This window comes from Tympanuchus pallidicinctus, unplaced genomic scaffold (genome assembly GCF_026119805.1).
Source record: "Tympanuchus pallidicinctus isolate F22 unplaced genomic scaffold, pur_lepc_1.0 scaffold27, whole genome shotgun sequence".
Lineage (NCBI taxonomy): Eukaryota > Metazoa > Chordata > Aves > Galliformes > Phasianidae > Tympanuchus > Tympanuchus pallidicinctus.
The window spans coordinates 974,779-1,046,867 of NW_026294744.1; the positions used below are offsets into that span (position 1 = coordinate 974,779).

A 72,089-nucleotide genomic window follows, 5' to 3' on the forward strand; every position below is an offset into this window, starting at 1 on the left:
AATAAAGATCTATAGGAACAACAGGAGCTCTTTTTTTCAGCAGATAATGCAAACTCTCCTTTTTCTTATAGTGACTCACAGGTAGCATCAGGCAGGACTGAAAAGTAGGACTGGGATTGGTAATTTCAATAGCTGGTTACAGAGGGACCCTCAGTCCACTTCTGTGCAAGCCTGTTTCTATTTTCACTGGGCTGTAACTTCCATGAAGAGCATCCTCATTTTCACAGCTGGAAGCACGCTTGGTGGGATGCTGACACTCTCTGTGTGTCCTTGACTGCTACTGTCACTGGAATTTTTTTGTAGTGATTTTAGTGAAACAGAATGGGACTAATAGCAAGCATGTTTGAAAATCCTGCCTCTTGCTCCAGGCTGGATTATTATTTGACAGTGAAAGAGCAACAGGAAGAAAAATTCCTTTGTATCATGATCAGTGGATCAGGGACTGATGAGGTCTAAATGATCTTGCTATTTGTATTTACAATGCTTTTTCTGACCATATTTCATGTCTTTAAGTAATGCTTGGGGATTCCCTGTACGTATGGCAACATGCCATCTGTATTCACAATCCTACATGAGGAGCCTACTGAAGCAATGTCTTCCGTCGTGGTTGTTTCTTTTAATGCCATGGCTTCATCAAATCTTAGCAACTTTTCCATGATTTAGTGGCTTTTGGCTTATTAATGTTTCCCTATGCCAACCTGATGTATCTCAGCTGTGAATGCAAAGGAATACTGCTGCATGTAAAGGGCTAGAGTTAAACTATGGGGAGGAAAAGTGAGAAAGGAAAGCTGAGTGAGAGGTGCTGACAGCCTTGCTTGCTTGGGAGGGTATCAGAGGCAAAGAGTAGTGGCTGTTGTTATTGCTGCCATAACCGTGATAGCAGTTTTCTCTTCCCTAGCCCCTCCTCTCAGCAGCCACAAGAACGGTTTTCCAGGGTTCTGGTACAAGCAGAGGAGATAGGAACATGGCTATTTTGCTGTCCACAGCAGGCTGTTGCCCTGAGCAACTGATGGATTAGACTCTGGTTGTCAGTCAAAGTCACTCAAGTTACTTTATCTTCTCAGCTACTCTAAGATGAAATAATTAATCTCAGTGATTTATTTATTTATTTATTTATTTATTTATTTATTTATTAATAAGAATAGTCATATAGTGTGGAGTTTTAATGTAAAACCATTGACTTCAGTGCTCCTAGTATATTTTCTTCGTGGGACACGCTGAGTTAAGAGAAATTTGCAAACATTATACCAGATGATCCTCAAACACTATTTAGAAGGCTTTTGAAATCTGTTATGCACTGCAAATTATGGTATCTTTGGGTTGGTTCCATCTTTGAGTCATAGAGTAACTCTGTGATGCTACATGAGTGTGTGCACCTATTATGTACCATGAACATGCATATAAAGATTTAGCTCCCTTCAATCTATGCTTGATAGCTGCAGGCTGCACAAGGTCCAAGTTTTTGCATTCATCTTAGGTAGAATGCAAATAATATGGTATTTAGACAGACAACTGAATATGGTTTTGTACAGCACTTTGAATATATAGAGCATCTTGTAAGCAGTGACTACTATTAATTAGTTTCAGGCTTTGCCAATAGTTTCTCAGCAGCAAGATGAAGCAGTTGTTCTGGAGGCTGCTTTGTACTCCTAGGCAAACCCTTCAGGGGTTAAGTGTACTGTTATTTATTCAAGCAAAATGCCCACAGAAAGCAGATGGTGTTATTTCTGAGTAAAGACACAGAGAATCATCTGGGGTGTCTGCATGGAATAATCTGTACAATTACTCTGAATTCTGGAAAGCCTGGAAATTCAGAACAGAAACCTGTGATAGGACAAAGTCCACCTCATGCTTATGCTGTCAGAAAATGTACCAAAAGCCAGTGACAAACTTCTGTGTGGCACAATGCCATTCTATGGACTATGGAGGTATTCCACAGGCAACACGTGGATGTTCTGTCTCCACTGTCAAACTTACAAACTTACAGAGGTGAGTTGACCCCTATTTACAGTTTTGCTGTTCTATAGCCATATTGTTCGAGTTTTTCACGATATTTTCCATGCTGAATGACTACCAGTTACACTTTATGAGATTTTTTCATGCATTTACTTAATTCTGTAGTGTTTGATTCATGCAGTTGCTTTGTTTTTACAGAGCATTTGTTGAAAGGAGATCAGAAACATTTAGACTTGTGATTTTGGATTTTCAAACACTTCAAGAAAATGTATCATGGTAAACTCAAACAAAAAACCTGTTTATGCTATATTCATTTTAATTATTGAGACTGTTTTTACATAATCCTCACTTTGGACACGCAGTTGACGTTACATACCTTAACCATGCAATTTATTTAGTGCAAGAAGAGTCTTGTTCACTATTAAGGGGTCTTAGTAAATAAATTTAGAAACCATAGAGGAGCATGGATTTTTTGCTATCAGGAAATTTGTAGGCCCTTTTTCTCTACAGGAGAGTTGGGGCTGTGGAGGCAGCTCTGAAGGCCTGCTTCAAGCGGATGGTGATAGCAGTAGGAATCCAAGTGCCTGTTGACTTGCTCTCAGTAGGTTGAGTTCAGAGCAGTTCATGCTAACAAGTTTGGCACAGGTTGCCCAAAGAGGTGCTAGATGCCCCATCCCAGGAGACACTCAAAGTCAGGCTGCACGAGCACCTGATCAAGCTGTAGGTTTTGCTATTCATTGCAAGGGGGTTGGACCAGGTGGCCTTTAAGGGTCCCTTTCAAATCAGTGATTTTGTAACTGTACTATGATTCTATGACTGTATTTTACAATTTCTAAACATTTGTTGAATTATTAATGTACACAGTGAAAAAAAATGAGATCCAAGATCTCAGATATTAAATATGTCTTCTGTACTTCCTCTCCATTCTTTCAGTGGAACATCTCCATTGTAAGCAACATCCCAATCAAATCCAACAATATAAAACTAAGAGGAGAATCAAAACAGTAAACCTTGCTGTGATTATACACCACACAATAAAATGTAACAACTTGTCATAGTTTCACTTAGCACAGCTCTTGCAGATATCTGTCTTTTCCTGTAAATTATCTAATTTACAGATTCTCTGACTTACCAAACTTCAAGAAATCAGTATTTGCTATGATTTTTTGGAAAACCATAAGCCAGCCTTCATATCTCCACTGGCTTACTCACTGTTTGTAATCCCTGGATTGGAAGCTTTCCTCTTCAACATAGAAATCTGCAGGAGAAAGCTTACATAAAAAAAAAGATCAGTGACAATATTCTCCTTTGAAGATTGGCAAAGATTTAGTCTGCACATCAGAGATTTCTCACAATTTGGATGAGCCCAAAGCAAGCAGGCAAGTTGGTGGATTGATGTACATTATTAACAGTTGAACTAGATACTTCCTAAAAAGTTTTTTGGAAGTAAATACATTTTACAGATTCTCATTTCCAACATTTTGCATTTCTTTGTCTCTATATAATCACTGCTTATATATTTATCTTATGCATGTGAAAGCATTTATATATATTTAAATTTGTAAGGGAATTGCAAAGTTGTGGCCTGAACCAATGAATGAGCACTTAGTGAAAGGACATAGCCAGCCCTGGGAATACAGGTGAAAGCAATTCATCTGTGCAACCAGAAGTCCCATTGCTCTCAAGGTCTCATTTAGGGGCTGGCAGCCACAAGGGAGAGATCTCTACTGGAGATCCCTCCTTTTGGATTATGTGGTAAGCCTTGATCCTTAGAATGGGTAAGCAAATATTTCTTTCTTAAACTGGGTTGTGACCATCACCATTTTTTTTTTGGTAATTTAGAACTGGTTGTCAGCCATTACCTTTCCCTATAACTATGTAAATAGTTATATATATATATACGAATGTGAATATATATATATATTCATATATGTATGATATTCTACGTGATAATAAGGTGAGCTACAGCACACTCCAGATAGCACCTTCTACTGCCATTCTTCCTGCCACTGCAGACAGGAAATTATCAGGACTATAATCTTATTATTTCTTCTTTCTTTTATTTCTTTTTTCTCTTCTAAAAGATAACGTGCTAAGTGGAAACAGGAATTGTTCAGAATTCACAGTGATGAGTTCTAGCAAGTCACACTGCATTGCACAAGCAGTTTGGACTCATTAAACAACTTTTTTTATCTGCATATTTTCCACTTGCAGAAAAGAATGATTGGCTCAGTGACAGACAAAGCACTGGAACATCCCTTCTGTCATTCCTACTGCATACAATTATAGAATAACTTGGATTGGAAAGGTCCTTACAGTCATCTAGTTCCACCCCCTCCGCTATGGACAATGTTCCCATCCATTAGTTCACAATGCCCAGGGCCCCATACAAAGTGGCCATTTAACATCTCTAGGGATAGAGCATCCACAGCTTCTCTGCACAACCTGTTCCAGTGCCTCACCAGCTTCCAAGCAAAAAATTTCCTCATGATTTCATCTCTATACCTCCCTTCTTTTAGTTCACAATGTGGTCTAGTATCCATGCTATTTGACCTGTCACTTCATCTGGTTTGGAGTATCTGAATAGCACCTGACTGAATGCACAGAAGTATTTGAGCTGACATTGCAGCCACATTGGAAAGCCAGTGGCTACACTGTATTGTCTTGAAAAAAAAAGGTTAGTTTACAAATAATTTCAATAATAATTGCACCTCTCATTACAGATCAAAGTACAAAAGATATAACTGCAAAACTTTGCATTCTACCTTGTTCACATACATGCTGTTAAAAACTAAAAAAGTTCAGAACATTATAAAAATAATAAGATATATTGCAAAATTTTAAAATAATTCATTTTTTAAAGATATCAAACAATTGAAATCAGAATGCTCTCACAGATATGGCAGATTTTGAAAAGGCCTTTTTTGATGGAAATATGACAAAAATATTTGCAGTGCGCTGTAGAAAACTAACAGATCATCAGATACTAGACAAATGAATAAGCAATACTGAACACCTTCAAGAGTGTTTTTGAAACTCATTGTGTCATCTCCAAGGACAAACTACAAAGATAATTGTTTTGTGGATATCATTTAATAAGCATGAAAACCCCTTGTCTACAGCACTAAAAGGATTGTATCTGACAGTATTATTCCTGATACATTAAAATTACATTAAAATTATTTCAGATCTTGAGAAATACACAGTATCCATATCCTCATATCCTTATTCTATCACCACTGTAAAATCTAACTGTAATATTAACTTTCTCACCACTGAAAAGTTCTTTGAGCTCTGAGATGGCATATATGATTTTTATCACATAAGCGCTTCAATCACCATTTTGCTGATAGAGATTATTCCTGTAGGATCTTTAGCATTAATATGTTTCATGCTTCAGGACTAAGGCATACACAACTGCACTGCATATAATGTAACGGCTGTAATTAAGATGCACAGAAGCAGATACTAATTGTGTCTTCTTCTATCAATGTCAAAGTCAATTGAGCTCAGAGACAGACGCAACACTGTTTATGGTTCAAATTAAACTTTTTGGATCAGTCTGCAAATGTCATGAGATAATTTGAGTTTTGAATGAGTTTTTCCCTTTTTGTGCTGTTGTAACTCAAGAAATGATGACATGCTCGTAGAATAACTTACACACAACCAGATTTGTATGTACCATACTGATAATGCCATTGATAAAGTTTGGTGTTTGTGTTCACATACTTCCATAATGTGCATGCTTTTTTTTTTGCTTTTTTTTTTTTTTTTTTGCTTTTTTTTTTCTAATTAAGGGATTAAAAAGGAGAGTTAAAAACAAAAACAAAACAACTGAACTGGCTAGCCAGAATTAGATATAAATCACAAGGTGATGGTTTCATTGCATAAGTGAACACAGAGCAGCAACAAATTAGAAGACTCACGGACAAAACATGAATAGGTTTTCCTACATGCTTTTATGACACAGATCTGAATGGATGGGTGAAGATCCCACCTTGGTCAATCACTGTTCTATCCCCTGAGCTCAAAGTCTCAGTCACTGCCACAGAATGAGATGAACTCAAAGAGGTGAAAGAAGAAACATGAAACCATGGTTTTGTCTCTGCCAGAACAGCACTTTTTAATAGAGGATTATTCTGATAACCTCTTGTAGGCCACTCTTATCAACTTGGCTGACCTTCAGTTCACTGAAGGTTGTCACTTGATTTCTGCATCCAAATCAGAAACCCGAGCTGAGCTGCAACAGAGCTTGCTCAAGGCTTTTCTCAAAACTACATGCTACTGAAGTTACTCCAGGGAGTTGATAATAACAAGGAATTACCAAAAGCCCCAGAAAGAAGAAAGATCAGTGAAGACCTTGAAAGGGAGAAAGGATCAGAAACAGTCAGCAGAGGTTCCAGGTTGAGGGGAAGGGCAATGGACAGAGACTGTTGTGCTTTCAAAGTGCAAAAAGAAAAGCTTGAGGGACTGGCCTTTCCTCTGCCTCCAAACTAGTGCATAGACCAATCAGGTACTGCCTGCCCCACCCTAGCCTACTACTAGCTCTTCTTTCTCTTCCATCATTTCCACAGAGAAATAGCCATCTCCAAAGACTCATGTTCTTCCTACCCATACACCAAACTGCCCAAATACTAAATGATAAGGTCAATAAGGTTGGACATCCTGCAGCTAAACAAATATGTCAACTAAGCTGCATTTTTTTTCAGAAGATACAGGCAGTAAGATACAATTGCTTATATATTTGGCATCTGAAATACAATCTAGGTTCAGCATTGCATGTCACTACTTCTATATAAGAACGCTTTCACAAATTTGCCAAAGTTCATTTGGAAAAAAAATTGCTTTTCTCCCAAAACAAGCTTTCATTTCCCCTTATTTGTTATACTAGAAATCACTTACTGCTTTCCAATATAGATGTATTCATTGACAGTTTTTGCTCTATTGTTCACCAACATCGCTTAAATAAAAATAAATAAAATCCCTCATATTTTTGTAACTACAGGTCTTGCCAATCTTTTGCTGGTCTAGAAAAGTCAGGTTCTTCCAAGTTTCTCTTGTGAAGTAGTGTTGATCCACCTGATAATTCTTGCTGCCATTCCCATGCTTCCTTCCCACTCTAAGTTAAAATTCACCAAATTTAGGTCATCACAAAGGCACACAACACTCCAGACAAGGCTTTAAAGAATTAACTCTTCCCAGGTGGTAGCAGAAGTTCTTCTGAGACTTTCAAGAGTTATATCTGAAGCTTATGACTTCATCACTCTTGTGACTCTAATTGACACAGGTACTCTGACTGATCTTACCACTCCCAATCTGTGTCTTCCAGAAATGATACGCTTACTATCAAAATCCCTATTATATACATATAATTATATAATATATAATATATATAATAATTATATATATATATATATATTATATTATATAATTATATAATATATATGTATATATAATAGCTGTGCTATTTAGTATCTTCCAGTTTCTTTAAGTCCATCATTCACATTCACACACACAGTGACACTTAGGTTACATCATTGCTAAATTTTATCTTAGTCCTTCTGCAAATACTTTAAACAATCTAGAGAGTAACCCTTGAAGAACTCCTTTAAGAACCTCCCTCCTTTCTCACAATGATTATTTACTGTGTTTTTTGCTAACTCTGTACTTCCTCTATTGACCCTCATCTATCCCATCTTAAGTGTTAATTTTCCACACAGCATACACTAATGGCTTTTATGTGAAGCTTTTTCAGGGGAGGCATCATTAAAATCAGAAGTATGGGATCAAGAAAGAAGTGATCTGATTGTTTAAACTTAGTATATCCTGAAAATGGAGACCTTAGAGTCAGCAGATCTACAGCCAACCTGACAGGACTGTGACAGTTTTCACAGATGGCCATAACAGTAAAAATCTGTAGGAGTAGAAATTGTCTCCATGCCTACTTCTGCTACCCTTCTGTCATTGTATTATTTAAGAACTGCAAGTATAATTTCTTACCATAAAAAATCTGTCTCCTTAGAAACAGATCATATCGAAGCAAGAGGAAATTGACAGAAATTGGGATAGAAAAGAAGGCAAGGATTTAGAAATGGAATCTGCTCTGCTTGATATGAGCAATCTACTGATCCCCAAAACCGCACACCAGCCTGATTTCTGCCAGGCTCATAACTGTTAAGGGCACAAAAGAGCTGAGTGTGGCACAGCATACAGGCTCAACTTACAGTGTGGTAGTAGTGCACCTTCCTAGAGCACCAACGCATGTAAGCAAATGATGAGACTGTGGTCCAATTTTGCTTTCATTGGAGATAAGTTTGGAAGTACTTCACTGACGTGGTTCTTCTCCGGAATTGCACCAATGCAAAAGAGGGCAGCATCTGCTTTCTGAAAATGGATGCCATCAATCTAATTGAAAACAACAGATGCATCAACAAGCAGCAAAGAGGAGACACTAAATGTTCCTTTTTTTTTTTTTTTTTTTTTTTTGGCCAAAGAACATTTCATTTCTCTCCAGAGAATGCAAGAGGATAAAACAATATGTGCTTGAAAAATTAAATCTTATGTTGGTGTAAAATCCTATACAACTTTTTAGGTAAATGAACCTACAGCACCTAAAGACGGGGTTACAATCCCAGTGAAATACCTTAGGATTTATTACATTTTATTTACATATATAAAGTTATTTACTTTTCGAAAAATGGTCTTCCAAAACTTTCCAATAAATATTTTTATACCCATTTAGTGAAAGTGAATCCAAACACAGATTTACTGAACTTCCAGTGATATTTTGTATGAAGGCAAGGTTTCTCACAAGTCTTGCCTCTGGGGCAACACAGCTTCAGTATTTTAGAGTGACCACAAAAGTTGATGAGCACTTTCCATAAAATTTCCCTCCTGCAAATCTTTTCCCTTCTTTCATTAAGGAAAAGTTGGACACTGGTAATTTCAACCTGTAAATGTGCAGTACAGGTTGATATTGGATATTTCCTACAGAGAATGTTTATCAGTAAAGTAAAACTCACGCTGGTCCCAGTTATGAGCAAAGTATAAAACCATGCCATAATATTCAAGTTCTTGTGCAATCCAACAAACCCTGAGCAGACTTCCCTGGAGCAAGCAAAAACTCAACTAGTTAAGGAAAGCATACAGAACTGACATGTGTACTAACAATATAAGCCACACAGGAAAACCAATTTTACTGTGGTCCCTTGCCTACCTTCCCCCCCCCGAACATTCTCCTGGGTTTGCCTCCCTGACCAGAGTCTTGCCTTACTTAGGACCTAATATCCATATCATTGAACTCCTGACTATAATTAACGAGCAGTTTCATTACTAACTATTCGTTAGGCAACTAAGGACATACAGCTTTCATTGGCAATTTTTCATTTTATCAGAGGATTAAGGTTTCTGATCCTGTAGACACCTGCTCTTCTTAATTTTACATGTAAAGCAGATGGCAGCAAATTGGGAATTGCACTGTAAGCATGCTGATAATATGGCTACAGACATACACAGAATGTGATTTGTCTGGAGTGTAACCTCCAAAAAGCAGAGATGAAGAGATCAGATCTCAGTTACTACAATGGAAATAGAGCTATTTGTGCTTACATGTTTGCAGCTGAGTGCAGAATCTCATTTAGTCTTTAACTTGCCCATGGCCTGCACACTTCCACCACCGCATTTAGAAATGCTTCTGCTTTTGTTCTTGCCAATATAAACGTAAAGAGAAGCCTAACTTTTCTGAGCTCAGTAGACTTACTTGGACTCATATCAGATGACAGTTTTCGGAAAAGCTGAGGTTAACTCCTGCTGTAATCTGCATTCCCCGATGTAAAGAGTACCTCAAGAGAAGAAAAAATGAAGGTAAGCTCTTTAACAGATAGTACATATGTTTTGACTGTATGCAGAAGATTCAACATAAATGAAGGTAGTTACATTAAATGGAGTTTTGCTAACTTACATCAGTATGTGGTGAGGATCTTGCTCATACTATGGTTTTGTAGTTTATAGTTATTTTTCTTCTTTTCTTCACCTAGAATCAGATTCTCCATTTAGGCTGTAAATTTTAATTAGGAAATCCCTCCTCATCAATTGCAAGAAATTCAGTTGTTGATTTCACAGATGAAAAAGAAACCTTACCTACCTCTGCTACAACAGTAGAAGCTGGAGCTGTTAGTTCTTTTGCTTTTAGGGATGATCCTGTTCTTTTCGTCATAGTATGAAAGATTCTTCAGCCCTTACCCTGCTTTTTTCTCCCTTGAATTTCCTTTTTACTCATTCTTCTTTATCCCTGCAGGGATCTCCGTACATCAAATGAGTGGGCTTAGTAGAGAACACTTTGTCCTGTCACCTTCATCCTTCCAGCTGCTGTAGCAACGACTTTTATCCATATAAGCTGGATCAGAATGAACAGGGCCGAGACAGAAAATTACTCAAAAAACTTAACATGCAATATTTTTCAAACAGGAACAGAACTTTCACCTTGTGGAAAACTTCAGGAATCCTTCAGTAATACTCTGAAATACTGCAAAACAACTTTTCATGCCTTTTAAACTTACAGTCCATCAGATGGTTGATAAGCAGTGGATAAAAAAGGCATCCACAATAAAATTCTTCTTTTCCTTCACTCATTGATTTCTCCCCTGCTCTGATTTGGTGCAAAATATCCCATGGAAAATTTTCGTTATAACTGATTGTTGCAGAATGGCCAAAGATTCAGGAAAAAAGTGGTAGTCTTGCCCATAACAAAACTTTATTTCCTAGTGAGATTGTTAAAAAAAATGATTCTGTGTTTTTTAAAGCAACACTCCTCCTTATATTCCTTGAAACTGAGCACTCAGAAAACTCATTGACCAGTTGACCCCCTTGTTCCTAAGTGTGTTTATCACATACCCTTATCTCTCCATGTGCAAGGATATAAAGTCCTTCCTATCTCCTTGTTTGAACTGCCTGTTTTCAAACACTGTTAACAGTCTGTCAGTCTGGAGTTTAACAGGGCAGCTATACACAATATAACATGATGGGATCTTCACTAACCAAAGAAAATGGCTGTAAAGGTGGCGTGCTGATAACATATTCAACAGTGCTTTTGCCTGTAGCCAAAGTCACAGGGTAGAGAAACAGTCTGTGAGATTGTTATGAATCTTTGGAGATGCTACTTTGCTTCAAAAGATGTGGTCTGCCTTAAGAAGAAAATAGCTAAACAAACAGACAGATTTGTATTTCAAGCATCCAGAGGTGACTGCTAACAGCTGAAAACTTAAGTGCTCTATAAAGGCACAATGTCACTTAAGTCAATTGCAAAAATTCTGAAGGCTGCTTAATACCAGAAGAGCTATAATATTGCTGATGACTGCATGACTTGACTACCCTGGTTTGTTGGTATTTTTTTTAGGATATGCTTAAAAACAGATTTGCACACTTAAATAAAACTCCCAGGCTATACTTTCCAAGCTTGATAATTTTTTGTATTTCTCTTAGCTCTAACACAGAAAATCCAGGGAGAAAACAACACTCCTGTTTTACACATTTTCATTTGCACATTGTTTCCAGAACTGAAAAATACGGAGTGCAAAAAACTGCACATAAAGTGGTCTGTTCGCAGCAAAGTTCCTTTGCATGTATGTGTCTACATGCTTAGAAACCCACAGCTGAATTTCACTTGATAGCAGAAGCTCTTATTACCAGAACATCTTTGCAAGACATTTTTTTTGTTGTTGTTAGAGTCTGCATGCCCAGCCACATACCACGCCGGCTGGAAGAACAACCTATTCTTGAGAGGTACGGCTCCTGCCTGGCAGGGGCAGAGGGGTTGGGCCAAAGGGAAGAAACCAGCACAAGGAATTTTCTGACGTAAGCAGAGCATAGCTCGTGCCTCCTCCTGAACTCGTGCTTAACCTGAGCTTTTTATATCTTACTTTGGGGAAACTTGTATCAGCTGATACACTTCTGCATAAAATAATCCCAAACATGGGCATTCTACTAGGAGACAGCAACAGCCTCGACACATCCTTCTTAAATAGCAGGTTCTTCTGCTAGCTTAGTGCACATGCAAGGACAACATAAAACTGAAAGCCAATCCCTTACATTCAGAAGAATATTTCATTGTACTGAATCTGATACACAACTAAGAACAACAACAGCATTTTGCAAAATTAATTCAGATACCAAGACAACTTTTTACACAAAATCAACAGAGATCCCACCTTGCAGTGGGATCCAGTATTACTGACCCACAAGTTACATGCTTCAAGAGATGCAGAACGAAAGCCAAAGCCCAGAAATTCAGATAAATTCACCTCAGTTACAATGAAACAAAAAAAGCACTAGATACAGACATCTGTGGAGGTAGCCTGGAAAGCCACTTTCTGCTCTCTTTATTCAGGCAAGCTCCTCTCATCTACAGAGCCATCAACATACCACACCACATGTGCTCTCTCGGGCTGATCTGCAGTAACAAGTGGCTTTTTGCTGCTGACCAGTGAGAGAGAACAGAAGAACCAGTGCAATGTCTGTGCACTGACCTAAGGCAAGTTCCTTGTACGTTAGAAACCTTTGAGAAGACTATGGGTCTCTGGAGAAGTGCAGCAGTTAGGACTTACATAAACAACTTCTACCATATGATCACGACCCAGATGAGGAGAGACACAATAAAAGCACTCTAGGCATGGAGCCAAATCTCAGGACAATGGAAAATAAGCAGGGTAACAAGGATGCAAACAGATCCCATCTCACAACCCTGCCAGCTCAGACGATATTAAAGGACATGTCCTTAGCAATCTCAGCCTTATGTTTGAAAAGTATGATGTATACATATACATAAAACATATTCTATATATTTTGCACCTTACATCTGTTTTGTGGACTATTCAGTGGACAAAGAATTGGTGGATGGTCACAGGGTTGTGGTCAATGGATCTATGTCCAGGTAGAGGCCAGTGATGAGTAGTGACCCACAGGGGCCTGTCTTGGGACCAGTGTCTTTAACACCTTTCTCAGTGACAAAGACAGTGGGATTGAGTGTACTGTTAGCAAGTACACCAAGCTGAGTGGTGCAGCTGATATGACATAAGGAAGGGATGCCATCCAGAGGGCCTTGGACAGGCTTGAAAATTGGGCCCACAGGAAATAATGAGATTCAACAAGGCCAGGTGCGACACTCTGCACTTGGATCAGGATAATCCCAGATATGCTGGGTATACACTGGGAGAAGAACTTGAGAGCAGCCCTGTGGAAAACGACATGGGGAACCTGGTGGACAAAAAGCTAGACATGAGCAAGCTATATGTGCCTGCAATCCAGAAAGCCAACAGTATCCTGAGCTACATCAAAAGAGGGATAGCCAGCAGGGCAAAGGAGGTGACTGTACCCTTTACTCTGCCTTTGTGAGGCCTCATCTGGAGTTCTGCGTTCTGGCCTGGGACTCCCAGCGCAAGAAAGTTGTGGAGCTACAGAAGCAGATCTAGAGGAGGGTCATGAAGGTGATCAAGGGGCTGGAGCACATCTATCACAAAGAAAAAATTAAGGGAGCTGGGCTTGTCAAGCTTGGAGAAGGCCAAGAGCAAACCTCATTGTGGCCTGTAAGGGAGGCTAATAAGCAGAAGCGAGACTGATTTTTACATGATCTGATAGTGACAGAACAAAAAGGAAGGACTTTCAATTAAAAGAGTGGGAAGATTTAAGTTAGAATTTAGGAAAAAATTCTTTACTCAGAGGGTAGTGAGGCACTGTTGCCCAGAGATGCTGTGGATGCTCCATTCCCGCAGGATTTCAAAGCCAGGTTGGATGGAATACTGGGCAGCCTGACCCAGTGGCTGGCAACCCTGGCCATGGCATGGGTGTTGGAATTAGATTATCTTAAAGTCCCTCCAACCTAAGACAGTTCTATAGTTCTATGATATTATGATTCCGCCTGTCTTTGCTTTCAAACACATGCACACATATGAATGCAGAACATACAATCACATTTAAAAACAAAAACAATACATGTATTTGCATGAAAGTTTACAAATAGAATCTGAAAGTATTTGTTTTCCCTTTTCATCCACTAGCAGCATTTGAAACATTTTAAAATAGGAAATAGGCAGGGATAAATGTGATCTGTGAAGAAAAACATGCATCTTAAAATGAAATTCTCTGGTCCCTTGACAAGCCCAGCAATGCAGGCTAAGGAATGTATTTTGCATTGCTACTGTAAGTTGCACTTACAAAATCTAGTGCATGAAAAAATCATTTCTGTGCTTTCAATTTAAGAAATACCCAGAACGGTTTGAATCAATAATAAAGCAAAAATAGCATTTCAAGTTTACCTCTTTTTCCTCTCATTTTAAAGTTCTAGGGTATGCTATTGAGTTTGTGCAGATGTCTTAGGGAAGCTGGTGTAAAGGCCAGCCTCTAATGCCAATACCCAGGAATAATTTATGACTGTGACCCACAATATCAGTGGAATTTTCAGACAGCACAGGTAGTTGTGTTTTTTGGCAATATCAACATAATACGAGCATGCAAACTTTCCTCAGCTACAGAAACACTTCAATAAAAACGCAGTGGAGTCAACTGTGTTCACATGCCTGAATACAGAACTGAGTACCTGCAGCATAAAGTACATATCACTAAACACTTATGGAAATAAATTGAGGAGATAACAAATCAATTTTCTCAAAAGTGAGAAGGCACCACTACAAAGGTTAACTTGGTACTATAAAAGCCAAGTAACATCAGGACACTGGCACAAGTAAGACTTAAGATCAAAACACAGAGAATCTTCAACAAGCCTGTCAAATCATTTATGCTCACTTATAATAAATGCATATATGAAGTAGCGAAGTGCTTTTCTATTTATGCAACTTTTTAGAAACATAAAACAAGAGGGTCTCCTGCAAGACAAGTGTTGCAAACAAGAAAGGCATCTGTTTGCCGACTTTTACCTACAGCTGCAAAACTCACTGTGAGGCTAGCTAAAGCATTTCCATTATTCAAAGACAAAGGCATTGCAGGCGTGACTGATCCCACAGCTAAGGGCACCAAGCTGGCACAGGAACCAAGGATACAGCTTGAGCCGGATGTTCATAGCCCCTTTAACTACTTACTCCCTGCAAAATCCTTCAGCTGAAGTTGTTGCAAGGACTTCTTCGCTAGTGGAGTAGAAAGATTAGGCTTCTAAGCTAAAATTGGATTACAGTGATCCTAAAAAAAACCATCCATGAGCAGGGAATGACAGCTAGCACTCCACAGAACAAAGCAAGAACATTTCTGACTGCACACAGCAACAAGAAACAGTATATCTGGAAAGAAGAGCCCATTATCACGATGACTCCGTTTACGGTATCACAATCCACAGTCTGGTATGTAAATGCTGAATAGATCCAACTGCTAGTGCGAAGACAGCTGTGCAACAGCTTCCAGCTCTGTGCCTGGACCCAGGATAACAAAACTGATCACACTTCTGTCAGCATTTTCTTCTTTTTATAACCCTGATTGCCAGGGGGAATGAAATTGGAATATTTCATGGACTCCAGGTCTTCCACTTCCAAAAATTCAGATTTGCTGAGAGACTGATTACTGTCCCCCTTCTTGGGCTCAGAGAAGGGTGACTGCTGCTGGCCACAGGTGACATGGGTGTACTGACACTGCTCTTCATTATCAGTCTCTCGATGGTAAAAGTAGTTGAAGTTGGACACAATGACAGGCACAGGCAGAGCAATGGTGAGCACACCCGCAATGGCACACAAGGAACCCACAATCTTGCCACCAATTGTCATGGGATACATGTCTCCGTAGCCCACAGTGGTCATGGATACCACTGCCCACCAAAAAGCATCAGGAATGCTGGTGAACAACGAGTCAGGGTCATCGGTCTCCGCAAAGTATACGGCACTAGAAAAGAGGATCACACCAATAAAGAGGAAGAAGATAAGGAGGCCTAGCTCCCTCATGCTGGCCTGGAGAGTCTTCCCCAAGATCTGTAGTCCTTTGGAGTGCCTGGAGAGCTTGAAGATCCTGAAGACCCTGACCAGTCGGATGACTCTGAGGATGGCCAGGGACATAGCTTGCTGCTGGCCCCCATTGTTGCTGCTACTCCCAGACTGCTGCTTCTGCTGTGGTTGCTGGGCCAGCTCTGTGCCCAGGGTGATGAAGTAGGGGATGATTGCCACAATGTCAATGATATTCATAATGTTCCGAGAGAAGTCAGGCTTGCTGGGGCAAGTGAAGAAACGCACAAGAAGCTCAAAGGAGAACCAGATGATGCACAGTGTCTCAATGAGGAAAAAAGGGTCAGTGAAGAAAGGGCCAGCACCAGCAGTGGGTTGTGGAGACTGTGGGGTCCCGCTTGGTGGTGGTGGTGGCAGCAGTATGTCATCATCAAGTACAGCCAGCTCCCCGAAGCCAGGCTGAGCAACCTTGGGCTCCTGGCGAAACTCAGGCAGGGTCTCTAGGCAAAAGATGACAATGGAAATGAGGATCACTAGCACAGAGACGATGGCAATAGCACGGGCTGGTCCAGAGCTCTCAGGATACTCAAAGAGCAGCCAGACTTGGCGCTGGAAGTGGTGCTCAGGCAGGGGCTTCTCCTCCTCCTGAATAAAACCTTCATCCTCCCGGAAGGTCTCAATGGCCTCCTGGCCCAGCTGGTAGAAACGGATCTCCTCCAGGAAGATGTCGAGGGGCACATGGACTGGCCGCCGGAGCCGCCCTCCAGACTGGTAGTAGTAAAGGATGGCATCGAAGCTAGGTCGGTTGCGATCGAAGAAGTACTCGTTGCGGAGAGGGTCGAAGTAGTGCACCCGGCGGCTCGGGTCGCCCAGCAGCGTATCGGGGAAGATGGAGAGGGTCCGCAGCTGCGTCTCGAAGCGCAGCCCAGAGATGTTGATCACTAGCCGCTCGCTGCTGCAGCAGCCGCTGCCGCCCTGCTCCTCGCTCGTCGCCTCTGCCTCGCCACCGACCACCTGCGGGGCCGCCAGCGCCAGGGGCTCCTCCGCCCGCATGCCGCCGCCCTGCCTGCACCCCCACTTCTCCTTCAGCGGGCAGCACCACCCGTCATCCGCACGCCGCCGCCGAACCGCCCACCGCCCCGCCTGTTGCGCTACTCCCGCTCTGCGCTTGCCCGGCGGCTCGCCCGGCGGCCCCTCCTTCAGCCCCGGTCCTGTTCCCGGTCCTGGTGCCGGTGCCGGCGCCGCCGTGCTCGGCACCGTGCAGCGGTTCTGCCTTCCGCGCCGCGTGCTTGCGCACACACTCGCTTGGGAAAGGGAGCGAGACAGGCGTCTACGAGCTTGGTTGATCCATGCCACAACTGGCATTTGAAACCGAGCAGAAACTCACAACGGTTCATTTTGTCCTTCTGAAAATTGAGCTAATAGGTAAGGTTGCCACCATCCTTCCCAGGACAGAAGTCCTTTTTTTCCCCTTGAAAGCCCTTTGTTGGTGCTAAGCATTAATAATAATTAAAAAAAAAAAAAAAAAAAAAAAAAAAAAAAGAAAGAAAAAGAAAAACAGGCTTTTATCATCCTTGTATCCAATGCTTTTGCTGGCTGCAAACATATACATATAGCCTATACTATCTTAGCAGTATGGATATAGAAGCAAAATACTTCCCTCTTTACTCTTCCTATTACCTAGGTGCTAATACTCAGTTAATTCAGGCCTTGGACTTTCTGACCAGCTAACGGTGGCTGTCTTGTTTGTCTCTGTCCTCAGAAGGGAGGTGAATATAATCTAAATGTTGCTTAATCCATTTTCCTTTCTCACTCAGTAGCACTGAAGATGGCTGCTGCAAAAGGAAGCATATTTTTTCATCTGTGTGAAGATGTCTGACATAGAAAGAAGCATATTTTTCTTTCATATTTTACATATTGCATGGCAAGCAGATGAAAAATAAGTTTCTGAAGAATATACCTTTAAAATATATTTACAATTATAATGGGAAAATGGTTCTTGCTGACATTCCCTTTTCAATTGTTATAATAAATAATTTGTTCACATGTTTGAATTATTATTGTGATTTATTCATTCACATGGTTGACAACTAAGAAATAATTTAAAAAACAGCTTTTGGAAGGGATGGGCAAACTCCTGGGTTTTATAAGTTATAGGGTTTTATACAGGGCATGCCTATGTTGCAGTAATTGCTATGAACCTGCACGAGGTTTGATCCAGTGACCTTCAGTAGCACAGAAGACAGCGTTGAGCTCCTCAACAGTTTTCAGTATGATTTGCTGGCCCACACAGACTTTTCAAACTGCCACAGCTCTGATCCTCACAGTACTGGAGCTAGCAGTGTTGCATGTAGCTCTGATGCCTGCGCATGGTATCCAGCTATGTCTTCTTGGCTGCTGGCACAGTCCGTTTTAGAGCACACACCCAATGTTTGCTCCTGAAAGCCCTTAGGAAGTGAAGTGATTTTGTTTCTCTGTGAGTATTTGGGTCATCCCTCATACTCAGTATCAATTCTGTAAGCTTTTGCAACATGCAACTAAACCCTTTTTAGCTCTGTCTGTCTGTGTGGCCACGCCCCTCGCTTCTATGCTAAGAGGCTGTGCCAGCTGTCTCTGCTCAGCTTCCATGAACCGTCTTGATGGGGTAGCATCTTGCAATAGTACACAATTTGCTGGAGAAGCGCAGGAGGAGAGAGCCAGAGCTGCTAAAGAAGGAGACAAGATAAATTCTCCAGAAGGCAACACAGCAATATTGTAACTTTCTCTGCAGAGTGATTTGGCAGCTATGTCTAGGGCCAGCACCCCAAGATTAGTGCCAGCTAAAGGTACCACTAAGCTGCTCTCCGAGCTAGTGGCGATGTTCACATCTCCAGGCCCAGCTGGGGCAGGTCACTTCAGTTCAAAAGTTAAGGATGACTACATCCTCCCTCAGGACATAGTAGTCAGTAAGCATGAGGTGCACAAAATTATCTTCGTAGATCTGTGGGAGAACTTGCTGCTGGTTCTAGCGCAGCAAGACACCTGGTTCTGGATCTTCATCCTAGTACAGAATCTGGAAGGGCATTGCCCCCTGGAGCCTGGCTTTGATAGGCACCCATCGATCTGTGGCATGCAGTTCAGCTTCGGCAAGCCAAACAGATTCTGGGATATCTTACAGAACACTGAATGTGGTTCAGCATTTTGGATAACCACATTAATTCATTTTAGAGCTTTTTCACTGGTTTTGAAGTGCTCAGCACCGGATCTGCCACAAAATCATGTTCATTGTTTCAAAGAAAGGATGTTTGATTCCCATTTCCCTATTTTTAATCAACAGGAAGACCAGTGAAGAAATTCCAGTAAAGAGTTACTCCATTTTTTTCTAAGTATTATTGATTGTCTCAGAGTAAACCTACAGAAATTCCAGAGCAGCTGTCAGAATTATTGTGAGTCAAGATCATGGTAACTGAGGGCCATAGAGTGCTGGCAATTCCTACTCCATCTCAGGACAATACCTGTATGCAGAATTTGACTCTAGAACATAAAAAATAATGGACTAGACTCTTTCAACAGAAACAAACTTAAATAAAAAATATAACCAAGATAGCTGTCTAAAGTCTGACAGAGGGCTCTGGAAAAGCCACACCAGCTATTATTTTCAAAGGTATTAAAAGGTAGAGTTCTGACAACCTAAACACTTCTGTGTGTTGGCATTTGTGTTCTTCAAAATCACATCAGTGAATATAATGTATATAAAATCAGAGGCACAGACTAATATTGCAATAAAATATTTCATTGATTTATTAGGAAACATACTGATGTCTCCGTGGAAAGAAAAAAAAGAAAAAAAAAGATGTTTTTCCTTCTATGCTTAGGAAAGAGATATTACACTTAGTCTCAAGTTTAGCATTTTATCCCAGATGCAAAGAACATTGCTCATGACTGAGCTTATGCATGAACTCATTAACACATTTTCAGGAGCAACTGCTGTGTTGTGTATTCTTGGTACACACAGAAAAAAAGCAGGATCAAACCTTGCAAAGTACAGTTTGTTAGGGTCACACTCTTCAAGCTGTCTGCCCTAAAACATTGAATCATTAGTCTTTTTTTTTTTCAAAGCCAAGATGCAAAAATCAACCCAAACTGACTGATATTAAAGGGAACATTCTGGTGAGTACAAGGTCTTATGATCAGGTTCAACAGGAGGTAAAATGTTTTACCAATAAATTTACAGTAGAAGTTTTTTGTGTGAAATAAAAGATGCATTTAGTTTGAATACTTCAAATGAAAGAATCTTTTCACTCTGGTATAGCTCTAATCCTCTCTAGGATTTTATTTTATTTTATTTATTTATTTCTGGAACTTAACTGTCTTTTCTCCCTGTGTTATGTTCAGTTAGATTTGGCACTGGAATTTTGCTAGGACTGTCTGCAAATCTCTATTTTTGAAGAGACTAGTTGGAAATAACTATTTCATGTCTCAGAAACATACTCCACCTAAGCTTCTTGACTTAAGGATTTCTCTACTTTGTCCAGATGTACAGACAGTTATTAAAACCAAACAGCCATACCACCAAATATGTTTACATACACATATTTGGTGGTATGGCTGTGCTTAATTGCAGAATTATTCAGTGGTCATAAAAATACTTGTAAATAAAATGTATCCTTGTAAATAAAAATATGTATACTTGTAAATTTATTCCAAGAAAATGTTTTGGAATTATTCAGGAGGTTTTTGCACAATGTTAAAAAGTATACATTAATTATCCTCTCTTCATTAATCAGTTTTCCATTACAGCTTTCCATTTTACAGGTTCAGACTTTGAAAAACAAATTATAAGCAAAACCAGTGAAGGGTGGAAGATTTATCTTAAAACAGAAGATCAAAACCATTGTGCAGATAAGATGACCTCACATTTGCTATTCAGTGTGAGGTTTAAAAATTTATTTCAAAGGAAATAGGTCCGGATGGCTTAAATCTAATTTGTTCTATAATATACTCACAGAAAATATCTCACTGGGCTTTAAATCCAGACTTTTGAGAAAGAGTAGTCATATTTTTGTGGTGGAGGCATTCTCAGTGATACCTGTATGTTAGCTCCATTGGTATTTTCTCCAGACTTACAAGAATAACAAAAGATTTTTTCCTGTAAATGATGCTGCTTTGGAACAAGTCAATCTTAGTAGGTTTCCCTTTAGTACAAAAAACAAACAAGTTGAGTGGCTTTCCCAAAGACACAAAGCATGTCAGTAGCACAACAAATCCAAGCTGAAGTTATTTTTGCTATTCTCTGATCCTCTAAATAAACTCTTATCCACATGCTACAAAGTGCCATCACACTGTAACGTAGAGGACATGCTCTCAGCTGCCTCTTGGCATGCTTTGATGCAGCATTCAGCTAAGGGATGCCTACCTTAGGGCATACCTAAGGGGTGCTGGGATAGAGATTTGTGTCTTTGAAATAGATTTGTTTCAGAGTTTGTTCTTTATCCTCTTGAGGAACTTCATTTTAGGAAGGAAGAATGGTAAAATACAATTAAAAAATCCTAAAGCTGCAGAGACCTTTCCCATCTATTAGTGCAACCAGAGGAAAAGCGAATCAGATACTAGAAGCAAGGTCCTGCTTTCAAAGGAAATGCAGTGTTTTACCCATATGACGTACTTGCCTGCACTTACACCAACATCAGCCAGAAGAAATTAATTTGAAATAAAGAGAGCAGTTTAAGTGCAGAACATATGGAAAGCAAGATCAGGTCAAGAGGCTTTTCAAAGGACGAAAGCAACAATATGTTCTGAAACTTAGCTACCATTTCTCAACAGCCAGTTGGGAAGAAAGTGAAGCCTCTAAGACTACACACTTCGGAGAGATTTGGAAACACAAAAGAGTGTGTGAGAATACCAAGTATACATTTGTAATTTAATTTATGTTTATTTTGGTCCAGTGCACAATGAGAAGGTTATCATGTGACTCAGATTAGCCCAAGAGCTGCACTGGGATAGTTAGTACTATGCGTTCTGGAAAGATATAAGATTGTCAAATGGTCAGGATACAGCCATTTATAATTCACTTCCATTCCTGACATAATTTTCTTGAGCAAGTTTGAGAAGAGAGGGAACATTCTTTTGTACTAGTGACAAAACACAGATGTAGATTTCTAAACAGAACCTCCTTATTGTTTTATCATCAATTAGATGAAACAAACTGTAGGAGTAGGATAAAAAATTGATAGCCTAGTTATTTTGGCATCATTTAAGTTCAAAGCAAAAGCTCCATGATTTCTCCACAGAAACAGAATAGGACTCTTGGATGACAGAGAAGGGGTGGAGTAAGAACAAACATAAGAAAGGTGACATCAAGGAAATCTGAACCAGATGCTCTGCTCACATATTTGAACATAGGCCCATAAAAGATCCAGTCAAAATGTTTCAGCTGTTATTATGTATACATCTGTGTAGAGGAAACATAAAAAAATGGCTAAACTATTTCAAGGTATCTCTTATAAATATGTTAATATTCAACAGGAACAATAACTGCATATTTTTATCAGTAGGTCAGAAAGTACATTGCTACATTGTATCCTAATACACAGACTGCCCCACACAGACTGGCTTGTTAGAACAAAATGATTCAGATTTATTTTGAACTAACTGATACTGACTAGTTGTATTTTATGTTAAATTTAGAGTGAAATATGTTTAACAAACAACAGAATAGTTTTGACAATCTTCTTTCCCAGGAAACCTTTAAATATGAAATTCGCAGTCATTAATTTTTCCTTCTTAGCCTTGACATCCAAAGAACACATTTTAATCATCTGAAAACAAAGGATGGGATGTTCTTGGTAACCTGACCCTGTGAATGTGGACTAATGTCTTTTTCTTCACAACATAGACATGCTACTGCTTAGCTGAAGAAGCCATCTCAAATTAGTGTTTCACCGCTGCACAACAGCTGCTTTCTTTGAAAATTTTAAGTTTGAGTTCCTTCTGTTCACATTGTGCACCAAGTTCTTGAGAGTTGTAGGTGAATTGGAAAAAACTATGACATTCACAGAGAAGGTTCTCAGTGTTACAGAGCTCCAAAGAAGTGTTAAATAGCACTTTAGCTTCTACTATTCCACACATTCCAAACTGCATACAGTGGGCTAAATTAAGCAAGGGTTTCTCTTCACATTCCTCATTATGGATCAAAGATTCACCTTCCCAACGACTGAGGGGGACAGAAAAAACTTTTGTAGTTGATTACCTTCCAGTTCCATTCAACTTTTCAGTACTCCACCAAAGCAAATAAGATTGTTATATCTTAATCTCATTAATCTCATTGCAGCCAGCACATTGATCTGATAATAATAGTTGAAACATCAGTGTTAGGCCAAGCCAGGCCAGCCAATTTTCACTCTCTGATTCACAGCTGCTGACAATTTTATTGTTTGTTCAAAAATGCTATTCTGATTTTATATGGGGACAGAGCTCTGTTCAAAGCAAATAGTTTGATTTGGTGACTCATTTCCTCTACACAATTTTGTTTTCAGATGTATCACAGAATCATCAGCTTCCCTATTGCCAAAGTAAAATAACTTACTTGGTTTTCAAACTGTAGGGAATTGCTATATCACCAAAGTAATATTTCATCTTTTGTCCAAAATTACCAGACAAATAATGGCAATGAACTTTCACATTTATTTCCATAAACTTGTATCTGTAGCTACCAGGATAAGGTAAATGGACTGGCATAAATCTTGTTTCTTTGTTTTAAAAAGCCCTGCTATTTCTTTGCACTCTTTCATAGGCTTTAAAGACCATCCAACAAGCAGTAGTGAAAATCATCTTTATGGTGTCCAGAAATAAATTCTTCCATTCTGTAATGTATCATTTTACAAGAATAGTGTTAAATTAAGGCTGTTATGTGTTTGTCTACACATAGCACACCCATTACACACAAAGTGTTAAGGTAGATTTAATGTACACAAAGAAGACTCCTTGAAATTTGGCAAACCATAGAGTAGCAAGTAACAAGTCCCATGTGAAATGAGAGGCAACTCATCCCATGAAGGTGGAGATGTAAGTTCCTTTGCAACATAGTTCAAAATCTCACAGACAAGCAGCTGTCCTTGAGCTTACATGCTGAAACTTTTTATCTTTGCTTTATTCCACAGCAGGAAGTATGGTAATCATCTGCTTCTTCAAAGAGCTTTTTTTTTTACAAGCCCAAACACATATTTACTGTGACCAGGGCCGCAGTGACAGGGCAATGTCCTGTCCACTTATCAGCAAGCTTAGGTGACAGCCTTGAGAGTATCTCTGACCCACTGCAAGCTTGTGCACACCTATTGAGCAGCTCAAAGTTTCCAGGGAACTATCAGGGCTGATTAGGCACTGCTCTGAGATCCTTGGAGGAATGGTGGTTCTGGCTAAGCAGAGCTGTTCTCTGCAACATCTAAGAATCACTGCCCTAGCTACATCAGACAGGGATGAGCAGTGACTATCCAGACAGTTTTCTCTCAGGAAGGATGCTGTCTAGCTGCAAAGTCTGGGTGGTGGAGGGTGACAGCTCTACCTGTGCAAGATGTGCTCTCATAGAGTTGCTCAGGCAACACGTGGTGGAGCAGCAGGATAAAGTCAGCAGGTTACACTGCATTACCAGAGTCAGGGAAGAGCAAGAAATAGATTCTTTGAGGCATTGAATGAATGAATTACTAGGGCGTGATGTACAGACATACAAGGACTAGCAGACAAAGAGTACCAACAAGACACAGAAAACACTTTGGAAAATTAAGTGATTTCTTGTAACTCATGGCAACAGGATGACAGTTCCCTCTGTTTCCTCACAGGTACCAATCAGCAACAAATACAAAGTTTTTGCAGTGGATGAAATCAATGAGCGAATCACAGCTACGCATGCTGAAAGCAGCAGAAAAAAAAAAAAAAACAGGAAGTGTTATTATCAGATCAGTATTATCAGTAGATGATTCCCTACTGAGAGGCACCAAGAAGCCCATCTATCAGCCTGACAGTCTCGGGAAGACTTCTACTTGCCAGGAGCCACAGTTCAAGATGTTATAGAGAGACTACTACAAGTGGTAAAAAGCACACTCATTTCCCCTACTTATTTTTCATAAAAATAAGCACCAAAAAAATGGTACAGAATATCCTGGGCAAGATCAAGAAGGACCTCAGGGTTATGGGGACAAAAGTATTAGGGCCGTAAGGAGGATCCGGGGAACTACAGGCCTGTCAGCCTGACATCAGTGCCAGGGAAGGTCATGGAACAAATACTCCGGGGAGAGATCACACGGCTTGTGCGCGACGTCCACGGGATCAGGCCCAGCCAGCATGGGTTTATGAAAGGCAGGTCGTGTTTGACCAACCTCATCTCCTTCTATGACTGGGTGACTAGACTGATAGATGATGGAAAGGCAGTTGATGTAGTCTACCTAGACTTCAGCAAAGCCTTTGACATGGTCTCTCACAGTATCCTTCTGCAGAAACTGGCTGCCCGTGGCTTGGACAGTTTTACCCTCCATTGGATAAGGAACTGGCTGGAGGGCCGTGCTCAACAGGTGGTGGTCAATGGAGTGAAGTCCAGCTGGAGACCTGTTTCAAGTGGTGTCCCCCAGGGGTCTGTACTGGGGCCCATCCTGTTTAATATCTTCATTGATGACTTAGATGAAGGGATTGAGTGTGCCCTGAGTAAGTTTGCAGATGACACCAAGTTGGGAGGTGGTGTCGATCTGCCTGAGGGCAGGGAGGCCCTGTGGAGGGATCTAGATCAGCTGGATCGCTGGGCTGAGGTGAATGGGATGAGGTCCAACAAGGCCAAGTGTCGGGTTCTGCACTTTGGGCACAACAACCCCATGCAGCGTTACAGGCTTGGGGCTGAGTGGCTGGATGACTGTGAAGAGGAAAGGGACCTGAGGGTGTTGGTTGATGCTCAGCTGAACATGAGCCGACAGTGTGCCCAGGTGGCCAAGAGGGCCAATGGCATCCTGGCCTGCATTAGAAATAGTGTGTCTAGCAGGAGCAGGGAGGTGATCGTCCCCCTCTACTCAGCACTGGTGAGGCCGCACCTCGAGTACTGTGTTCAGTTTTGGGCCCCTCACTACAAGAAAGACACTGAGGCCCTGGAACGCATCCAGAGAAGGGCAACAAAACTGGTGAGGGCTCTGGAGCACAAGACTTATGAGGAGCGGCTGAGGGAGCTGAGATTGTTCAGTCTGGAGAAGAGGAGGATCGGAGACCTCATTGCACTCTACAACTTCCTGAAAGGAGGTTGTGGTGCAAAAAGGTCTGGCCTCTTCTCCCAGGCAAATAGTAGGACCCGAGGAAACGGCCAGAAGTTATACCAGAGGAGGTTTAGGTTAGACATTAGGAGAAACTTTTTCTCTCAAAGGGTGGTCAGGCACTGGAACGGCCTGCCCAGGGAGGTGGTGGAGTCGCCGTTCCTGGTAGTGTTCAAGAGGCGCCTGGATGAGGAGCTACGGGATATGATTTAGTGCTTGTGGTACTAATAGGAATGGAAGGGTGGTTGGACTAGATGATCTTGCAGGTTGTTTCCAACCTTGTGATTCTGTGATTCTGTGAAAAGGACCAAGCAGCCTTCTCTATCTTGCCAGTCAGAGACAGTGGGTTGGGCAGAAATCAACACACCATGCAGATTAACACCTGGTTTCATGGCTGGAGTCATCAAAATGGCATTGGTTTTTATGGCTGAAGATCCATTTCACTTTAATGAATACATATTACTGGAGAGAAATGGGATCCACCCATCCAAGAAAGGAAGGAGAATCTTTGCCAGCAGGATGATTGGCTTATTGTGCTGTGCCCTAAGCATGGAGCCCAAAGCCACAGCACCTAACGTGCTCACCAGCATGTTGTTTACTCATAAAGATTATTTTATGCTGTGGCATTTTTTCTGCATACAGGTTTTAAAGCAACATACAAAATCAAAATTGCTCAAAATTGATGTCATTAGTCTCCATAGGCAGAAATCGAGCAATGCTGTTTCTAGCTTACTCCTAGCCATAAATGTTGCATTACAACTGATCCAAAATGCTTAACATTTTATGGAAGAATTTTTCAAGAGAAATAGCAATGTTTATTAACATCTGCAAATCTCATGTTTTTTTTTTTTTTTCCTCCATGCAGAGGAAGAAGTCATGGAATAGGAAGATGAACAGCAGAACACAAATATCATGATAAACCTTTGTAGCGGAAATGCTATGTCGCAACTTGAAACAGTGATTGAGCACTGGGTACGAAGGCAGGGCCAACCCAGAGGAGCTCAGTTGCAAATGAGCGTGAGTGAGTGGAAGGGGTGAAGCCAGGATCTACCCCTTCCCAGACCTCATTTAAGGATTGGCAGTGGAGGTAAGGGTATCCTGTAGGAGATCCCTGCCTACCTGAGGCCTTCCTAAGGTAAGCAAGTTTTCTTCCTTTTTTTCTGCATTCATAGCTGCTGCATTTAGGCTTCTCCTCATTTATTGCAGCTAAAGATTGCTATTAACACTGTACTTTCCATCATATTTCCATCCTGGCTTGCATCAGAAATGGTGTCACCAGCAAGGACAGGGAAGAGATTGTACTCCTGTACTCAGCTCTGGTGAGGCCACACCTCAAGTACTGTGTCCAGTTTTGGGCCCCTCACTGCAAGAAAGACATGGAGGACCTGGAGCGGGTTCAAAGAAGGGCAACAAAGCTGGTGAGGGGTCTGGAGAACAGCTCCTCCACAGAGGAGCGGCTGAGGGAGTTGGGAATGTTCAGTCTGGGGAAGAGGAGGCTCAGGGGAGACCTTATTGCTCTGTACAACTACCTGAAGGGAGGTTGTAGTGAGCTGGGGGTCGGCCTCTTCTCTCATGTAACAAATGATAGAATAGAGGGAATGGCTTCAAGCTGCGCCAGGGGAGATTTAGGCTGGATGTTAGGAAATACTGCTTTTCTGAAAGAGTGGTCAGGCACTGGAATGGGCTGCCCAGGGAGGTGGTGGAATCACCTACTGTTCAAGGAACCTTTGGATTTTGTGCTGAGGGTCATGGCTTAGTGAGAACTATTGGTGATAGGTGGATGGTTGGACTGGATGATCTTGAAGGTCTTTTCCAACCTTGGTGATTCTGTAATTCTGTGATTCTGAGTCCAAAGGAGGGTCATAAAAATGATCCAAGGCTTGGAATGTGCCTCATACGAAAAGAGGCTGAGACAGCTGGAGTTATGCAGTCAAGAGAAAAGAAAAAGACAGCTGTGAAGAGACCTTCATGTGTACTTCATAGAGCAAGTTGCCCAAAGAAGAATCCTCAAGTCCTACTAGCAAGACAATCTCTAAAAGCAAAGCAGATTAGATTTTCTGCTTTTGCCATTTCCTCCTTCTTCCTTTATACCTATTTCCTTTCATACAGGAAAATTATGCTAGGTGTTACCTTCCCACTAAATAAAAGCTACTAGTACTTCCCATGAGCTCAGAATACAGAGGAGCTCTAGTTTATATGAATAAGATGATTAACACTACTAAGAACTTCCCCAGATTTTTCTACTCCTTGCAATTTCTCTTTGCATCAGTCAAGGCAAATTTGCACTCCAGTGCAGTATATAAACCAAGTTATCTACTGTAAGGGAACTGTTATGTCACAGCCTGAACTGACGATGGAACACCTGTTGAAAGGGGCGGGTAGCCTAGGAAGCACTATTGTAAACAGTTCACCTATGCTTCCCATGTGATCAGAAGGGGTGGATCCAGGGTCTACCCCTCCCTGGGCTCATTCTCCTCCTCTCTGAGGAGAGAATGCCTCCTGGATGAAGGCTGAGAAGGATTGTTGTGTAGTCAGAGACCTTATAATCAGTTGGGTGTGTTAGCTTTATCCTATATATGTTTATTGACGTTCCTAATGACACTGTGACTGGTATCGCAAAGAATGTATCAGAAGAAATTTCCCTGGTTGCAGGGACCAATGCCTGCATTAAGCAGCGTACGTAAATGACTCCTTTCTGACTAGCTGAGGGCTGAAGGTGGAACGCAATGTTTTAATGGCCTATACACTGTTTCCTTTTTCCTTCTCATTTGCAGGGAAAACAATGTACTTTCCCTCAGACTTTCCAAGGGTGTGTACATACAGGTAAATAACATGACTGTCAGTATGATTGCCTTTGCCACTTTCTCAGCCCTTATTAGTCTTTAACCTTCTAGTCTTCTAAGTGCAGATATTCACATACATACAGAGCCACACAAAAATATTCATCCGGTTCACAAAAAAACGGAGCTACTAAGCATTCACTTCCTCAAGGCCCTCTAGAGGGCACTGAAGCTAGGCTATTTGTTAGATCAGAAGAGCGAAGCCCTACAGCAAGACTACATTTCCCATTATAAATGACACATCCAGACTACATGATGGAAAAGGACCAAAGCAAATTCCCTTTCTTCTATAGATAGCTGTGCCATGTATTGCGCCTGTATTATGTGACTAAATTTATTCATGCACAGTTTGAGGGCTGACCTGAAAATCTGTTTTCAGACAGCCTTCTGTTCAGAGCAGAAAGGTCTGAGCAACAGTGAACTGCAAGTAGAGGTGCACATTGTGCTTGAAGACCACTGACCTCTGGGGGACAGAGGAGGAAACAACATGACCATCTTTCCACACCACTTTCAGCCACACTCTACAAAACTGTGATAATCTTTTGCCTCCAGATTTTAAATTCAAAAAGGCTCTCCAGAAATTGCAAATTGAAGATTAGCAGAAAAACTATTGCAGAATCTGAGAAAGTGAAGACAGGATAAGAAAGATCTTCTTAATAAATGAGTAGAGATAAAAATCATAGGTGAAATTGAATGTTAATTTACTAATTTCTTTATTATTATTATTATTATTATTATTATTATTATTATTATTATTTTTCACCACTTTTTTCTGATGATAATCATGAAATTGTCCAATTATTCAATAGTGGGAAAAAAAAAAACAAAACAACAAACACCACACATTAGGAATTATTAGGAAAAAAAAAAGTGAAACTAAACATGATGAAGACATCATGAAGCACTCTTGTAAGGCCGTAAAGAGTCTGCCCTTTGGATATAACATATATGCAGTTTCTTTCTCACCCACCACCAATCAAAGTATCTAACAGGACAAGAGATAGCAGCTTCAATAGATTAACAGAATACCATAACTTCAAAAGAGCAAAATAAAGAAAAACAACTAAAAAAACTTACAGATTTTCAGTGGTTGTAAAGGAAGTGAGTATGGAACCAGTTTTTCCTTGAGCATGAGAATGTAAAGGAAAGGAATCACCAAAAGCAACCAAATCAAATGAGACAAGAAAAAATGAAGAAACAATTATTCATGCACTTGCAGATCCAACAGATTACAGGTGATACAATTTTTTCTTAAGATTTAGCAAGTAATTAATCATATTAATAGAGCGCTGATCCATTAAGAACTACTAAATGTCTTGCTAAGGCTTCATGGTACAGATTACTAGAAAATGGGAAAAGTCCCCATAGTATCACTCTAATTGTCCTGATCCAGCATATCACTCTAGACACCTACTACTGAAAGTGAAAAAAAAAATAGATCACTGTCTGACCCAATGCAGAAATTTTTATGTTCACATATTCAGCCATGCTACCACAGGATACGCTGCTAAATCAGAACGGAAATTCAGAGTGGGATTGACTGTTTGTTGCTTACCTACATAAAATTTAACACCAAAATAACCTAGATTGTATCCGCTCTATTCTTCATGAGAATTTTGCACCAAGATCAATGCAAGCTCCCTGCCACCTTGGTAGGACATATGATATGACTTATTCCAAGGAAGATAATAAAAACCAAAACTAAACCAACCAATCAACCAAACAAAAAACAGCAACTCCACATCTTTTATGCTTGCCCTGCAATCACCTCCTTCTCACACGTTCATAGAATCAAATAATCATTTCACTTTGATGGGACACTTAACATCTAGCCCAACTTCACTGCTACGAACAAGGACATCTAGAGCTAGATCAGCTTGCTCAGAGCAGAGTCCAGCCTGACCTTGAATCTGTTCAAGGACAGGGCATCCATCACCTCTCTGAGCAACCTGTTCCAGTGCTTCACCACCAGGACAAGTAATGTTTTGTAGATTTAAGTGATAGCCAAAAAGTCATATGTTGACTGGGAAAAAAAATAATTACATTAAACATTAAAAGACATTTCAGGACAGGATCACCCTGCTGGCCACACTTCTTTAGATGCAGCCAAGGATATCGTTGGCTTTCTGGGCTGCAAGGGCTCATTGCTGGCTCATGTCCAGCTTCCCATTCACCAGTACCCCCAGATCCTTTTCTACAGGGCTGCATTCAATCCTTTCATCTCTTGTATTGGTAATGGGGATTATCTCAACCCAAGTGCAAGATCTAGCATTTGGATTTGTTCACCTGGGCCCACTGCTTGAGCATGTCTAGATCCCTCTGGGTGGCATCCTGTCCCTCTGGTGTGTTGACTGCATCCCACAGCTTGGTGTCATCAGCAAAATCGCTAAGGGTGTACTCAACCCCACTGTCAATATAATTGGTGAAAATATTAAAGAGTATCAGCCCCAGCACCGACCACTAGGTGACACTACTCATCATCGATCTTTGTCCAGGCATCGAGGCATTGACTAGCACTGTCTGGACTCCACTCAGCACCTGGTTCTTCATCCATCGAACAGTCCACCCATCAAATCCATATCTTTCCAATTTGGAGCAAAGGGCACTGTGGGGTGCTGAGGCAAAGGCCATACTGAAGTCCAGATAGATGTGGTTCTTCCCTTGTTCACTGATGCAGTGACAGAATCATAGAAAACCATAAGCAGGATTTGCCCTTGGTGAAGCCATGCAGGCTGTCCCGCATCACCTCCCTGTCTTCTACGTGCATTAACATAGTTTTGAAGAGGATCTGTTCCATGATCTTCCCAGATGAGACTGATATGTTGGTAGTTTTCAGGGTCATCCTTTTTATCCCTTTTAAAAATGGGTATGATGTCATCTTTTGCCAGTCACCTTGTTGCCATGACTTTTCAAATACCATAGAGAGTGGCTTGGCGATTACATCAGCCAATTCCCTTAGGACTCCGGGATACTGTGTTGGGGACCTACAGGGCCCTGGCTGAAGAACGATCCAGGGATCGAAGAAAGTATTCTGACATTTTAAGGAAGCTGATATTTGCGGCTGTAAGCCATAAATATCTCATTTTGTAGAGAGCTGACCTTGGTAGTTAATCTTGTTTTCTGCAAAAACTTGTTCTGCAAGCAGGTATTCCACTTGGGCTCTGTATCATGTGTTGGCTGCATGGGTACAGTGTGCAAGTGGAAAAAAACCCCACAGACCCTGGGGAGAATAAAAGCAAGAGAGAGGCTATGGCAGGAGATGAAAAATGCACCTTGAACCAGGGGACACCCTGGTGGCATTACCTATTGAATCCACTGCCAACATGCTCCTTCTCTCTCCTTTCAGCTATTTGCAGTCTCTCAGGGATCAGAAAGTAATAGTACACTTGCTTAGGGAGTTTCTGCTTCCCATTTAGGGGATTATCTAAAATTTCCTGGGTGTGTAGGAGTGTATACTGAATAAAACCCATAAGCCTTTGTGCTGCTCTGAGTGCATTGTTTGTTTGCTTTTGCTCCTGAGACATCCCGTCTCTCAGATCCAAACATACACTGAAACGAAATGCATATCACTGGGATCCATAGAATATTCAGGTTCCTCAGGTGGACACAAACCTGATCTTTGCTTACAGCAGAAGGGACATTCTTCCCTGATCACCTCCTACCAAACCAAACACAAAGGCTGTGAGGCGAGCAGTTACCAGAGAAGACCAAGGCAAAAAAGTTAAGTACCTCAGCCTTCTACTTGTCTGTTTCTTGCCTGATTCACTCACAAGGAAGGTACACCCTCCTGGACTTTTCTGATTGAGATACCTGCAGAAGCCTTGGCTTCCCTGATCCCACCCTTACACAGCCTAGCAGCTTCCCTATACTTTTCCCATGTTACCTGTCCCAGTTTCCCCTGTCTGTGTGTTTTCTTCTTGTTCTTCAGTTTGACCAGCAGGTTGCAGTTTAGTCATGCTTGTCTTGCCTTCCTTTCCTGACTTGCTACACCTGGGGATGGAGAGCTCTTGCATCCTGAAGAAAGTCGCCTTAAAAATCTCCCAGCTATGCTCCATACACTTGCCCATGAGAACAATTTCCCAGGGGGTTTTGTTGACTAACTCCCTGAAGAGCTGGAAGTTAGCTTTCCTGAAGTTTAGCTTCCTGATTTTACTCTTTGCTTGTCTCATATCCCTCCAAGCATGAACACATGCATGGTCACTACAGCTCAGGCTGTACCATATTTCTGCGCTCTATGAGGTGGTCGTAAAACAATTTAAAAATACAACAGTTTTCACAGCAATTTGCAAATAAAATATCCAAGGCGCACATTCAATGCGCACTAACAAAGAAAAAAGCATGTAGTCAAGTAAAAATAATATAAGGATCAAATTATTAACAATATGCACTTTCAGATCATCCAGCTTTCTTCTGGAACTGGCAGATTTATTTTGAAGTGAATGAACCTATGTTGTCAGAAGAACAATAACCTATGAACAAAGGCCAAATCAAACATATGGTAGGAAAAATATTTTTGTCTCAAGATCCTACTTTGTCCTAAAAACTGACATTAGCAGCAGTAGGTTTTTGTGGATGAGGAAAAGGTGGAAGCTGTTGAAATTAAAGAAATACTTTGCCCAAGAGTTTCACAGTAGTTTGGCAACAACACAGAAACACTGAAATTCTGATCCTTGGCTCCAGTAAACATCATGATTTAATCAAGAAACTTCTGTGCCTTCCCTAACCTCGACTGTCTTATTCTTTTCAGATTGTCTACTCTTTTTCCTACTCTGTTTTCACCACTGACTCAGTTCCAATCTTCTACTCAGATTTCTACTCCACTATTAGGCTTCTACCTTTCATACCTTCATTATTTTTGCCCAGTTTGTCCCTGTTCCTTCCGTCCTACGTCACCTCCAACAGAGGCAAACAGTAGAAAGCTTTGAGGTGAAAATACAAGTTTTTTCTTCACTCATTTCATCCCTGTTCTCAATCTGGTTTTAAAAACCAGTTTCCATCCAAACCTCAACTTCTTCCAGCTAATGTGATTAGCGTCCTCTCCCACTCCCAATCATCAAAACATTTTAATGCTCACCAACTAAGTAAATACTATGTAAATTTGCTTTCATTATCTATTGAAGACAAGAATTGTGTACCAGTTAGAGTTTCCTGTAATTAAAAAGACAACACTGTTGATAAAAAACAGTTTACGTGATTACAATATTTTACTTAGTATGTACACAGTTCTCCAAAAAGCTCGGTCATACAGAGACGGTTTAGAAGTATTAAGTAAATGCTTATGCAACTGTTACATGGGATATGTCTTTGCTGGTTTTGCTTCCTCCAGCTCAGCATCCAACCAGCGGTATCTGCGGTGACGGCGAAGAACTTCAATTGCTTTTTGTTCCAGAGATGTTGGTTGAATACCCAAGTCTTCCAAACCAGGGAGATCAGGCAATATCATGTCTGTTGTGTGAAACTTTGAAAAGAAAGGAAAAAAAGAAAGAGGTTAAAAAAAAAGTGAGGGAATTAACAAAATGGACATTATACTCAATGTAATTATTCACCTACCAAAAAAAGTTTTATGTAGATCTTATGTAGTTACAACTGAGGTCACATTCATGAACACACACTAGCACAAATTTCTGGTACTAAAAACATATAAGTATGTCCTAAAACATCATCTACAAGTGGCAGCTCTGGAGATTTAACTGCAGCTTCAAGGCTGCTGATGAAAGACTGCTCCCATAAAAAAAAGCCTGCAATACAATACATTCCTACATCTTGCACTACAAGGGCTGCTTTGAAAGTAATGTCTCCTATTTTATTACAGCATCAGAGGTGGATGGTGGTGGTATGGCAGTAGAAGCTGAACTTTCCCACCAACACTGCATTACATTTTGTTGCCACGTGACAGACGGCAACATAGAGATGCTCTGATAAAACAGAGTGTCTAACATGGAAATTAATAAGAAGGAAAGGTATGTCAATGAATTGCTCCAAGCAGGAAAAATGGCACACACTAACATTAACTGATACCTGCTGACTGTTTATGGAGACCAAACAGTGGATATTAGCACAGTGCACCAGTACCAGTGATAATGGGTCACCTCCAGCAGTACAGATCTTTTACAGAAGTAGCCTACAGGCTCTTGATCATCACTGACAACTATACATTGCTAACGGTGGTGACTATTTTGGAAAGAACAGTATTTTGTAGCTGAGACTTGGCTCTACCAAACAGTATTATTGTGCTCTTAGTATCTGTTGTAGTTTCCATGGAAATAAACTGGAGACGTTACTTTCAGAGTGACCTACATACATGAGGCATTAAGTACCCGATGTATCTAGATAAGAGATACAGATCTTCTGAACCATTAGCAAAGAGAAATCTGACTTCAGATTTAGACTCAGGATTAAAGACTACTTTTCTGAAAGAGTGGTCAGGCACTGGAATGGGCTGCCCAGGGAGGTGATGGAGCCACCGACCCTGGAGGTATTCAAGGAACATTTGGATTTTGTGTTGAGGGACATGGTTTAGTGAGAACTATTGGTGATAGGTGGATGGTTGGTCTGGATGATCTTGAAGGTCTTTTCCAACCTTGGTGATTCTGTGATTAAAAAGCTGAGTCATACAGAAAATTTCTTTATTAAAATTTCTCCATCAGGCTTACATACCCAGAAGATTACAGAATTATAACCACAAAATTAATTGGATGCGATAACTACTGTACATTATGCCTTTACACCCTTTTGTTTTGTTAAGAGAGAGTAGCATGTACTTTTATACAAGAGGACATGTTCAGCATGTACTTTTCACAGGTTGCTTATGTTTTAGAACAAGGTTCTCTACAGTACAGTAGCAATTGGACAGATCAGTATGATGGAAAAGGTGTCACAACAGAAGTGTGATGACAGAAGGACCAGCGTGATCGAAAGGTACTACAAAGGATGGAAAGAAGATTGCTCACCTGTATTAGAAGATTCCAGGTTTGCAAGGGAAAACTTCACCAAGGAGGGATCTCCAGAAAGAGATCCTTCCCCAGTGGCAGTCAGCCTTAAAATGGGTCTAATCACCTGTGTGACCACAAAGGTAAATTGCCTTCACCTGTGCTCTCAGGGCTTACAGTCTTTTCCCCAGGTGCTCAATCAATGCTTCAGGCCATGCCTCAACAGTTCCCCAATACTTGCACAAATATTTGTTACCTTATTTTCAAAACAGAAATGATTTGTACCTTATAAAATCAGGCTCTGCTACACTGCTATTTCTCAAAAGACCTTTCAAATCAGTCAGATCTAATTTTGTATATTTCACTTAAAGATGAAAAGCTGGAAAATAGGGAAACAATCCAGCACAGGAGACACACAGAGAAACTCCTTTTTATACTACTCATACTATAACTGAACTGCAATAGTTATGGTGAATCGCTAAAGGTTTCTTTTATGAAACCTAAGTATGAACTATAAAAGCAGCTACAACTGAAGCTTTCAGGAAGTATTACGCTTACATCCTACAGTCAGAAGAACTACAATGCCAACTCTAGCATGGGAGAATTCTCAGCGATTTGAAAGTAGTATAATTCCTTTATTAGACATACTGTCCATATCTTTTCACAGTCATTTCCAAACAGAGTAAGAAACCGCAGTTTATTTTATATAAAGATACATGCAAACATGGAATTTAATTCCTTACAGCTATTCAGACATACATTCAGACATCTGTATGTATACATACAGATGCTTTCTCTACTATATATATATGAGTTCTCCCAGATACATGGCTGCCCCAAAATTTAAGAAATAGAGTACTATAAGGATAAAATATGCTACTGACAAGTTTTTTGTCCACCTCCACTCATACACTCTGGGAATTATGAGTTTTAGAGAACTAAGGGACAAACATGATGTTTCAACATTACGTATTCAAATAACAAGCATGAATTTTGGCTGTATACAGTGCAGTTCAACTTCAATTGCTGAAGTGATTTTAATGTAGATACAGAAAAACTGACTAGTTACCTATAAATAGCATGTGTTGGATCGCGAAGACAAAGGAAAGGATCAACAAAGTATGTAGCTTTTACCATTTTTAATGCCTAGAATACTGTGCCCTTTCTCTACTCTGCCACGTTACTTCTTGCTATAAAACCCTCTCAACAGTTGTTACTGCTTTCTTAAACATATTTAGTGAAGAATGTTAAGTATTCCTCTTCACTAATGACAGCAGAAAGACTACATCCTAAAAATACTTTCATAAAAAAAAATTCCAGTCTCTCTCCCTCTCTCTCTCTCTCTCTCTCTCTCTTTCTCCCCCCCCCCCCCCCCCCCCCCCCCCCCCTCTCTCTCAGTAAGCCATTCTAAAACTACACCATAGGAATCTCCAGACTGCACTCCAGTGTATCCCTCTGCTCTGTAATGGGTCTGGACAAATAATTTAAGAGTAAGATTGTAGAACAGCAGCTGCATTAGCTGTGCTGCAGGACTCAATCATTTTTTTTAATGAAGGTTACACAAAAACACCTCCATAAGATTTAAATTCTTGTTCACTGTTCAGTCTGAAATTAATTCTGCATAATCAAATTTTAGCCAGTGAACTGACCAAAATGCTGTAATATGTGATGTGTACACATTTGAGCATCCTTTCAACACAAAGCTAGAAATAAAAGTTACAAACACGAAAGGAAATATTCCCCAAGAAGAAACTGAAGGTTGTCCTTCACTTACTCGGTCTACTTTGTCTCGAGTTAACCATGGTTCAAATGGACTGATCTCAAAGAATCTTGCCATTAAACTGTAATCAGAAAGTGTTGAAAAAGTATAGTTATTACCAAGATAAAAAGAAGAAAACAAGAACCTGTAAAAATATTTCATACTTAGTGTGCTGTTCTTAAAAGCTACAAATTAAAAGAGTGAGCACATTCTCAGCAAACTTTAACTGTTTGCTATGAAATTATTAGTAGAATGGTAGAAGGGTCCTAATACAGGTGACATTTTTAGGTTTTTTTGTTAGTACTGTACTAAAATGAAGTAGAATGAGTACCAAAGCATTAACATATCACAACCAAGCCGAGTGTGAGCTTCTGAAACAGAATTTACTATTTCACATAGCTCTTCAAAAGCATGTCTGACTATATTTTAATGGCTAAGCCCAGGCTCAGACTTTCACTGTACCTTCTCGTTCGTTATTTCTCAATAGTCACGATTCTGCAGATCAGTTTCTCCCTTCAGTGCCCAAAGGGGACAAAACATACAGCTGCAGAAATTGTTCTATACTTGCAAATAGAGCCTTCAGAACGATGCTACTTTCCTCACACCATAGAAAAGATGCAAGCTCACAACCATACTGCTCAAATTTCCAGGTCAACATCTCACTACAAATTTACCTGCGTTACTGGCTGAAATGAATATAGAGGGCTGAACTAGAAAAATCAAGTCAGGAACTGACAGTAGCATTACCTTGAACAGCTGTAGAAAAATGTCAGTAGCATACATAGATCTTCCCTGCGATACACTAAATTTCAGTTAATTTGCTACTGATTGTCTCTACTTAAGACCTTTTACAAATTTCTTGGTTTAGCCAAAGCAAGGGCATTCAATACCTCTGCAATAAACAGTTATGTTAAGTTCATTACACCTTAACTTTTTATCCACTAGCTCATCAGCTGCAGGCTTGTGGCTGGATAGAAGACTCAAAATTAACTAATGAGCGCTTACGCAAAGCTAGTTCCCACTATCCTACAACAATAAAAAGCAATTAACAATACTAATACTAAACAAGCAATATAATAGATAGTTATGCTTCTAAGCTGCTTGATTAGTTCTTAGTGACTGAAGTGTTCCACTTACTGATACAGAGGACGTGGAAGCGGATACGGAAAAAAGGTTCGAAAAGCAACTGCATAGATGTATTCTATCATGTCATATAGCAGGTACCTATTAGGTCTGAAAGAAAAAACAAGCATTATGGGTAAATCACATATTCTTAAATATTTGCAACATGAGACAACAACAACAACAAAAAAAAAAAAAAATCAGAAAAATATCCCCATCACCCTAAGCCAATCAAGGGCTTGCTTTCCATTTCAATTAATAGCCAAGCTTGTCATTTTCATCACAAAAGCAGAAAAAAAATTGACTCTCAATATTTGTACACTGTTTGAAATGGGTGAATTAAGTCAGAAAAACTTAAGTGCGAGAGTAATATGTACACTGCAAGATTGTTTTATCATTGTGTTGGATTTTCCAAGACATTTGCAGCATGGGGGATGCAGAGATGACTTCTGGGGGAAGAGTTCAAAGGCTGCCTCATGCCAGACACAGCCAAATCCAGTCACAGCTGAGGCCATCAGTCAAGCTGGTTGTACTCTGGGAAACCATATTTGAGGAAAATTCATACAGTGCAGTACGAGGAGTGAGGGGGAAAAAAAATGTGTCATGAACAGCAGAAGGAACATTGAGGTCAGAGAGGAGTAAGAGCTGCTCCAGGCACTGGAACCTCTGCACTCTGCAGAGAAGACCACAGTGATAGAAGAGGAAAAAAAAAAAAAAAGTGAGGCAAAAGGAATGGCAGAAAGGAATTGTTATGTAATGACTTGATCTGTCATTCCTACTCTCCAGTACAACACAGGATACATGAGCTGAAAGTGAAGCTAAGCCTTGGGGAAAAGATGGAAAAGGAAAGGTGGTACAGTTTTTTGTTTGCTTTGCTGTCTTTACTTCACACTACTGCAATCTCCTTTAACTGCTGCTAAGGCAGCAGAGACTCTCCTGCACGTGTAGTAGTTTTAGAGAAGCATATACTCCTGAGAGTTCCCCCTCCTTTCTTGTTTAGATTTCACAGATTCAGATTTATGGAGTTACACTACGTGAGTATCATCAGAAATCAGGTTTTTCCCTGTACATTGCAACATTCTCATACATAGCTCTTACATACATAGCTCTATACATAAAAAGCCAGTTTTACTTCTACTCTGATAGTTAAAAACCATATAGAGGTATATAATACAGCTAGACTTAAAAAAAAAAAAAAAAAAAAATGTTAAAATAAGCAAATACTGTTCTGTTTATTCTGTTACAAAATACCAAACATTAACAATGCAACTTCACCAAGAAAAAAGTTGCACTCGAGCATCATTACACTAAACAGAATACTAGCATACAGCAAGTTCTACAGTGTTAGCATCCAAGATAGAATATTTTACAAGTAGATGAAGAAAAAACAATGCCATGGTCAAGACAGGAGAGTAGTAGGGAGAAAACGTTCTATTACAAAAATCAGTATTTTAAATTCAAACTGGTAACACCTTAAAAAAAAAAAAAAAAAAAAAGGAAGAAAAATGCCTCATGCAACTTTAGTCAAGGGTTATGTTGCAGAGTTCCTATGGTTTTCCAGTACCAATTTGAGTCTTCAAGTTAGGCTATTAGTTATTCAAAGCTTTTTCAGTCATTGGTAGGTGACTGAAACTATTCCTTGCAGTGAGAGACTGGCACCCTTGCTTGAATTCCTGCCTTTGAGACATGGGTCTTGAATTCCTCATCTTCTGTAAAATGATAGAAAATGAGACTCTGAAACTGTAAGAATACATTCAAAGTTTAGTCAACTGCCTTGGCTGCAAATATTATTCTATTTAGTGAGCAGCTCTCAAGTTCTCAATCTCTCCTGTTCATATAGGAATTATTCTGCTGAGACATTAGTGAAGTTAAAAACGAGTCTCTCCTTCCTTTTGTGACAGGCAGCTTTGTATATGCATTGATCCATTTGTTTGCCCTCAAGAAATAAAACAGTCGCTCAAAGGATGTATCACACATTTCATGTGTTTTTGCATTGGTTACATTTTACTAATACCTACATATTTATTCTCTTTGATAATGACCAAGTGATTTAAAAGCAACTTCAAGTTACTTAACCTTATCACTACTGTTAGTCCTTTTAGAAATAGGCTTCCTACTCTTTACCAGTTTTTGAGAAGTTCTTCAGCCTAAAAAGAAGTTGAAAAATTTCTGCCTTTTTCAGAACACCAACATTCTATACACTTAAACTGACTACTTGGACATCTTCAACATTTACAGTCTTGAACAAATTTATATCATGAGAGTAAAAGATGAACCTGAAATAACCTTGCAATACAGGAATAACAAGCTGCCACTGCAACTGTACCACAAAATGAATATGGAAAAAACAATAAAGTCTTAGATAAGCCTTTTGCAAAATCAATATCAAGTGTATTTTCAATGTATAACATAGGAAGATGTATCTGAGCAATTAAAAAAAAAACAAAAAAAAAAGGTGTTCAGCATCAACTTTTAACTTGGCTTATTAGCAACTGCTTTTTTTTTTTTTTTTTTTCACCATCCATGAATCTAATGCACCTTTCACCATATATACTGGATGGAGACTAATTCTAGTACTACATATTAAAACATGGACCCACAGCATTTGTCAGATGATATTTCTTTATTGCTATTGACCTGTTCTGATTTTGAGATGGAACTTTCATACATAAATACACCAAGGCATTCAGCAGTGACTATTCAAGGTGAATTTTACACAGTTTTAGCAGCATTTTCACCAAAGCTATTTTGTTTGGTATGATTTGTAAAGGCTGAATGCACATACATAACATTAAATGCAGTAAGACCTAAAGTATGATTTTCATAGTACTCACAGTAAAAGCTTCACTAATCTTTCCTCCCAAAAAGGAGGTGGAATTTATTGCAGGTGTGTGTGCATAGATAGAGAAATTACATGTACTGTGCAGCACGTCAAAAAAACAACACCAAAAAGAAGTACTACAGTACTTTAGTACTACTAAATTAGAACCAGAAAAGTAACCTACCCAGCCAAGGCATATGTTTTTCCTTTAGCATCAGGATCCTTAATTGCATTAATAATTGCCTTTGCTACATCAACCACCTGTAAGAAACAGATAATTACCAACAAAAAATATGAATGCATGAGTGGATTGACAATCTCCTCTTCAAAAAGTGATTTATAGGGAGAGAGAAAGGGGAAAAAAAAAAAAAACAAAAACAAACAGGATATGAAATTGTTCTAGTTTTAGGAAAACTTACATATACTGGTTGCTTCACTGTTTTTTTGCCCAAAGAAATAAGAGGCACACCACAAAACCAGCGCATATCTAATGGAGAAAAAAACAACTTAAGAAATCTGTAAATGCTTTCAGTAGGCAAATAATCAATATGCATTACACTAAAAAAGATTTGGATAGAATCACTATCCACATTCAATTTTCATAACAACCACTGGAAAGCTATGTTTATTGATCCCCTGGAGTGGTCAAGAGGTACCTCAAATTTGCAAGAGAAGTACAAGTAGCCTCTACTCTGTATAGCCTAGTAACCTTACTGGTCAGTACTTTAGCTTCCATATGAGCCAGGCCAGAAACACGCCAGGACTTCCTCACATTCCAGCATTACCAAACTGAAAAGTTAATTTCAGCTATAATGGCTAGATCTTAGCTCAAGACAACCTAAATAAAAAGTAGTAGTAAGTAACACCAATCAGCAAAGTTTAATTTAGACTTGGAAAGAATTTAGGATATACCATTTCATCACAAGATGAAAATTTATTATTTTTGTTACACATCTTTTCTTAATGAAACACAGTACATATACGATAAAAATCTATCTCCACTTTTTAAGAGAAGAGTGCTTTTTCCCCTCTGTTCTCTACAGACAGGTATATAAACAAGAGAGCTTTATTATTTCAAGAATACATACTTGCATAATGATTCAGAAATCGGTCCTCTCTCCCAAACATCTCAGAGGGCTTCATAATTACAGCATCCGGAAATTCTTCCCTTACTGCTTTCTCTCCAACAGCCTGTCATTCAATTAAAATGACCACATAAATTAGATCCACTCTGAATATATTAAAAAAATATACCTTTTCAGAATTCACTGCATCTTGATTATAAAATTCAAGGACATAGCATCAATAGTAGCACAAAACAATTGGTATCAGAGTTATTTGGTCTTTGAGATGCTTTGCTAAAACAAGTCTCCCATACTATTCCCAAAGTCCCATAAACACATAGATAATTTATTCTATTTGAGTTACAATGCAATATCATTAGCGAATGAATGCACAAGAGTGTCGAAGTTGAAAAAGGAAGCAGCTCTCCTGTTTGTATCAGAGGAGAGTTTGAAAAAAAAAAAAAAAAAAAAAAAACCAAAAAAAAAACCAGAAGGTTTAATCAGCCCCTATTGTTAGAACAACAAAGCGCTGCTGAAATAGAGTGGAAAAAAAATTTAGTGGCAGCTATCTAATTTCTGCATGAGATTGGTGAACACAAGGACTAAACATCCTATAGAGCCATTACACAGAGAGCTACAAAAATTTAACCCCAGTTTTAGAACCAAAATTTTATTACAATAGGCAACAGAGTCCCACAGGCAGGACAAAACAAAACAAAAAATAGCTGAAACTGGGACAGGCCACCAGCTATATAAAAAGACAAAAGTAATAGTATAAAAGTATATTTCCTAATAAGGAAAAAAAAATAGGAGGTCAAAAACAAACTTTCACATTCTTGTGCAAGAACAGGTAATGGTTTTAATTTAAGGGCTCATAATGGTGACGCTAAACTGTTTTTGTTGGATTGATTTTGATATCATCTACTTACCTGCATTTGCTAAGTCATTTCAGCCTTTGATGTTAGGCTTGATATCAGATTTTAAACCATTAGAAAACTATTCCTTAACAACAGTAGTTGTAGATGCAAAAATACTCAAGCACAGAAGAACGAAATAGATGTTCGATTTCTGAAAAATACTTCCCTTCAAAGTACAGCAAGTACTTAGGAGGATTTCTAGCCCCAAGGAGCACAGTAATACAAAAATTCCTCAGCAGGAGAAAACAGAATCATAAAGGTTGCAAAAAACCACTAAATATTGACCTACCACCAGCATGCCCACCAAACCATGTCCCTAAACTCCACATCTATCCTTTTCCTGAAAACCTCCGGGGGCAGTGACTCCAAGACTTCCCTCAGCAGCCTGTTCCACTACCTTACTTCTCTTTCTAATAATTGGATATTAGAAAAATACTATCTGACAGAGTAAATTCACATGCTGATTTCTCTCAAAGAGACTTCCTTTTTAGAAAAAAAAAAAAAAAAAAAAAAAGGCAAAAGTAGGATATCTGAGAATACATTCAAAAGAATTCTAGACTTACTTTACTCCTCAGGTATTTGGAAGGACTCTTCATGCTAGCATTTAGGTGAGAGATATGAATGAGTGTTTCCACACCAGCCTCTCTTGTTATCTGGGCAATACTTTTAGGAATATTTACAAATTCATCTTCAAAACTGAAGTTTCTAAAAGAAAGCAAAGACAAATCTTAAATAAAGAGCAACCATCAGTACAACCAATTGTACTAAGCAGTAGCAATCATCACATATTACCTGAACATATTTCAAAAATCTATCTTTATGCACTTTGTTAGAAAGTTTCCTTTTGTGAGGAATTCTTCATATAGTACATACGTGAGACAAAGAAGCACAATAGAGAGCCTCAACTATAGCAGTAGTACTACCCTGCTTTTCCATCTGGCAAGATTAAATCAGAATGAATTACAGAACCACAGATTATTAAGGTTGGAAAAGACCACTAAGATTATCCAGTCCAACCATTAACCTATCACCACCATGCCACATTTACATGCTTCTTGAACAGCAACACAGATGGGGGCTCATCCCCCTCTTCCAACACCTCACCACTCTTTCTAAGAAATAACTTGTGTTCTAGATACTTCACCAGCTTTATTCCCTTCTTTAGATGTGCTTGAGGACCTCAACATCTTTCCTGTGGTGAGGGGCACAAAACAAATATAATGGCCTCACCATTACCACGTACAAAGAGACTACCACTGTCCTGGTCCTACATCATTTTGGGTACAAGCCAGGATGCTATTGGCCTTCTTGGCCACCTGGAGGTACTGCTGACTTATGTTCACCCTGCTGCCAACTAACACTCCTTGATCCTTCTCCACCATGGGTTTTCAGCCACGCAGCCCCAAGCCTGTAGGATTGCCTGGGGCTGTTGTGAGAAAAGTGCAGGACCTGGCACTTGGTCTTCATAGATGAAGCTCATAAAATTTGCTGCAGCCCAAAGATCCAGATCACCATAGGGCTTCCCTACCTTGTCATGGTTTTTGTTAACAGTGTTCCACATCATAACATCATGTAGTACACTGGGAGTTAAAGAGTTAACACTCCAGTTCCATACACCTGTCTCAGAAGAGAAGAAGAACTATATACTACATCCCCCAGAGGACTCTGCATTCTTCAGTTTCTGTTTTCTGTTTAGGGGGAAAGACAAAACTATTCACACATCAGGCAGTACCCCCTCTTTTCTCTTTTGCTCAGCCCAGTTAAGACATCTGTCTCAGCATTAGAGTAAGGCCTTTGTTTTTCACACACTTGCTCTCATTCTATTTGTTTTATTAGCTCCAAGATACAAATGAATTAAAAACACAGAATTACGGAATCATTTGTTTGAAAGGGATCTATGAAGATTATCCAGCCTAACACTCCTGCAGTGAACAGGGACATCCTACAGCAAGATCAGCCTGCTCAGAGTCTGGCTTGGTCTGACCTTGAATCTATCCAAGGATGGGGCATTCATCACCTCTCTGGGCAACCTGTTCCAGTGCTTCACTACTCTAACCATAAAAAAATTCCTTACATCCAGTCTAAATTTCCCCTCTTCTAGTCTGAAACCATTTTCCCTCCTCATATCACAACAGACCTTGCTGAAGAGTCCTTCCCCTTCTTTCTCATAGACTCCCTCTAAATACCAGAAGGCTGCCATCCAGTCTCCCCAGAGCCTTCTCTCCAAGCTGAAGAGACACAGCTCTCTCAGCCTGTCCTCAGAGAGGAGGTGTTTCCACCCCTCGGATCATTTTCCTGGCCCTCTTCTGGATGTGTTCCAATATTTCTATCTATCTCTTGTACTGAGGACTAACACACCTGAATGCAGTACCCCAGGTGACACCCCATCAGCACAGAGAAGCAGGATCACCTCCATAGACCTAACACACCTGAATGCAGTACCCCAGGTGACACCCTATCAGCACAGAGGAGCAGGATCACCTCCATAGACCTGCTGTCCACACTTCTTTTGATGCAGCCCAAAAACACTGTCAGATATACAAAGTCTCAGTTAAGTTACACTGGGTGAGTTTTCTCAACTAAACTGTTACAGACTCCAACAGTGGGATAAGGAGATAAGAGATTATCAGAAAAGATGACACATTACAAGTCTGAATGCAGTATCAAAGGCTCTCCCAAAAGTTATGTATGACACTTGATTAGATAAGAAACAGCTAAAAAAAGCGTTTGCTAAGAGATACACCATTTTTGGAAAAATAACTGTAGAGCTTGACATAATGACCAAATGACTATTCACGAGAAAATAAGTGCAATAGCGACTTTAGACCTGTAAACATCCATGAAATTGAGACCAACATTCCACTGTCTGTCGTGGTAGCAAAATTATATGCAAAGGCAAATAACATAGTTAATTTGTTTTTGTATTTGACAGTTCTGTACAAACAAGGTTTTAGATAAAATGAACATTTCCCAGAGAACAGAAAAATCTTTATCACAGCCTACTATAGTAGACTACAATCAATCATGACCCCAAAGTGACAAGATGAAAGCCCACTTTCGTAAGAAGATAAAGGAGCCCACAGAAACCTGCAAACCTCTGCCAGATATAGAAAAGCACTTGTGGAACATCAGAAAAGCAGTATGTTTATCAGTTAATGGAACAGAAGTGATACACTAGAAAATTACAGGAAAAAAATTGCTTCTCAACGGCAGAAGGTAGTTAAACATTTAAACTGGAAGAACTTGTATATACAACATTTCAATTACACCTTTTCATAGATGGCAAAAATAACGTCAGCGTCACTACACGTACTGTAAAAAAAAAAAAAAAAGTGGCAATAAAAAAATCAATACCTGTAGCAAATCTATTCACCTAAGGAAAAAGAATGAAAAAAAGGTTATTACTTTGTTTCCCATTCCTTTCCAACAAGATTAATGACCACATTGCTGTGCTCCACGGCTCTTCGGGTAGAATCTTTGTCCCTACTGTCCCACTCCTGTAATGAGAAAATCAGATGGGAAAAAGATGAGATAGTGTATAAACAGGCATAATCAAAAAAAACTTTCACACCGTTTCCATTCTGAAGCTAAGCAATTGCTGGAGTTCTGAGTTTGAGAATGATTAACAGACCATCTTGTAGAGCAGTGGTATTATATTTGATCTGAAGCCAAAGCAGAAGACTTACTAAGAAGAGAAGTTGCCCCAGGTCACCCATCTGTCGCAGATACATGAGGTCATATTGATCACAGCGATAAGGTATGATTACTTGAGATCCGATGCGACCTAAGCATTAAAAAAAAAAAAAATATATCATTTATCTGAAGCTATTACGCACCTAATTAGATAAAATTAGAAATACAAAGCATTTTTTCCTGCCACTGAAGCACAACATAACCATCTTGAGAGAAGAGTTACTTCCTAAAACTTAAATTCAAAAAAGATAATTATAAAGAACTCCAAACAAATTCCTGCAAATTTTAACTATAATTTTCTAATAGTGCCAAAACAAAAAGAATCACATACAGAGTATGCATCTTCTCAGAGCTGCATTTCACATACTGGAAAAACAGTATGTGAAGCTGTCATGGTTTTATGATTTTGGGTTATCGGTATTCCACACCACAACATCATGTAGTGCACTGGGAGTTGAAGAGTTAATGCTCCAGTTCCAGGCACATGTCCCAGTAGAGAAGAACTGCATCTCCAAGAGGACTGTTTGCTGTTCTGTTACCATTTCCACTCAGAGGGAAAGTTACAAAACCATGTGAAGATCACTTGACCTTCCTCCTTTCTCTTCTGCTCAGCCTAGCTAGACATCTTGCTTCAGCATTAGAGTAAGGCCTTTGGTTTTTGGATACTCTTTCTCATATTATTTATAGACTTCAATTCTAATTACATTGTATTACATTGTATTATAGTGTTATCTTGCGTTCCCATCTTCTTCAGTTAATTAGTTTTGTTTCTCCTCAGATCACATCTCTCTACCCTTTCCCCTCTTCCCCAAGGTGTGGGTCCTCCCCACCCCACTAGTCACGAAACTGGGCTGAACCAGCCTGCAAAACGTTGACAGGACACCGATAGACCTTAATGACTACAACAGCCCTCATGTTTCTGAATTTCCTACATTAAAACAGTTTTCACTAATTGCCACATCTTGGCACTTCCAAATAGTCCAATAGTATAAAGAAATTACATTATTGCACTGTTGCATTTTTAAGACCCAAGGTGTTACAGCCTTCTAGATTGTTCTGTAACCTGAAGAAAAACTGGCATTTGATTAAGCACTTAAACTATGAATTGGTAATCCTGAAGAACATTACCTAAACGATTGACAACATAACGCCCCAGAAAACCTGTAGCTCCAAAGACAGTGGCCACAATGCCACTAACAGAGGATCGTCCACTTCTCCCACGAGGGATCACCGCGTGATGAACTTGGTGGTGCTGCTGCAACACGTATGGCACCACAGATAATGCAGAAGTGCCAGAGCCTACAACACAAAATGGGACAGCATATAAGACAAACTGAAAGTTATCAGTGTCAACTCAGAGGTTTTGTTTTGTTTTGGTTTGGTTTTTTTTTTTTTTCCTCATTATTGATCTATTTTATTTAGCCTCTGCTAGATGGATGTCCCATGTCAGGATATTTCAGAGAAATCTGGATAGGTCAGAGAAGTTTGAGGGAGATGCAGATGAAAAAAAAGACCAAACTAAAACAGAGAACAAGCAGTCTAAAGCTAATGGCTCCTAAATAGAAATTGAAAGTTAACTGGCTGTCATAAGTATTTGGTGAATGAGGTGAGACACAGAAGTTAAACAAATAAAAACTACATGCTACATAAAGGTGGGCCTCACTGAGTATGTTCCTAGATCTGGAAATTATCAGAAACACTTAAGAATCATTCTAGATATGGTTAACCAGACTTTTTACTTCAGTCCAAATAAAGCAAACTCATGTTAGAGGAGAGAACAGTCCTCCTACATCACGGCTCTGAAGTCCAGGAAAATAAACAGATGCAATGACCCAGATCCACAATGCAGAGCATTGACTCAAAGCTGTTTTTGTTGTTGTTGAAAAACAAACAAACATACAAAAAAAAAAAAAACAACAACACAAAAGCACATAAGCTATGGAAAATTGAAAGCCACAGAAATCACAAATCACTGGGATGTCGATGTAAATTGACAAGCTCCACAAGAAAGTTTAAAGAGAAACGAGTCCATTCCAATCAAGTTAGCCAAAATAAAGAACTCTGCTTGTAAGATTTTTTAATTAGAAGAGTTTAATGCTACTACGTGTTCATTATCATAAAAATAAAGGAGCAGATGAAATGTAGAGTACATAAACACACTACAGACATCCTGTTAACAAAACCAGACCATAGCAGCTATCATTGAAAAATAAGAAAACCAGTAAATGACCTTCCAACTTCTAAAAGATCATGCCCATAAGGCATTTTCCAGATAAACAAATTTGATCTTCCCAACATAAGGTTAAGTAGCAAGAACCACTGAAAAAAAAACAAGACAATTTTTCCTAATACATGTTAGAATTATATTAATTAGGAAATTTAAAAAAAAAATCCACCTATACATAGAAGGAGCTAATTTTGTCCAATAACAGCTAGATATTGCCAGTTAGTAGCATGAATGCTCTTAGCACAATGTTAAGAAATAAAAAAGAAAAAGTACACTTGGAGATCTAGAGAATCCAGCAAGACCTCAGTGCTTGAAGGTGCACCTGTACTAAAAAGTTTGTCTCTTCCCCTCTCTTCATATCCTACAAATTAGAAAAATCAACATACCACAGTTCCAACTTCAAAACAAAGGCAGTTTGCCACCCACTAAAAAAAAAAACACACAACATAATCAAAGATATACATTTGGACTCAAAACAGCACGTTGGTTTTCTCAAGTAATACAGTAAGTTCATATTAAACTTGACAACATCTCAAACTGAATTCTAAGGCATATGCTAATTCACCGTTGCAGTATTCACAGATTATCTTCACACTGTGTTTTCCCATCAAAACCTCTGTGTTCTACTCAAGAGAATTACAGGGAAGGTAGTCACAGAATCATAGGGGTTGGAAGGGATATGTAGAGATCATCTAGTCCACTCTTCTCTCCCCCCCTAAAGCAGGTTCTCTTCAGAAATTTCAGAAAGCACCCAAGCAGGTTTCAGTATCACCAGAGGAGACCCCCCATTCTGTCTGGGCATCTTGTTCCAGAGCTCTGTCACTTTCTAAATACTTTTTCCTCCTGTTCATAGAGCTTCCTGTGTTTCAGTTTGTGCTCATCTTAAAGACATTATCATGCTACTGTCACAACGTTATCTGACACAAATTATATAAATATATGTAGGTTGTGCATTTGTATAAGTGCCTTCAAAAAAAAAAGCAAGTTTCATAGAATCTTGTCTCACCAACTTCTGAAAGTACTACATTATGCAGTTTTCCCGGCTAAGCAAAAATAATCAGTCTAAAATTTCAAATTTTTACACTCAAAATACTTCAGGAGGGAGCTTGGTTTTTTATTTTTTAATCTTTTTCAAAAACAACAAAGTAAACTTGCATATGTGAGCAGGATTGTCTACAGGATACTCTGTACAGAATTAAGCCCATTGCAACATAATGGGTGCCTAGAAAGTGAAGACCAGCTGAGCGTAAGTGCAAGAGGCAGGCAACTGGATGAACTTGTTAACTTCATTCTTGCAGTGTTCTAACAAGAATTTTTTGTTATTTAACTTATTACTAGGAGAAGCAAACCTGTAGGAAAAAAAAGTCACGGAGTTCTTTACAGCCAGCTGGATTCCTTCAGTTATACCAAAATGCTGCAAAGCATGCCAAGATGGTAAAAAATAAATCTTGATGACAACTGTCGTTCTTATTACTTCATCCACATACACTTTTTCAACAGCTTGTAAAAAAAAATAAAATAATAAAGTAATAAACCATATCCTACTTACAAAATTAACAAACACTATCTTTGTTATTCTTCACTAAGAACATTTCAGACCTTAGAATGTAAAATGTAAAGGAAACAAAACTTTAGTCCAATGTGAGCACCTTTTCAATACACTATTATTTAAGAGATCAATCCACTTAAGAACATGAAAATCAATCTGGAAAATTTATACAAGCGTTTTCCAACTACTTTATGTTTTCGTCATTGCTTTTGTAAAAATTATCTTCCTCAAAAAATATTCAGTCATTATCACATTTTCTCCCACCTGTGTACACACCACACCTGCTACTTGTCTTACACTCTAAGTTCTTTAGTGGTGTACACCTTCTCTTGTTCTATAATTACATAAAAAAATTAACAATTAATCACCACCTACGGTCACATGCTCAGTTACTGAAACACTTAAAAAAGTGAAATAAAAATGAAAATAAGAGGTTGACTTTTAAGCATAACTACGAAACTCAAACCCAGCAAGCTGGACTAGACTGACGCACTAGATTTACAACTAGTAAAGGACCTTCTGTGAGGTGTGCAGCCCAAACAAAATGCAGGACAACACAACTTAAAAGCCTCATACAGCTTTTTTACAGCCTGTTTGAATATTTCCAGATTAAACAGCACTGCTTACAGCTTTTTGACCTACAATCATGCATAACTCAATCTTGCCCAGGGATCCCTCCCCAGAATAGTAGGATTCCACCTTCATCACTAAACAGAATACACCTATCACTAGAATTTCTGACTATTTTTACAATCCTTATCTCAACCAGTTTATAAACACCGATTTGGGTTAAAATATCGATACTAATCTACAACCATATTTCTCCTGAAGACATACTGCTGCAATTAGAAGTGCATTAAGCCCTTGAACTTCTATCACCCGACTGACTTTGCTTTCTACTACTTTTTACAACAGAGGCATACACAGTAAAACTATTGGCTAGCAGTTCCAGTAAAAAATAAACCTATTGCACAGCTATGCCAACAACTAGCACCCTAGCTTCAAAGCATAATGTCATGACGCCCCTGTGACGAACGCCCGCTACAGCCAAGCTAGCTTGCTCCCTCATTCCTCCTCGGGGACCGCCGTAGTGAGAACACGGTGGTCGACAGTCTGGGGTCGGCACGGCAACGCGCAGAGCACCCACAAAGCGGCGCGGAACTGACAGACATCCCCAACCCTGTCGCAGCCTGAGCCGTAGAAGAGAGAGTGGAAGGGCGGCCTAGGAGCCGGCACCGCTTTCGGGCGGCGGTCACACTCACCTGTCCTTGGCAGCAAAAGGCCGCGAGAAGACCAAGGGTACCGGACAGCAGCCGCCATCTTGCCTCACCCACAACTCCCCGCGCCAGACGGCGTACACACAGGATTAAACGCGGCACTGGCGCGTGCGCAGAAACGTTCGTCTCTGAGGAGCTGGAATTCTCGGGCTAGCAGGGCGTGCGAGCTTAGCGCAGCGGCCTCTCCGCCCTCCACCGGCTTGACGGTGCCGCAATAGGGCTCGTGAGATTGCGGCCGGAACCGGAGCCGCTAGTGGGTGTGGGGAGCTCGAGCGGCTCAGCTTTTGGACTCGCAGCTCTGGACAACGGGAAGCTGTGTTTGAAAACCCCGCACTTAAATATTGCTGATCTTCCAGAAGCTCTGTGCATTCTTAGACTTGTTCCTTCATGTCTGCCCAGTAGGAAATGAGCCAAGCCCTACACCAAAACGACAGTAACTTTGGCCACTGCTGAACCGAATGATGGAAACATTTTAGTAACTCATTACTTACACCTTGTACCACCTGGCCTCATTAGACTAGCTTTCATTGGGAATTAACTTGATGACACACACTGCCATAAAATGCATAATTTCCCCTGCAGTCTTCCCCATGGTACCAACACTTTTTCTCCAGGGCAAGTGCTGCTGTTGAGCTTGCACTGTAGCAGTACACAGGCATAAGGGAAATGTTACATCACAACTTGAACTTTTTTCTGATTTAAAGGGACACAGCCAACTTGAAAATTAGTTATTTCAAAATAAAGTGAACAAAAAGAATTACAGGTAGTGTATCTGTTTTTGAGTCTTCCTAATCATTTTGTGTTTCAATTTGTAAGCATTTTCTCCCAACTCTAGGAATATAAAATGAGTGATGTAGGAAGTTGAACAAGAAATGATAGAGAAGACTATAAGAAATGTGCGTCAAATGACTAAAAGCATAATAGAAAATTCAAATTCCCCTCCTGGCTACTGATCTTAGGTGATTTTTGTAGCATTAAAATAAGTGAAAAAATCAGTGGAAAAGAGAACAGCTATGCAGTTGACAACCTTTCTCTATTTCACTATATGTATAGCCAAGACTTCCTACCAAAAATAATCATCATTTTGCAGCAATAGTACTAGAGATTAGAAATGTTGCGGCCTTTTGTGATATGAAATAATAATAATAATAATAATAAATGCAGTAGGATGAGACAGCATATGTTGTGTAGCATTCTCTTTCAAATGTGAACATTTACAGTGCAGTTCATTGTCAGGCTCACTGAAATCAACAGGAAAATATCAAAAAATACGCAAACTGTAAAATTAACTGTCTGCATAAGACTTTACAGGATTTGGAGCGTTAAAAACTGTGCAGTATAACTTGTTCTCAACGCTATTGAATAATACTGATGATATAGTGTCTGTTCATGAATAATACTAATGATATAGTGTCTGCTCAGTTAATTATGTTTTGGTTTATACTTTGTAATAATTGAAACTGTTACATGTTTGTTGTTGTTTTTTTTTTTAAATTGAAAATGAAAACAAACGTGCCAACATCAACAAAAACAGGAAGTTCCTCTCAAGAAAGATGAACATAAAAGTATAGGCCTGAAGGTATCTTACATAGCATGAAAAGCAGTTAGTATTTGAATTATGCTTGGTATAGAAAAAGACACTGTCATATTTAACAAAATGGATGCTATCTCTGCAAAGCAGCACGTCATTACTATTCCTTCTGCAACTCAGAAAGTATATAGGTATCTCAGTGCGCACATTCTGGACTTTTTGTAGTATATGACTTCAGTGACTAAACAAGACCCTGGTTAAAGCCAGCTGATTGTCTACAAAGAATTATGAAATCCTTAGAATTGATAGGAACTTTTATAGATGATCTAGTTCAACTCCTTTGCAATGAACATGGAGATCCATTGCTCTAGCAGGTTGCTCAGAGCCTGGTCCCACCTGGTGTTGAACATTTTCAGGAATGGGGCCTCCGCCACATCTAAGCCATTACTTTTTTCCAACAGAGAAGAAGAGAATTTGGCAGATTCTTTTTTTTTTTTTTTTTTTGCTGCCTTTCACTTTTTTGACATTCCTTAATAATTATTTTGGTTTCTAACAATATTTATAAAAACTAATGATGTTGTGGCATTTAATGTCTGCTGTCCTCAAATGCATTTTGATATTCCTAAAAAAATAAAAGTTAGTAAATGAGGATACTGGTGTTGCCATTCACAAAGATATCTTACAATTTTATTTCAAAAACTTAATTACAGTTCATCTCCAAAAGAGGTATTTTCTGGAGATAAAGAATTTGAATTAGGACATTCTTGTGCTTTATCTGTGTAATATTTTCAGCTGCATAAATTAAAAGTTGCAAGCTCATCCTATATTTTTAAGGCTTATGTTTTCACTGAGACAGATTTTTGAAAGACCTTCATTTTCTCTGAAAAACCCCAGTTGAAAAACCCAGTGAATCTGTCCATAAACTCAAATATTAAGACTACCAGATTAAATTCTGATTTTTCTCTGGTAAACAATTATTTTCATATTTATGTCTTTCTTGATTATTTTTTTTCACTCACCAATATCTGATAATACTTTCTGATTACCCAACAGAGAACTCTGTAAAACAGGTTGTTACATTATGAGTCAATTTTTCTTCTTTATTATATGCTGTTTCTCTGCAGTGCCTGTGTCTTACTTACAGGCAGTCGCTGCCTTCTTTTGCCATACAGATGGTAAGAAATAAAAACCACAGAGTGGTAGGGGCTTAGAGTTTATGCTTTTAATCTAACCTTAGTTTAGAAGCATCCTCAACAATGAGTCTGTAATAGGATCTGCAATCTTTAGATAGTTGTAGTCATTGTTAGTGGAGTATCCTCCATGGAAATAATAAAATGAGTTTAATGGCATAAACATCTACCTTTCATTGTTAATGTACACATTTTATGCCAAAAGGGGCACAAGTTGCTACTGTGGGTAACATGCCATTGACATCAGTATACTTACTGGCTAAGACCTATAATAATTTCACCTGGTACTCAAACACAATTCTTAGACATGGGAAGAATGTTTATATCAAGGAACACGGTGTAGATAATGAATCATTATGCATTTCCATTTTCTTTTATTCTTGAAGCTGATTCAGGAAAAAAAATGGAAAGCATTGCATCTGAGTAACTTGAATCTGTTCATTCTGGGGGAAAAGAGACTGAGAGAGGGTCTGATAAATGTTTATAAATATTTAAAGGGAGGTGGAAGACAAACGGATGAGGCCAAGCTCTTCTCAGAGGTGCACAGTGGGAGGACAAAATACCACAGAGAGGTAGGGACTTGGAGTTTATGCTTTTAATCTAACCTTAGTTAGTGGTAGGACAAGGAATAATGGCCTAAAACTTCAGTATAGGAAGTTCTGTACTAACGTGAGGAAGAAGTTCCTTACAGTAAGGTTGATGGAACACTGGAACAGGTTGCAGAGAGAGATTGTGGAATCTCCTTCTATGGAAATGTTGAAGACCTATTTGGGTGCTTTCTTGTGCAGACTACAATAAGGAACCTGCTTTAGCAGGTAGGATGGATTAGATGATTTCCAGAGGTCCCAGCCAACTTCTGCAATTCTGTTGTTCTGTAGTTCTACAGCATGGAGTACTGATGCTAGACAAGCACTTAGCAGAGCATCACCATTTCTAAGCTCCTGGTTTGGCAAACATTTGAATTAAGAGTACACGTGTATGCACAAACACACACACACAAAACAAAACAAAACAAAACAAAAAACCTCAGGAAATCTGTCTAAAAAAATGTTGATTGTAAAAGCTACCTCTTTGGTTCCTTGACCAGTACCTGAGTATCTTTCTTCAGGCAAAATTCAAGGTAGTACACAGGGTCCTAAGCTCTTTACCTCAAGTTTTAACTGTGCAGTGCATGCTGAATGCAATACAGCTTGATTCAGTTCTCCATTTGATAATTTTCCATGAAAGGTGTGAGAAAATGGCAAAAAAAAAAAACAACAACAACAACAACAACAACAAAAAAAAAAAAAAAAAAACAAGCAAAGGCAAACTCCATGATCTCTGGAATGACCCAGGGGTTGCAGCAAACCTGCCCATCATTCATACACTTTGACCAGCCCTCATTCCCCAGCAAGTGCTATCTATGATTTTAGCATTCATCAGGCTTAACATTTTAATTTGCACTTGAAAGTATTTGCAAGTTCAAGATCAGTGTCAAAACAATGAAGATTTTTTCTTCTGTGATGAATAGTCTGTTAGTCTGAAATATATATATAAATATATAATATATATAAATAAATATATATATAGTAGTATCATAAAAATCAGAGATCCAGGGAAAGCATATTGTGATACAAATATGGGGACTGGAATATATAATCTAGAATGTAGCAAATAGTGTGTTGTTGAATATTCCAGATAATGCCAGAAAGAAAAAGACCACTGAGCGCATAGAATATGAGCCAGAAAAAAATAATTTTACATTATCAGGAGAGACTGCATACTGTATTGGAAGCAAATGAATAATATAATGTATAATAGACAGAAAGACAGAATTTTTTAAAATATGGAATCAAAGTTTTAAAGTAATCTGAAACATAAATATTTAGAAAGCAGAAGCCAGGAAAACAACACTGAAGGAGACCAAGGAGTGACAATCAAGTGAGAGGTGTTTTCAGCATACTGCTACAGTCAGTGCCTAGGCTCACATTTGTGGTCCTTTTTCACACCTTTAAGAAACAAACTGTAATTACAACCCAACATCAGGATCTATAGCTGTGTACTTCACAGCTGATCCTGGCCAGTCATTTCTCTTATTTCACCCAGACAATGTATATACATGAAAGTTACAAAGAAGGTCAGCAAGTCAAGTTTGTCTTGTGGCCTGCTAATGTATTTTTTCCAAGTTTGATCTTGTTTTTGCTAGTATTAAATCTGTAAGGGATCATCTGAATTCAGCAAAGAAGCTGGCCCTCTTCACACTAGCAGGTTTCTATTCCAAAGCAGGGACTGTGAATGGGGAGGGTGCATGAGCGTTAAGTGACCTGGCTTTATCTTCTCAGCTGGCTCAGCCCTCTGCCTGAGCAGACTTTGCCAGTCCAGAATTTCTCAGCTGGCATAGCTTATGCCAGTAGCGGTGCTGCATTTTCACCACTGAAGGCCCTCAGAGAGGATCTTCCACAATGAATCACATAAATGGTCTTGTACAGCTCAGCTTCTGTGTTTAATATGTAGCCCACCAATATATGTGGGCTTCTGATGGCTCCATTTGTTCGTAAAATACAATGATAGAAAACAAGAAAAATTAGGTAACAAAATCTCTTTCACAGCAAACAGGAGGAGTTTTGTGAAAAATAACAGGAGGACCACAGAGATCAACCTAATTTGCCAGTATAGCTGATGATCTCATCTCAGTGCATGATGTGGTTAAAACAGGAAGGCCTTATTAACTCTTGCTTTGGATGGAGATGTAGTATCAACAACAAGATACACGAAATGATTGTTTTACTCTGTGGCTATCATCTATAACAGAGCTCAGAGACATGCTCTTCAGATTGTAGGTTGCATCCTTTGGATACCTTACCTTCTGTTTCTTACCAAGTGGACAAGGCCTGTCAGAAGCCAGCAGGAAACATCCAATTGGAACAGTTAGAAAAAGAAACAACAAAAGCAACGTGAGTACCAGGGGCAGAGAGAAACAAGCTGTTCTTTCAATCTGGTAAAAAAGGCACGTAACTCCTGCATGTGAGTACAAATGGGTTTACTATGGGAGACTGTAGATAACAATCAGAGTAAGCACAGACATCTCCATCTGTTGCCATCAGCTGTTATAAATTCCTTCACAGTTGTACTGTGCTTGGACTTGTGTTTATGGTAGGAGTTGACGAGTTTACTCCTGACAGAATGGAAAAAAATTATTACTCCTAGAATTTGAAGAAATAATAGTCTGAAATGTTGTTCTTTCTAACTAGCTAAAAAGTTGCTGCCAACATTACATCAGGTGAGGTGTGGTATTTCTGTCAGCTATGTCTTTCCACAATTTAAAATTCCTAGCATAAGGAATGGTCCACAGTTCAAATTGGTCGTTCTGGCAGGTAGAGAAGAAATTTTCCCCATAACTTTAAATCCCCATGTGAGCAGAAGGGTAGAAAAGGTAGCTGTAGAAGGTAGACAAGGCAAGGTGAAAGTTTGGCTAGTAATTTACTAGAACTGGGGAAGAAAAAAAAAAAACAAACAAGATTGTCAATATTTGCAGTTGGAGTTCTGTTTTGTTGATTTTTATTTCCATTTGCCAGTTTTATTCCATCCAATGATACCAGGCGTAGTTTGAGAAGTGGGCCGTCACTGACCTAATGAGGTTGAACAAGGCCAAGTACAAGGTGTTGCACTTGTGTTGGGGCAGTCCCAGATGTGTGTACTTACTGGAAAAAGTCACTGAGAGCAGCTGTGAAGAGTTGGAGAGCTCAGTGGATGAAAACTGGACATGAAACAGAAGTGTGTGTTTGCAGCCTGGAAGAAAGTCTGAGGGAGTTGGGCTTGTTCAGCCTGGAAAAGACTCTGTGAGAATTCACCGCAGCCTTAGAAGGTCTTAAAAGAAGATTAGGATAAGGAAGGAGGCTGACTTTCTATACAGTGTGATAGTGATAGGACAAAGGGGAATGCCTTTCAACTAAAAAAAATGGGAGATTTAGTTAGATATTAGGGGGAAATTTTTCATTCAGAAGGTTGGTGAGATGCTGGAACGGGTTGCCCAGAGAAGTGGTGGATGCCCCCATTCCTGGAGGTTCAAGGCCAAGCAGGATGAAGAATGTGATTTACTGTCTGATCTAGTGGATGGCAGCACTGCCCACAGCACAGAAAAATGGAATGATTGGTTTACTCTGTGTCTATCATCTGTAACAGAGCTCAAAGATAGGCTCCTCGGATTGTAGGTTGATTCCTTTGGAAACATTACCTTTTGTTTCCTACCAAATGGACAAGAGATATCAGGAGCCAGTGGAAAACACAATTGGAATAGCTGGAAAAAAGAAACAACAAATACAAACATGGCAGGATGATTGGAACTAGAGGATTTTTAAGATCCCCAAAACTCAAGACACTCCGTGATTTTTCTGTGTGCTTTCTGTGATTTATCTCATCATCTGAATTCTTTCCCTCCTTATTGCCTAGTTTTTTTCTTCCAGTTGATCTCACTTTTTACTCTTCACTACTGGTACAATTCTGTGTCAATAGAAGCCAACAACAGGATTTTTAATGTATAGTAATAAGATATAAGAATCTTTGTTGTTCAGATTCCTTACTACATACAATTGGAGTGAGGTAGAAGAGTGCCTGTTACCTTACTCATACTTTTGCAAAACACTGTGCAACCAGTCACCAAATCTTTGTATGGAGAGCTGGCTGATGGTGCAGGTGAAACTTCATGGAGTCAAAACCAAAGCTATTCCCAAGGCTAGTTGGTAGAAGGCTACTGTGAATATTTGTGGTCCTCAACTGTGGCAGCAGCGAACTTAAATTTGGAAGTCTCAGCTGGGCTCCATCCATTATAATGGTACTCTAAACACGTCCATCTAATTCACTGCCCTCAATCAGCCAGAAGACTCCTTTATAACATAAATGATTTCCAGATTTTTCTTTCCCACTGAGGATAGTATTTTTTATTATGTTTCTCCAAGTATGTCAGCGTACATTTTCCAAACTGAATCCTGTTTTATTTTCAGCTTACATTTCAAATGCCTGTGTTACTTTTGTCATCTTTCATTTGCGGTTATTCATCTCATGCATATATTTTCTTAAACCTTAGTTTGAATATTACTGTATACCTTCCCAAGTTTAGCATGTTCCAGTCTAGCACTCCTTTCTATTTGTAGGCACAGAACCATGGAAAATAAATCTTCAGGAGACCTGAAGATGTCCCTGCTCCACGATAGGATCATCACTGTCTGAATTGTTCCTCGTAAACATTTGCTTGGTCCCTGCTTAAAAGTCTCCTAAGTTAAAAATTCCAATTTCTGTAGGTAATATATTCCAGTTCTGTTAGTCTGCCTAACCAATTAGGAAAGAAAATGTGTTTAGTCTAAACACTGATAGAGTGGCTGGATAATAACCCATTCCTCAAGAGTCTCATTAGTACTTTTTTCAACTAAACCTGAAGAAAAAAAATGGTTCATAACAAAAGATTTCAGAAGAGATCTCAAGGAAATACTTTGGTTTGCCATTAAAAACTTAGTATTAAGTTTTAACTTAGAGATAAAAGGTTTAATACTGCAGCAAGCACAGTAGGTCATAACTGCACAAGGGTTTCTTAGGAAATACTTTACGCAAAAGATACAGTGAGAGCAGTTTCTGAGAAATCAGTATTTGGCAGTGTAGTGCTTGTAGGTCGACTCCAGGGTTTTTATTTTAAAGCAGTAGTTCACTGTCAATGAAAGGAGTCAGCTGAGAGAGAGACAGTGACTTCAACCTGCAGTCTTCTGGATGAAAAACCTTACAGAAAACACTGTTGGTATGCATTCGTTTCACTGTTCTTCCTGATTCCTCTGTGGACAAGAGATGTACATTCATTTTTGCCTTCAGTCTTCCTTTCCTGGTGTTCTGACCACAGACCTCTTTGAAAAACATAAAACATTTTATGTCTGCAGCCATGGATCACTAAGTATATTACTTCAAATATATTACTTCAACCACTTTTTCACTTGATATGACTCACAGAGTAGCCATTGGTTGGTAGCAACTTCTGGAAACTGTGGGCCTCAGTTGAATTGCATCCAGTCTATTGCAGACCAGTTCAGCACTGAGAGACAGAAATCTTTCCATTGACTTTAAAAAGCATGAGTTTCAGCCATCTCCGTATACTTTATATTCTGTCAAAATATTCTTAGTCATTTAGCTGTTAAACCTTTTAAAGTTTATCTATCCTTTTGCCACAACTGAAGTTAAAAGCCTGGAAATCTTCTTGTTTTATCTTACTGGATAAATATTTGACACTGGTATGCTGCCAAAGGTAGTTGTGCCTCAGACACACCAGATTTTAGTAGGTTTACATTAGAGCAGGTCAAAGATGACCCCTCAAGGACTGGTAAAGGGTGGCATGCTGGTGTGATGGAGTTACCATTCTGTTAGATTTTTAAAGAGAGATTTGCCTTTATCACAGTGCCCTATGGATTCCCACAACGAAATGCTTTATAGGAGCTCACTCTCAGGAATCAGAGCTAGCATAGAGCCAGTGACCAGGGCAGGGTGGTATTAGCACTCATTCAATCACCAGTATCAGGAAAACTTTGCTTACCCTTTTGACCTCTTTCTCTGTTTGGGTCAGTAGAATGGCAAAATTGTCTCAAAATGTCAAGTGCCTGCTTGGGTTTAGTTTCTCTTTCACCATTTGTTTACTCACTTCTCTCACTCCTCCTCCTCCCCCCCCCCCCCCCCCCCCCCCCCCCCCCCATTCTTTCCCCTTCTTTTCTACTGTTTCACAATTTTGCATCCACATTTCTTTTCTCTCCCAACGGCACACTTCAACCAGTCTATTTGGTTATTTTTTATAATCTGTTTATTTATACATCATTATTCCAGTTGCAGCAGAACAGATGGACCAGAACTAAGTTCCCATTACAACTTAAATATGTAGCAGTTTCACACTGAAGGGGGTGGCTGGAATCAGGGAGAGATGTTTCAGGGTGGGCAAGGAGGGCATATTATCTCTGCCCACTCAGGAGACCATCTCATCTATCAGCTGCCTCCTGGACAAGTCTAGCCATGGTCTCCATTCAGCAGGAAGCTCTGGTCTGGGGGGGGGGGGGGGGGAGGAAAAAAAAAAAAGAAAAAAAAAAAGAATGTGGCATCTCAAACAAAATGCCTACTTAAAAATGTGGCAGTCAAGTCTCTGGCTGCAATGAGTGCCTGAGCCTGATGCTGTCAGAGATGGGTGGCAGGGATTCCATCTGTGAGGTATGAACAGGTGGATGATCTTCTCAGTGGAGGTAAAAAGGAGGAGGTAAAAAGATTAAGGAGTATCAGACAGTGCTCCATATAGTGGTGGATCCTCTGCCCTGCCATTCTTGAGCAGAGAGAGATGATTTAAGAGAATAAGAGGAGTGGAAACAAGTCCCAGATCAGCATCATAGGCAACCCCCATCCTGACCTATCTCGATTCCCCAGGTGACCCTATAGGATAGGTTTGAGGCTCTGGAACTTGAAGGAGAGGTGAATGAGGATACAGTGGGAGGTTGACTAGGGTGAGATGATCAACTTCACACCTCAAGACTGCCTCCACCAAGAAGAAAAGAAGGGTGACTGTCATAGGCAACTGCCTATGGAATGCCTATGTGTCAGCCCATCCTTACCTGTAAGGAAGTGTGCTGCCTCCTTGGGACCCATATCAGGGATTTTCTAGGAAACATCCTAGTCTGATTCTTCCCTCTGATTATTACCCTTTCTTATTGGTTCAGCCCAGCAGCAATGAAGCTGCTGAGAAATGTCTGAGGAATATTAAAAAGGATTTCAAGGGACTGGGACAGTTAGTAGGCAGAATGGGTGTACAGGATGTACTTTCTTCCGTCCATTCAATATCAGAAAAGGATACTGAGAGGAGCAGGAAAACCGTTCTCATAAACACATTGTTGAGAGGGTGGTACAATTGCAAGAATTTTGGTTTTTTTGACCATGGGATGGTTTAATTGGCTCCTGGCCTGATGGCTGTTGATGGGTCTGACTAGTCTCAAAGGAGGAAATGGATCCTAGCTCGGGATCTGGAAGGGCTTGTTGAGAGGACTTTAAACTAGGTGTGAAGGGAATAAAACCAGGCCTATGAGGGATGAGCATAGGGGAATGATGATGATGGTGTTGGGGGTGAGGCAAGGGACTTGGATGAAGTACATCTACACCAATGTACACAGCATGGGCAATAAACAGCAGGAGCTGGAAGCCATTGTGCAGCAGGCAAACTGACTTAGTTGCCATTACAGAAACATGGTGGGATTGCGGCTACAGCTGGAGTGCTGCAATGGATGGCTATCAGATCTTCAGAAGGGATAGGCAAGGAAGGAGGAGTGTGGCTCTCTATTTAGAGAGTGTTATAATTGAGCTCAGGACTGGGAACGACAAGCTTGAATGTCTATGCATAAGGATCCAGGGGGAGGGCCAGCAAGGCAGACGTTCTGGTTGGGGTTTGTTACAGACTGTCTAACCAGGGTGAAGGGATAGATGAGGCATTCTATGAACAGCTAGCAGAAGCTGTGTGATTGCCAGCCGCTGTTCTCATGGGGGACTTCAAATTCCCTGATATATGCTGGAAATACAGTACAGCAGCCAGTAAAAGAGCCTACCTGTGGGGGTGCCCCACAAGACTTGCTGTTTACAAACAGAGAAGGACTGGTGGGAGATGTGGAGGTCAGGAGCTTTCTTGGGCAAAGTGACCAGCAAATCTTCTACCTTGGACTTTCAAGAGGGAGAACTTTGAACTGTTCAGGAGGGATAGAGAGGGTCCCTTGGGATTCAGTCCTGAAAGATTAAGGGGTCCAGGAAGGCTGGTTGTTTCTCAAGAAGGAAGTTTTAAAGGCTCAGGAACAGACTATCCCCCTGTGCTACAAGATGAGCCAGCAGAGAAAAAGACTAGTGTGGATGAACAGAGAGCTTTTCCTGAGGCTCCAGGAGAAAAAGAGAATGTACCTCCTGTGGAAGAAGGAAAGGGCAACTCAGGGAGAGTACAAAGAAGCTCTTAGGATGTGCAGGGAGAAAATCAGAAAGGCCAACAGCCCAGCTTGAACTCGGCTTAGCTGTTAGAGTAGAGGACTACAAAAACTTTTTTTACAAATATATCAATCGTAAGAGGAGGGCTAAGCAGAATCTCTATCCATTACTGGATGGCTTCTTTACACCTATCTTTAAAATTCAGATCATACTGATGCTGGTAGAGCTCGGGATGCTCTACCCCCTGACTTGGAAGTCTTGGTTGGGAGCAATAATAATTATATATAAATATATAAACAAACCCCCCACAGTTCAGGGGCAAACAGAGATATACTACTTCACCTGGACTTCTTCTAGTCCATGGAACTGGATGAAATCCATCCAAGGGTGCTGAGGGAGCTGACAGAGGATACTGCAAAACTGCTTTCCACCATCTATCAGCATTCCAGGTTAACCAGGAATGTCTCAGAGGACTGAAGGCTTACCAGTGTGACTTCCATCTACAGGAGGTCCCTTAAGGAGGTTCTGGAGAACTACAGGCCTGTCAGCCTGACCTTGGTGCCAGGAAAGGTAATGGAGATGATCATCTTGAGTGAGATCACATGGCATGTTTGGGACAAGTGGAGGAACTGTCCCAGCCAGCCTGTGTGCAAGACCAGTCCTGCTTGACCAACCTAATCTTCTAAGAGTGATAGATGAAGGAAAGGCTGTTGATGTAGCCTACATAGACTTCAGCAAAGCTTTTGACACTGTCTCTCATAGCAGTCTTCTAGTGAAGCTGGCAACCTGTACTCTTCATTGAGAAGGAGGAATGGATAAGGTTATGCTCTTCAACGCTATAGCCTGACCTTTGCCACCTCAACTTTTGATGGAAACTATCAAAGAGAGATTTTTCCAAGAAAATTGTGAAGTAACTGGGGAGATCTATGCAGAAAAACAGCTTTATAAGACTAAGGCTGAGAGATTTTTTTTTCCATCTCCCTCTTCCCCTTTTTTTTTTTTTTTTTTTTTTTTACTTCTAAATATTCTTCTCACTGGATCTAAACGTAAGGTATGATCAGGAAAAAGATCTTTTCAGAAGTTACCATGTAAAAGCCTGTATTTTTTAGTCACTTGAACTACTGCCTGTTTAAATAGTCCTTTTCCAGTCTTGTGGCAAGAATGCTGAATTTGCCTAAGTCAGGCTGAGCTCTATTAGGACAAAACACAGAAAAACCCCAAACCCAGCATACAAGTTTATTTGAGCAGCAAATTAAGAAGAAATTAAGAAAGAATCTCCATGTACTGTTTCCACAGAAAATCCTGATTGGAGATACTTTGATAAGCCAAATGCTGAGGTTGTATGATTACAGATGATGTCAATGTATTTCTTTATTTGATCTCTTCAGAGATTATCTGCAGTTTTGTATTCTGATGCATGGTCTGTATTTGAATTGTATGTGTGTTGGAGATATTCATTAGACTTTCAAAAGAATATTTTAGAGCTGAAAACCTTTTACATCACATACATTGTGTTTCTTATTTCCCTAAGGCATTCTGCTTGCATCTGCTTAGTATGTAGAGTGTTGAGGCCAAGCTGTATTTCAGTGGACCATTTGTTTCCCATTGATGGAGCATGTGGCTGATAGTACAGGGACATGTAAGCACTCATGGTTTTTCTTCCGATAACATGTGACTAGTGTTCAACACAGACAATATTTCACTAATTAAAAAAAAAAAAAAAGATGAAATTTTCTTCTGAATTTTCTTCTGTACTCAAGAAGGGAAAATATTGGAGCATTTGTGCTTGTAGAAACTTCACATTTAGACTTCGTAGAAAATGGACTTGAAATTCCTCCTCCTCCGGCGAAGATGAGGATTTACAAAGAATGTTGATTGCATTTGCTAGTTTATTTGCTGGGGAAAACCATGGCCTGCAGAATCAGTACATTCCTGCTTCTCAGTGAAATGAGGCTGCAACAGGCAAGCAGATTGAGGCCTGATGAGAGGAATGCTTTAGGAATGCCTGAGAAAAAAAATTCTGTTCTTCCTGTTTTTCCTCTTCTGTAAAAAGTCATTGCAAAGGAGCAAGAAGGAAAGTCTTAGACAGAGACTGAGATTCTTTGAATTCCTTAAGTACCATGCAGCTGCCCTTGTTGCCTCCCCTAAGTGTTTTCCTACAGCTCACTAAGCATCTGAACATCTATGGCAGGATAGATGTGCTTCACTCTATTCCCTGACCACAGTGACTGCAATGCACAGGAGTTCTCTATGTAGTTGAGCTGTAAAGTTGAGTCTAATTAATGTTTCAAAGCACAATTCCTAGCTGAAACTCCATACAGACAAGCCAGAAAAGCAGTTTCTCTCCTTATCTCACACTGGGCACTTTCATGAAATAGTCGAGAGTCAGGTTCAGATCTCCTTTCATCTCAGGCAGTTGTGCATTCCAATTTCCAAAGGAGAGGGTGAATATTTGACTCAATACCTTTGGAAGAGAAGACCTTTTTACGTGTAACTCTGTGGTAGGATGTTCTGCTAAAAGATGGAAAATCACAGCACTGCAGAAGAGGAACTGAATCCAAACCCAGCCTAGGCTGTTCCACTTGTGGAATGCTGCACTTTGCCAGCAAGAGCTTTCTTGGCTCAAGCACAGGGCTCTAGTAGAGAGCCTTCATTGGTGGAAGGCACTAGCAGGGTTGCTTTCCTCTTGGACTCTAGCATTACACCATTTCCTGTGTACTGGTGATTACCTATATGTCTCCATAGTTTTTGCCATGTTTTGATATGCCAGACTCTCCACAGGTGCTATTTTCTGTGAGCCTTCCTTGATCAAGGGTTGTGAATGTCACGTAACACTTAGAGCATAAAATCCTTTAATGGATCTAGCATGGAAAACTTCCTCAGGGGACCTTCTATAGGAACTCTACAGGGTTACCATGACCGCTGTTTTTTTTTCCTGGCTTTCCTTTCCAGTAACTTCTAGTTTCATGGAAAAGATACATTGGCATTTATTCTGGTGCTTCCAAAAGATACTTAGCGAGATATAGTCTCAACTACGGTAATCCATAATGCTTCATAAAAACAGTGATTGTCAGTTCATATTCACTGATGAACTGTCTGGTTTTAATCATTTTTCTGCTTATCGAAGTTATTCAAAAATAAGAAATTCCCAATATAATGCCTTTTTTAATGGGGAAAACTGCAGTATTCTATTAACTCAGAATCTTAACAAGACATGACTGTACCAATTTTGTTTCCCCACTTAAAATTTTGCACAGCATAATGGAGCAGGAGGTACCATAAAATGAGCTCACTATCTCCTTTCACAAATAGAGCGTGTACAAAGTATGTCAGCATTTCAACTAGGGCCCTTCTACTGAAGGCTGTTAATTAGTGAAGAACTCAGACTTCAATTCTTTTGCCAGGGTAGATTAAAATGATTTTGGAAGACAGCCCAGATAGAAGAATTTGTCATAGGTTAGAACTGTTCCAACTCTAAGAACTATGTGTACAGCTTATGCAAATTACTTTGCTAAACACAGATTCTGTGTTAATTTTTTTAATGCTTTTTCTTTGACTAGCAACACAAACTCACTTGTCAGGTCTTTTCTGAAATAAAAAAAAAAAAAAAGTGATTCTTTCTCTGCCCCTGAAAAAGAAAAATATTTCTAGTCTAAAACATGTTGAGAAAGAGCTGGTAAACAAATGTTCATAGGAAGTAGAAATGGAAAAGCCCAGTGATATCACCACTCCATCTGCACAGCACTATCAAACTCCTCAGTACAATGTCTCCCACAGTACACTGAAGATGAGGATGGAAGAAACACTGAGAAGTGTGTCACACTGCACTGAAGAAATTACGAATTCAATCAGAATATTTTCCCAATAATTGGCAGGTGCTGTCAGCATTTCCTTCAATGAAATTATTTATGGAGAATAAATCTGAATTGCAGGTGATTGTGGATTCTATTTGAAATTATTAACACTGAATTTTGTCAACCTTTATCAGGGTATTCAGTGCTTTAGAGTTTGCCAAAGCCTGGAAATATTGCCAAAATCAGCAAGAAGGCCATGCTTGAATGTGAATTGAGCAGTTTCACACTTTTAGATTTCCAAATCTGGATACGTACTTACATCTGAGAGAAGATACAGCTATAGAAGCAATATGCTTTCTTCAACCACACAGTTATGCCTCATTTTAATGTTCCTGAAAATGCATGAAAATGGCAATTCTCTGCAGAAATTAGCAGTCACTGGTGTTCAGATCATCAAAGGATGCTCAACATAATCATTCACAGAAGTACATTTCTGCTCATTGTCTTTAGATGACATATATAATAAGAGAAGAATGAGTTTGCTACCCCTGAGTGCAGAAACCTCACTAGGTTTGCCTTCATGTTCCCATCATATAACTCAAAAACTGCTTCATAGTACAAAATGGAAATAATATTTTTTTTTAATCCACATGAAAACTAAATCGTTGTATCTCTGATAATTCTAGAGATTCAAATGAAAGAATAATCCTCTAATATAAATAATCAAATCTAATATAAATAATCAAATGAAGAATAATCCTCTAAATATAAATGCTGTTTATATTTAGTTTTTAAGGTATGAGGCACATATAGTAAGGACTTAAGTATCAATGTATCACAAGCCATAAAAAACAGATAAAATATATTTACTATAGGACTTTGAAATTTTCTGTTATGATCTTTGGGAGTTGAAGCTTTTACAATTCCGTGTGTAATATACATACTCTTGTATGTATTATTTTTCAATAAATGTTTGCTTTCCTAAGACTATGAAGAATATGACACATAGATGATACACGTTCTTTTACTTTTCCATTCCATAAAAGGTTTTGAATCTAACGACCAGTTATTTTCAAGTAATTGCAGAGTTATATTTTAGATTCAAAATGTTAAAAAAGAAGAGCTTTTTTAACCACTGGGGATTCCTGTTTCCATGGTTCTGTACTTACTGGAAATTTGTTCTTAGGCCTACAGGAAAAGAGTTTGGTTAGATTATCTCAAAGCTGGTATCTCCTTCCTCCTCTACATCTGGCTTGCTATGCATGCTTAAGGAAACAATTCCATCCTCTGTTGCTGCTATTTTCCATCCCAGCCTTCTATCTTCTCTGTTGTTTTCTTCCCATCTTGGGTAGACTAGTTCTGTTAACAGATACCCCCATAGGGCCCAAGCCTTAGCTCCTTGTATGGCTGCTATAAAGCAAATCAGTACCACTGGTACCACTGGAAATCATTTTGGTCTCAGCACCAAACAGTACAGAAGATTTTTTGAATTGACTGGAATTTTGTCTTCACCTCAGCAATGTTTAGAAATCCCTGTCTTTAAATGCTAGGCATTTTATGAGGACCTGTGCCTGCACTGCCAACAGCACTTGCACCAGACTAGCCAAAGCCTATCACATTTCCTATGAGTGGGAGAAAAAATGGAAGGTTTTGAACCCTCTTTTTTACTGTTGCTGCTTTTTAAAAACTATTTTCACTTTGTACCTTTGTGCAAAAGTGAGGCAGTGACAAACAGTGCAAGGGCAGCAGAAAGCAGTGAACTGGGGAATGTAGATCTGCACCTAGCAAGGATGTGTCCAGGAAGCCTTTTCAGATTGCTCATTTGCTACTTATCTGTTTTTATTTTTATTTTTTTTTCCTGAGTCTCATCAGAGGAAGGGCACATTTCACATTCTGTGACATAAGCATATAATTGGGCACACAGGTCAAACTGGGAACATTAGGTAAGTTTATAGGTACAAGGAATTAAATCCTAACATTACTGATCTCAGTGACAAATTCCACTAGACAGTGGGGCGCTCTGCCAGCGCTTCCCCCAGTGAAAAATAAGAAGTTCCAAAGACAAACACAAAGAGTTCAGCAAAAAGAAACCAGATAAAGGCTTCAGGCTCCACAGCCTTTCTCTCTCAGCAGAGGCTGTGAAGTAATAAAACTACTGTGAATAGTGCCAAAATTATGTATGTATATGTATTCATTTTTAAAAAATATATATACAATTTCAGAAGTATGATTGCTTCTTTTAGCACAATTTTTCAAATGAGTGCTGAGTTCGATGTAAGGAGACCTGGCTCTGAAGCAGAGATGGTGCTGTTGGAAGTGAGATTGTCATCACAAGCAATATGCCATAAACACATAAAGGCTTAAGCAAAAAAAAAATAAAAAATCAGTGGTTGAAGTTAATCCTAAAACTTGGTCGTGATCAGAAAATATGTTTTTAAAATTTACAGTAGATGTTGGTAAGCATTTAAAGGGCTTTTAAGTGTGGTGCTGAACTATTATAGGGTTTGAGTTTGTTTTTCTGCTCTTGAAGTCCAACTGGAGCAACATTCTTGAGGTGCAGTTTCAGGCATTTGTAAAGTTTGTGGTAGAAGAAAAATCTTTCTTCAGATTTAGCTATGGGTCTATCATAGGGCTTTAGAGGAATGTTTTATTAATTTCTCTGCTGCCCGTCATTTTTCTATAGAAGTGGGTAAGTATTACCTTCTTTCTTGCTCTTTGCAGACCAGTACAGATGTGAAATAAATCTTACGGTTACATCACAGAGGGACACGTTTTGTCTCAATGTCCTATTAGAGCAACATAACTTGCCCCATTCGTGCATGTATTTAAACCATTTCAGCTGATTGAACTTACAGGCATGATTAGGGAAGAAAACATAGGTACGGACTGCTGCTAGAGATGAAGGAAAAAAGAGGAAGATTTCAGTTGCTTCCTTTTACAAAACAAATGTGTTGGTCAGTAAACTAGCTCTATTCCCAGGAGGATCTTTGCAATTGACACAAAGCATTTCTAGGAATTATGCATGTTTCTTTAAAGTGTATCAATGCTTTTCTCTCTCCCCACCTCTTACCGCTTGCCTCAACCTGTTGAAATCTTCAGTTTCAGTCGGATAGAGGGCTGAGAGCAGCTGATGACATTTTCCACAGACATAAAAGCACAATAAAACCAAAGCCCTTTTAACATCTGACATTTATAATCACACTCATGGACAGTGAAAGTTGAAAGCAGTCCCCTTCCTCTTGCACCAGGACTTTGCAGAAGGCCACTATCAGGTCACACCTGAGCCTTCTTTTCTCCAGGTTGAAGAAGCCCAGCTCCCTCTGGGCCTGTTTCAAAAACCCCAAGCCTTTTCTGAGTTCTTTTCTTATCTATGACTACAGACTGTTTGCTGTTGAAGTGAGAACCTTCCCTGCTACACTAAGACAGCTTACTTATCTGTTTGCCTCCATCACTGAACTCATTTTACAGCATATGAACTACACCTTTTCCATGCATTTCATTATTCTTCTGCTGTTGCATATTTCTGCCTTTTGCATATTTGAACAATGCCAGTAGTACTTGCATTAGTCTCTTGTACTTCCTACTTAGGAACTATGTATAGTTTAATTTTATTATGTCTATTTGGTTTATATAGCAACCATATTAGCAAAGTTTATTGCTGGGTCTGATATAAAACTGGAAAGAAAATGTCATCACTCTTTTTTTCTCCCTGTTAGAATTTGAGACTTCACATCCAGATCTCTGAGTGTGTGAGAGTTTTGGTATTTTCAGAAACATTTCAGTTAAAATCTCTCAATCTGCTGTTCAACACAATCTGAAATTATGAAGAAAGTTTTCATTGAAGCTTTAAAATCCAACCAGCACTGCTCTGCTGCTGCAGTTATAAAATACTGTAGCTTCCTGGCACTTTCCTAATAAACGTCTGCCAGTGTAGGGCAAACCAGTATCTTTTTAAAAGGATTGCTTGCCCTGCAAAGTCCATCTCACATAGTAATAATACAGAATCTGAAAGAAACCAGAAAGATACCCCAGGATCAACAGACCCAAGTTTTGAAGGCAATTTCAAGACTAGTAAATTCTGTGAAATGGCAGGGCAAGGATCTTTACAAGCACTGCATATTCTGTTTCCTGTGTTGTTTAGCACAAGAAAAACACTTTGAAATATGATCATTAACAATGCTGAAAAGGTGAATCAGAGCTTCTCCCAAGGCAACAAACTGGTTTCATAGCATGAGTAAAGCTTATCTTTCTGCTGTATTCTTAATCTTGCTTCATCACAGG

At 39.5% G+C, this 72,089-nt stretch overlaps 2 protein-coding genes across 2 annotated transcripts; both read right to left on the reverse strand.

The window, feature by feature from the left end:
* Window positions 1-11,660: 11,660 nt before the first annotated feature.
* Window positions 11,661-17,305, reverse strand: LOC128084464 (potassium voltage-gated channel subfamily A member 6-like). Its single transcript, XM_052690532.1, has one exon. The coding sequence runs from the start codon at window positions 17,250-17,252 to the stop codon at window positions 15,393-15,395; it is 1,860 nt and encodes a 619-aa protein (XP_052546492.1). The 5' UTR covers window positions 17,253-17,305; the 3' UTR covers window positions 11,661-15,392.
* Window positions 17,306-34,174: 16,869 nt separating this feature from the next.
* NDUFA9 (NADH:ubiquinone oxidoreductase subunit A9) lies at window positions 34,175-52,471 on the reverse strand. Its single transcript, XM_052690552.1, has 11 exons — window positions 52,333-52,471; window positions 48,423-48,593; window positions 47,288-47,385; window positions 47,007-47,098; window positions 44,165-44,306; window positions 42,709-42,811; window positions 42,040-42,107; window positions 41,805-41,881; window positions 38,815-38,910; window positions 37,693-37,759; window positions 34,175-34,447 (listed from the first exon to the last, which is right to left on the reverse strand). Exons 1-11 carry the CDS (start codon window positions 52,388-52,390, stop codon window positions 34,277-34,279), a joined length of 1,143 nt encoding a protein of 380 aa, XP_052546512.1. The 5' UTR covers window positions 52,391-52,471; the 3' UTR covers window positions 34,175-34,276.
* Window positions 52,472-72,089: the final 19,618 nt, after the last annotated feature.

Excerpts from the sequence above, each read along its gene's own strand:
- LOC128084464 (XM_052690532.1), bottom strand. The coding sequence starts at position 17,252 with ATGCCAGTTGTGGCATGGATCAACCAAGCTCGTAGACGCCTGTCTCGC.
- NDUFA9 (XM_052690552.1), bottom strand. The coding sequence starts at position 52,390 with ATGGCGGCTGCTGTCCGGTACCCTTGGTCTTCTCGCGGCCTTTTGCTG. Across the intron at positions 47,099-47,287 it reads TGGGGCAACTTCTCTTCTTA|GAGTGGGACAGTAGGGACAA; the intron begins GTAAGTCTTCTG and ends TTCTCATTACAG. Across the intron at positions 44,307-47,006 it reads GGAAAGGAATGGGAAACAAA|AAACTTCAGTTTTGAAGATG; the intron begins GTAATAACCTTT and ends GCTTTCTTTTAG.